This window comes from Salvelinus fontinalis, chromosome 7 (genome assembly GCF_029448725.1).
Source record: "Salvelinus fontinalis isolate EN_2023a chromosome 7, ASM2944872v1, whole genome shotgun sequence".
NCBI classification, from domain to species: Eukaryota; Metazoa; Chordata; class Actinopteri; order Salmoniformes; family Salmonidae; genus Salvelinus; species Salvelinus fontinalis.
In genome coordinates this window covers 53,024,149-53,096,237 of record NC_074671.1, presented here as the reverse complement: position 1 = coordinate 53,096,237, position 72,089 = coordinate 53,024,149, and the positions used below count along the sequence as shown (strand labels likewise).

The following is a 72,089-nucleotide window of genomic DNA, read 5'->3' as shown; positions in this document are numbered from 1 at the left end:
CTCTAACCGCAAGCGCTATTTAAAAAGCCTTGTACAAGTCAGTGCAGAGAGAGGGAGAGACCAGATGTATATTTAATATTTATATTTAAGTCATTTAGCAGACGCTCTTATCCAGAGCGACTTACAAATTGGAAAGTTCATACATATTCATCCTGGTCCCCCTGTGGGAATTGAACCCTGGTCCCCCCGTGGGAAATGAACCCACAACCCTGGCGTTGCAAGCGCCATGCTCTACCAACTGAGCCACACGGGACCCGTGGGCGAATGTCGGTGTGTGCGAATGTCGGTGTAAAAAAGCACACTGGATTTTCAAACTGTGATAGCTCAAGGGAAGTGGAGCGGTTAACATATTCTGAATGGGCAGTAGCAAGGCCAGTGCTCCGATCCGTCTTTGCATCCACCCAGTGGAGGCTGACAAGGTTGGCTTCTATTTGATTTGGGGACGGCAGCACGAAGATGAGGAGGCAACATACTGTAACATTCATCTGGACTCCCTTTTCCTCTAGAAAACCAGCTCTGGAAACCAGACAGATGTAGAGTTAGATGGATCAACATTTTGAAACAGAGAGCTGTGGAGAAAAAGATACAGACGGACAGACAGACACACATACATCTATATTGGGATACCACACACACAAACACATGCGCAAGCACACACGCACACACACACACGACGCTGATTGCCCTGTGTTGTGATAGCAGCCTTCTCTCTCCTCACACACACCTGGGGCTCCTACGAGGTTGCTACGGGGTTGCTACGGCGTAGCTGTCACGGCCAGTCGCCATGGCGAGGGATTGATGACACCCATTGGCTGCTGAAGGTGTATACATCATGTCTGTCCAGGGCTGCAGTAACCAGATGGACCCTGACCATCCATTCTCTGTCAGGGACACAGCTGCCCTGCTCCGCCCAAACCCCCTCGCTCTTGGGGATCTAACAAGTCTTCATTGCTCCATAGGAAGGTGGCAGGGATATAAGGGCGGAGGGGGATGAGGCGGCGAAAGCATGCAAACTCAATCACAAGGTTTTCTGGGGAAGATGAGGCCATGTGTATCGGAGTGGAGATTCTTTAGTACCAGGATTTTTGAAGTACAGCCTTTATTTGTGTTTTTTCCTTTTCAAACAGCAAATGTGGATAAACAGTACCAATTGTGTTATGTACTTTCCAAGGTTTGGGGCTTTTTGAGTGAATACTCAGAACAGAGAAAGTATCTGATGAATAATTTTATACTATTTTGTCAGCTTCATCTTCCGCCAATGGCAGTTTTAAGAGAAGACCTTTCCCTTTGTTTGATAATGACAAACTGTAGTGTTCAGAGAAGGAACGCTTGCAGAAATATTCTCCAATATCCAATATCATAGTTTTTGTGTTATTTATATTTTGAATTAAAATGACACATTTTGTGATATATCGGATGTATTTGATGTATCATGTACATCATGTATCATGCATCATAAGTGCAAACAGAGCATAATGTGGATGTATGAGTGTGTGTACATGTGTGTTGTTTTGTGTGTGTGTGTATATGGGTCTATGCATCTGTGTGTTTGTGCCTGTGTTTACGTCTGCCCCCCTGAGTATATGCGTGTGTACATATGTGAGTGTGTGTGTTTTTGTGTTCATGTCTTGCAGGTGAGGGTTAGCGCATCTCCCGCCCGAATTCATTGGTGCCCCCTGTGAGGAGCGGAACGAGATCTCTAGATCTCTTAACACAGAGGACCGTGTGGAGTTCTTCACTGTCTACCCACTCCACTATAATAGTCTGTCTCAGCGTGACTGACAGAGCCTCTCTGTGCTGTGATTGAGTGTATCGATCTCCACCGCCGGCCGCACTACTCCGGACGCCGGGGAGGAGGAGACCAACAATCAGATCCTTCACGCGCAGAAAAAGCCTTCCTCATCTGCCTTAATCATTCCGTCAATGATTAGCGGCAGGCTACTGAGGGCTCTGACAAAGACATCTCCCACTGAAAGGGTTTCTTTTATTTTTTCTTCTATTCCTCGACTATGCCGCCTGCCCCTTTTTTTTCATTGGCCTTTTTTTCTGTTTGGATGGTGTGTGTGTGTGTGTGTGTGTGTGTGTGTGTGTGTGTGTGTGTGTGTGTGTGTGTGTGTGTGTGTGTGTGTGTGTGTGTGTGTGTGTGTGTGTGTGTGTGTGTGTGTGTGTGTGTGTGTGTGTGTGTGTGTGGTGTGTGTGTGGGAAGGGAGGTTTACAGATGGGTTTAGGGGCTCCTCCTCCTCACTGAACAACCCCACCTAGTTGTCTGCCAATCGCCAATCCCACACTGCCCCTTCCTTCCGCCACACCCCATTGTGCGACACTCAATGAACTGGCAGCGCGCCAAGTCCATTCCCTCCACAGTGCTCAGTCAAAGATGTTAATCAGACAATGATCCTCCCTTTTATCTGTAGTATTAGAGCTTATGTTTGTGGAAGCAAGATATTGTGACTGATTAAGAGATGTGGACGGAGTGGGATTTCGATGATATTGTTATAGGATTATTACAGATCTTGTGGGATCTTGTTTGGGGAATAAACAGGGCATACACACATGGACATGCAGTCAACCCTACAGCGAACTGCATAAATCCTATTGGAAATCTATCTCTTGATCTCAGTCCTTCGCAAGGCCTGCGTTTACACTCCTTATTCAACAGGATGAAAATAGCATCACTTTCTCCTTCTGTTTACCAACTTATTGACCATATGAATATCTCTCACTGGTCTTTTTGGTGACCTTTCATTTTACTCAGGAATATGGTTCTACATTTTGCACCAGTATGTTCATACCTTGATTTTTTATTTTATTTAAATGTCCACAAATATTTTTGGGGACATACTTTCCTTCAAGCTTATATGTTGCGGTCACAAATGACAAGCATCTATTCAATGCCTTATTGACTTGCCGAGATTTACGGTGCGGACATACCATTGTACCACTGTTATAAAAAGCAGCAGAGAGGACTCCTATTGTGTGTCAACGCAACCACTTTCTCCTGAGTAGCTCTCCTACCACGACAATAGGCTCTTCTCTCTCCACATCAGCCCGGCCATTCCTCCACTTATTCACTTATTTTATTCACTCTTCGCTGATAGAATTGGACATTTGTCTCACTTTGGGTGGAAACTCAAGGTTGCAGCTCCTCTTGCCCACCGAACTCAGGTTCGCTGAATACCCATTATCGCCCCACACTCTAACCACACGCTGTCTGAAGGCTGCGGAGGGGAGAAGATAAAAGGAAAGCAGAAAGGTTTAGCTATAGCTGCTACAGCACTTGTGAGATCTCGCTGCATCTTAATTCCTCTCCTCCCCCGAGTCTGTTGAATAGGGAGATTCAGAGGCAGTGACTACAGAGGGAAACGGAGACAGAGGAAGAGCACTGGTCAAGTTAATTAAGTGATTGGTTAAGTCAGTGGCTCAGTGACCACAGTACATTGCACTACTCACTGTTCAATCCTGTATTAATCTTTGTTTATGGGCTGTAAGGTCCAAAGTTTTTTTATAATTATAATGATACCAACCGCTTTGTGAGGCCATAGCAGATTAGTAGTCAAACACAAACACTCTATTGGAGACACACAGAAATATGAAATCCTTTTGGATAATTCTTATTATCGAAGTCATATTCAAGAATAGTCTTTGTTAGGCTACACTGTCATTGTTTTGCCTTTTTTCTTTCCATATAGAAATTTCCAGATATGTGTGATATTATTATTTTCCAATTTGCATTTAGATCTAGACGTGGAATAAGAGCACTTGTTTGATTGACTGAGAAGCGTTCCCTGGTTCGTCACGATACGAGGTCTAGCACATGATTACACCACGGCCCTTCATCCAGGAGGAGAACACTAGTCGACAGCCCAAATGTGCCCATTTTCAATTACCTCCTATTAGGAATTTCAATATCCACCCGCACTACAAGAGGCTTCTCAAACCCACCCTCTAACCTACACACACACTCAATACAGACCCCAAATGGGCCTCTACGAGCCCGCAAAAACATGGCCGTCATTAGAGCGATGCAGTTATGTAATTTTGGAGACGGGTAATTGAGTGGTACTCTTCTCAGTGGAGGACCCGCCTTCGTTCCCTCGCGAGGAGTAGTGGGAGAAGATACAGGAAGGTAATCACTGCTTTTACACGCTCCACTTCTTACGGATGGAGGCTGGTCCTTGTCTTTGGTGGAAGCAGCTCTTCAACTTCCTCCTTCAGAAACAATGTATTACTAGCAAAGCCACAGGTATATAGTCATGTTAGAGTCATCCTCCGTAGTTTCTATTTCGCTTCAACGGTGTGACCCTATAAGTTGGTTTGGTTTGGTTTTGGAGGGCTGAGGTGCAAGTGCATAATCAAATAAGAGGAAGGAACATATGTACAGTGTATGTATTTTTAAGGCCTATATTTGCATGCATAATTTTGAGCAGATGAGTACAGTACTGTCAAGTATTCTTTGTGTTTTGGACAAGTTACCACAAAGAGCAAAAAATACTGCAAAATTGCAAAATGTTTGTAGGACTAGGCTAACGTTATTAGGGGTTTTCCCTGGACATATTGAAAACACGTTGGGCTAACAAACCAACCAGTAACCAGACTGCGTGAGTGAGTAAACTGTGTAAGTAGTGGCATCAGTCTTCTCTAATGTCCTGCCGCCAGTCTGTTCAGAGTGACACCAGACAATGGCACCTTTCTCTGGGAAACCTTGTGCATCACAAATATCACCCTACTCCCTATATAGTGCACTACTTTTGACTAGGGCCCATAGGGCTCTGGTCAAAAGAAGTGCACTATATAGGGAATAGGGTCCCATTTGGGACTCGTGCCAGGTTCTTCAGGAAGAAGAGTGGTCAAAGAGATGCTGATTGTATTTCTATCTATCTTTTCTCATGACAAACAAGAGGCAAGGGATCCAATTAAATTCACATTTTTAAGATTCTCTCCTCAACCCTGGAGACCGTAGCTTTTCCTCTAGGATGACTTGTGTTCAACTACGTTGCCTCTGTTTGTTTGTCAGTGGATTAATTAATGAACGGTTGTTGCAGTGGGTTGTCACTAGGGAGGGGTTTGTGGAAAGAATATTTTTGATTAATTAATTAATTGTATGTACTGTATGCAGTGTGTGTGTGTGTGTGTGTGTGTGTGTGTGTGTGTGTGTGTGTGTGTGTGTGTGTGTGTGTGTGTGTGTGTGTGTGTGTGTGTGTGTGTGTGTGTGTGTGTGTGTGTGTGTGTGTGTGTGTGTGTGTGTGTGTGTGTCCTTTTGAGAAGTGTAACTTGGCAAAGAAAACGGTTGGATTTGACCTCATTTTAACATTCTGTCATAAAGAGCACATGTTCAACCTAATAAAAAACGTGTTTTCACATCTCAAGCGCTTAAATAAAAAATGACTGTAGTAGGTACCTATTAAGTGCCAAATAAAGTAACAGTTTTGACTGTAACAGGGTTGACTATTTCATCTGAAATCAGCCATAAATCCCCCTGTGACAAGGGGAATGGAAACTTGGTGTATACAACAGGGAGGGGCAAATGAATGCAAGCTTCACAAAAAAATGGAATTGTTCAAACATTTCTAGTCTGTCTATCTATGGGTAACAGGGCTGACGTGTTATGCTTGACCTGCTCTGTTCCCCACCACCAAACACAAGAGAATGACCAAAAAGAGTAGAACCAGCTCACCTGCGTTTACACTGTGATTTGACTATTAAATGTGAATGTATCTTTTGAAAATAATATTTAAAAATTAATAATTTCCCCATATTAAAACGAGAGTTCAGTTCCAGTAACAGGGTTGACCTTAAAATGAGGGACAGACGTAAACCCCTAATCATATGAAATAAATAATAATGATCAGAAAAGACTTTGTCAAGGCAACAAAAACTAGGACTTTCTGATGTTGGTGAAAACTTTGAGCCATTTTTGAGCAAAGTGGGTTAAGATCTTCCTAAAAGTCACAGAGGGTGCAAGGAGGGACATGTCAGAATGCTGAATGTTGGTACTTTACCAAGCCTTTATTCATATAAAAATCTCTGAATTATTGAATTCTCCATGCGGTCTATATTAATGGACACTTAATTTATTGTAACAGGCTTTTACAATTCGATATTTGTGCAACACTTCTACTTAAAATATCATAGGTCGCAAAAGGCACTCCTTTCGTGGAACGACACAGATATTTCTATCCTGCATGTATACATTTACAGCATGAAATACCAGGTCTAGTAATAGCTGTTAATTTTTCATAAGAATATAACAGACTTGTTGGCAACATTGTTTAAATGGCACATCACATATGGTAGAGGAGCTAGGAGCTGTGAGACCATTGTTGAATGTGATGGATAGTGAAAAGGCCTTTAGGCTAGCATCACTTTTCAGGCAGTGTCTCTACTTATCCATGATTCATCTCCCATCTCTCTCTCTCTCTTTCTCTCTCGCTCTCGCTCTCTCGCTCTCTCTCTCTCTCTCGCTCTTTCTCTCTCTCTCTGCTTCTCTCTCTCTCGCTCTCTGTCGCTCTCTCCCGCTCTCTCTCGTGCTCTCTCTTTCTCTCTCTCTGCTTCTCTCTCTCTCTCTCTCTCTCTCTCTCTCTCTCTGTCTCTCTCTCTCTCTCTTTATATTAATGCAACAACTACATTGGTGGGGAATGAGATGTGATATGACAGGTAAAATATAGCTTAAAACATTCAGATGCATTACAATATACTCTAACGCATTCTCTGATATTTCTATACAACCTGTGGATCAGATGTGCATCTGCCCTGAAACCTGGGACATATACAGAATGAATATGGCCTGTTGGAAATTAATGGAATCTCACTGTGTTCCAGAATACCTGAGAAGAAGGTAGGTTTCATGTTCCTATCACACAGGTTTTCTTCAGGACGTAGTCACGTCCACTCAGATTCCCCCCACACTGATGACAGACCAGCACGCTGCTTCATATATTCTTCATGGGAATGAAAGGAAAAAGAGGAGGAGGAGGGTGGAGAGAGGAGGAGGGGAGAAGGAAGTAGAGAGTGACGGAGAAGGAGGGGAATGAGGTGGAGGATGAGGTGATGAAGAAAGTATATAAGTGAAGAGGAGGATGAGGATGAGTGAATGAACAGCAGCAAGAGGAGGTAGAAGAGGAGGAATAGGAGGAGGGAGAAAAAGAGACTGGGGTCTGGAGTTTTGATGGCGGTGCCTTCAGGCTCCTCCAGGCGATAAGAATCACTGTCTTCTGAGAAGTCCCCAACGTCCTCGCTTAGCCCGGGCCCCTGGAGCGGAGAGGAAGAGAGGGGGCCCGCAGGCCACTCTGTGATCATTAGGATTCACACTGGCTTTGACAGCAGGTCTCCCTAGCCACGGACACTGCATATTTAGACCCAGGGATGGCTCCCTCTCCCCCTGCTTGTTGTGAGGGAGGGCTAGGGAGACGGTAGCCATGCAACAGGACTGAGGAGCAAAGGGCTCAGGCGGAGAGTTGGATTTCAACTACATTTACATCGACATTCACTATACTATACACTTATCTGTGCTGTTGTTATTGCGTCGGACATTTGTTCTGTTGTTACTGTATGATTCATGTTGTTTTCTCAGAAGATGACGTTGGTGATTCATTCTGTCTGATTCAGCCCTATTCAGATGAGGCTGAAGGCCTTTTTTTGCCATTTTGAATAATAAATATGCAGTGACCAGTAACTGGTTATCATTGTGTGTTGAAACAAATGGCATAAATACAGGATGGGTTTCTTGTCTTCCACATGCTGTAAGTGGCTCAGGTGGTTAGAAAAGGACACCCCAAAACATCCCTCACCTCCCCCACCTTCCCCCCTCCACCTCCAGCTACACAGCTGTTGTGCTGGTATCGATTTCTCCGGCCCCACTCTTTCCCCAGCATCGTTATATAGGCCAGGGGAACGACCATCGGGCCCAGCCAACAGCCTAGCAGATGGACAAACCTTTACCCGGCTCCTTCAGAACAGCAGTAGATGGATGGAACACTCCTTCTAGGCCCGGAGAGAGAGCGACCCAGAGAGAGACTCAGAGAGACAGTGTAGTTGTTTTAATTGTTTGTGGTGTTAGTTGGCCTGGCGCTGTAGACTCCACGCTGCAGGCTGGCTCTCAGGGGACCGGCACCCGGATGCAGGTCGTGACCCCGGTGCTAGCAATGGAGCCTGACACACAGGAGGATCGAACTCAGGTACATATCAATTAACTCCCCAATTAACAGACACAAACAGAGATGCTGGGCCCAGATACTGAAGGGACAGGACAGGAAGTTAGGTAGCAGGAGAATAACACTGAGCTGTTTGTCTATATGGAACCTGTATGTTATTAAGGGCTGTTCAGCTCTAGCCGAGGTGGCATTGATTGTGAATGGAGCATTGGTCTGGAGAGGGCAGGTACATGAAGGTTAAGAGATAGACTCAATCTGGCCATTAGGAAATATATGCTACAGCTAGTGTTACAGAAGCTTTTTTGTCAGCCAGTGTTGCAGAAGCTTTTTAGTCAGCCTATAAAGGACAATGTTGCTATGCTAAAAGCTGAAACATTGTTTACTACGTGAAGATGCTCTTTAAAATGCAATCTATGCACTTTATAGTCACTCTATGTGACAGGAGGTTGAGTACTCAGTTAAGAAGCACTGCCATTTCTGTGGGACATTCAATGCCCACATCTGTTGTTTGGAAAGGCCTGTCTGTCAAGGAAGCACATCTCCTGGTACAGAGGAGAGGGTCATGTGGCTGACAGTGCTCAACTAGTAGTTATGGCAGCCCTGCCACGGCTCACTGACTCCACACAGTCACAAGGAAGGAGATGAGAATCATCAACTGTGTCCTCTTCTGCTCCACACACACAGGCACGGGCGTGAGAGGCACACACACACACACACACACAGAGACAGACATGCATGGACGGATGCACGTCCCAGCCCAAACACACACATACTAACAGACACGCACACACATATGCACAGATGAAACGCACAGGCAAAACTCGTACGCAAACACCTTTACTTTGTCTATCAAAATACAAATAAAAATGGCTTGAAATACCTCATCAATATGCCATAATGAATCAGACGTATTTCACTTTAACTTTTGCCAGTAAATCACTACGCTTTCAAGGCCTTTATATTAATTTCATTGTTTAAGCCAGGCTGTGGCGTAGTCAGCAGACTGCTATCAGACTGAAAATATGTCTCACCCCATGAGTGAATGCCCCAGTTATTAAGAAAAGCCAACAGTCCTTTAATCTCCTTTACTACTTAATGCTCCCAACTAAACGCTACAGTGTGGAAGGCAGCGAAGCCTTCAAGTATGAAACATGAATATCTGCACTCAGGGGTTGGCCAATAAACTCTATTATAATGCATCAGGATCTATCTGGGGACCACTTTGTTCTAAATGTATCATATCATCGCTGTTCGAGACATGACTTCACAATCTTGTGATGTAAGTATTATTACAATTCATGAAATTCAAATACTTACGTTGGGCCGTTAATTTGAACTATAAGCCGCAGGGAGAGAGATTTACAGCTGGATGCTGTGTGGAGTTGAGGGTCGTTTTAATTTTCTTCCATTAAAGGAGTCAGTAGAAAGAGGGAGAGAAAGCGGGAGAGGACTGAGCCGGTGCGAGGTGAGTCTGCCTGTCTTACTCTGAACTTTCCTATCCATGTCACTGAGGCATTTACTTACATCTGTTTGAATTGCAAAGGTCAAGTTCCTACACACTTACATGTAGTTATGATAATGCAGCTATCCTAGTCAAGACAGGCTTCTCCTGGCCTCCTGGCTCAGCTTGCTCTGTAGCAAAGCACTGCATATAGCCCCTGGAATTCTACAGCATTGTTTACTGATACTTCCTGAAGGCATCGCGCTACACCCTCTCATGCCTGGTAAGATGTTCTCCTCGCAGGACGGGAGAACAGGAACACACAGTGTGCTGGGGGTCAGGACAAACAGACAAAGTTCTCTGTTTCAAACTGTCATCAGCCACTAGATTAAGGATCCGACCGTGGAAGCTCATGGGTGTTGCGGACAGCTTTTTACAAAACCGTGTCTCCTCAAATGAACCAATCACAGGTGATTTCACCCTTGTTTGGGGTACAAATGATTGTTTGACGGCTTTAGCCGCTGTTACTGTTGTATTGACAAAGTGCAACGTCGCCTTTCAACTTAATTTGTGCTGCAGATGTTTTTACGGTCTTCTCACAGATCTGTGCTCTTTTGCGCGATGAAAAACGTCACCCTCAGTGATTTCCCCACAGACAAATCAGCTCATTCTATACCTGTACTGCACCTCCACTCAAAGCCGTGCACATCCTCCAAAACATTGTCTGGACGGGGATTTCCCGACGGCCTCACCTTAACCCACAATAATCTCCGATAAGTGGCCTGTGGTCTCGTATTAGCAGTCATTTGTCAGACGACGTGGGCCAATGTTACGGGTTCAAACTGAAATTGGAAATGCCTCAGTGCACCCCAACAGCCCAGCTTTGCTTCTCTCTTTACTCTCTGTAACCCAGGCCAAGATACCATTATCTTCAAGGTATTCTAGAAGAAATAGCTTCTGAATCTTTTGGTCATTTCAACTGTTTTGGTGAGCTCTTTGTTATCTCTCCAAGGTTCTTTTATTAATGGTCAGGCTCTAAAGGGAATGTTTTTAGCGAGCACAGATGCAATTCACAAGTCATTTTGCAGAGAGATTGGAGAATTAAATCCAGTGTGGTTTTTGAATGTAGTCTCTGGTATCCAATAGCACCATGAAGTGCAAAGGCATAGCATAGACTGCATACAGTATGTACCTTGGGTACTTTTCTACAGACAGCTTCATGACAGCATGCTAATCATTATGAGAATCAGAAACAAATGAAAATAGAATCAACTGGAACACCCTCCACTCAGACAAGGAACATATACGTTTCTGGTGGAATGTATTATCACTGATTATCACTATAGCAACATTACTTTTCTTTATTTAATCACATTGTATCTACTCCTATTGTTGGAACACCATTGTTGTTGTGGCTGTGTCTGTATACACATGGTACGGTGTGGACACAGTAGTAGGATACTATCTGAAAACCAGGTACCTTCCCGCTGTGGACCTGCAGCACTGTTGAACAGCGGCCTTCATTGGGCCTCAGCTATCAGTTTGAGTCCATCCAAGTGGAGCGCTATTGAATCAGGAGAGTAAACCTCAGGGACATGGTCTAGCACACCCAGCTACACACACACACACACACACACACACACACACACACACACACACACACACACACACACACACACACACACACACACACACACACACACACACACACACACACACACACACACACACACACACACACACACAGCTACACACACACACACACACACACACACACACACACACACACACACACACACACACACACACACACACACACGCACACACGCACACACACACACACACACACACACACACACACACACACACACACACACACACACACACACACACACACACACACACACACACACACCCAGCTACACACACACACACACACACACACACACACACACACACACACACACACACACACACACACACACACACACACACACACACACACACACACACACACACGCGTGCACGCTGAACATACACAGCCTCCTGCTAATTGTGTAGACACATTGGTGACCATGAGATGTTGTGGAGTGCTGCTGTCTGTGCTGCACCAAGCAGAGTAAATATAATACTGTGCTCTCTGTGACCTGTAACCCCCTCACTGTAACAACAGGAGGTACACATTCCAATACTGTATGAGGTAGAACTGCAGTGCACCTGTAATAACACATCACTGAAATACCATATCTCTGAGGACCAAGATGCACAATCCCATAATGTACTCAAACGTTACCTAAAAAAAAAGGTTGAAATTACATATACATTTGAGGCAAGTCAGGATTTGCCCCTAATTGAAAGATTTGAGTGTGATACTATCAGGACAATCATTCACTCACACATTGTTTTATCCCTTGAGATTTTTACTCATTACCAGACAGAGAATATACAAGATGCCTACTGTTTCAAAGGACTGCACAACGTCTGCTAAATGGCATGTATTACTGTTATTATCATATGAAAAGGCCAGAGCAGGACTGCACCATGTGAAAAGGCCTAGGTAGGAGACAGAGAGCCATAGTGGTCAACGATGCCAGCACTCTCCCACTCTCAATTAAGGGAGAACTCAAGAATAGACCTTTCAAGTAGTTAATTAGATGAAGCCAGGCGTTCATTCAGCGGAAGACTACGCCACAAACAATGAGGTGGTTACCAGTCATGGTAAAAAATACGGCGTATCACCATGGAGATGTGAGTTGGCTTCGATATCCCAACGTAAAAGAGTCGTAAGGTTGCAATGCAGATAGGATGTCATTATAATTTTTGGGGGGCCTAATGATGGTCATTATGTGCCAGCACTGATTGAATTCCATTTGTTAGTTCCACATTTGAGCCGAGTTGGAATAATTACCATTTAAGTGTCTCCATTTAAATTTATGTAAAATTGTTCATGGCCCAGACGTCTCTGGCTTTTTTGAGACTAACACGTTATTCTTTGATTGAGAACTCTTAAGAGGATGTTCTTTAGTTGTGGTTCTGATATAGAATGAAGGAAGAATGTGAAATGGACAGGTGATTTTATCTTGATTTAATTTGAATACATTTCAATTATTGCATAGTGTTAAATCAAAGATCTTATGAATTAATGTAATTTAATCATTAAAGCATACCACATGGAAAACATTCAACTATTTAACGGTCTACAATGGACAGTGCATTCGGAAAGTATTCAGGACCACCTGACTTTTTCCACATTTTGTTACGTTACAACCTTATTCAAAAATATATATTTTTTAAATTCCCTCATCAATCTACACATAATACCCTATAATGACCAAGCAAAAACAGGTTTTTAGAATTTTTTTGCATATGTATATATATTTTTTTACAGAAATATTACATTTACATAAGTATTCAGACATTTTACTCAGTACTTTGTTGAAGCCACTTTGGCAGCAATTACAGCCTCTAGTCTTTTTTGGGAATGACGCTACAAGCTTGGAACACCTCTATTTGGGGAAGTTGAAAAACATCCCAACAGCATGATGCTGCCACCACCATGATTGTCACGATCGTCAAAGGGAGAGTGAGAGGACCAAGGTGCAGCGCGTGGAAAGTACATCTTCTTTATTTCAGAAAGAAGACGAAAACGAAACGAACACTATACAAACTGAAAAAAAAAAAACAGACGAACGTGAAGCTAAGCAAGAACTAAGTGCAACATAGAACATCGACATAGACATACCTACTAGAAACATTCACTCAACACAAACTCATACACTACACCCAACACCCCCTTTACCATATAACCACCCAAAACGACAAAACACAAACATTCCCCATGTCACACCCTGACCTAACTAAAATAATAAAGAAAACAAAGAATACTAAGGCCAGGGCGTGACAATGATGCTGCCACCACCATGGTGCTGCCACCACCATGATGCTCCCATTACCATGATGCTGCCACCACCATGATGTTGCCACCACCATGCTTCACCGTAGGGATGGTGCCAGGTTTCAATCTGGGTTTCATCAGACCAGAGAATCTTCTTTCTCATGGTCTGAGAGTCCTTTAGATGCCATTTGGTAAACAAAAAACAGGCTGTCATGTATTTTACTGAGGAGTGGCTTCCGTCTGGCCACTCCACCATAAAGGCCTGATTGGTGGAGTGCTGCAGAGATGGTTGTTCTTCTGGAAGGTTCTCCCAGCTCCACAGAGGAACTCTGGAGCTTATGTAAATAAGGTATTTCTGTAGATCTTTTTTTTTTTTTCCAGAATTGTGCACAATTTGTTGCTGTGTGTAGATTGATGAGGGAAAACAAGTAATTGAATCCATTTTAGAATAAGGCTGGAAGGTAACAAAATGTGGAAAAAGGGAAACGGTCTGGATACTTTCCTAATGCATAGCATTGACTATCCTATGCATGCTTAACAATTCTGACTTTATCATGTATGGATTAGACAGCAATATAATTGGCAAACACTTCTCAATGTGATCATCTTTCCACTATGCTCTGAGTGATCCACTGTGCTGTATCGATATCATGCGCTGTATTATAAATAATCCAATCAACAGCAGTTGATACAATGACACTTATTAGCTACCACCTGAAATCTGACTGACACGACATGTCTGCTTGTTTATCGAAAGGACATGTTTTGTCTGTCTGGTTTCGCAGGCCTAAAGCATGTTTCTATTGAGCAGCAACAACAAACAGCAGCATGTCTGGTGTCCTTGCCCACTGCAGTGGGAGTCCTCTCATGAGCCTGTCCACCTGAGTGGATGTAAGTGTGTGTTTGTGTAGGCAGCGTTAACGCACACGCACGCACACGCACACGCACACATACACACGCACGCACGCACGCACGCACGCACGCACGCACGCACGCACGCACGCACGCACGCACACACACACACACACACACACACACACACACACACACACACACACACACACACACACACACACACTCCCCTAATACAGCCATTCCCTTGCACATTTACACAGCAGCAGCAGCGGGCGGCCAGCCTACCAATGCACTCGGTGAGGGGATTTGGCCAGCACCTAATCAATCAATGACAGATTACCTCGAAAGCCACTTCCACAGCCATTAAGGCAGGACAAATGCAGAAATGCAACTGAACAACTTGGAGTTTTAAGCCAACAGTGGGACTTCCTGGTTATTTGTCAAAGTCACTGCTGCTGAGCTGCATGACTGGGTGCACATAGCGAGTGTGTGGGGCGACTCACGTAGCAGACAGAGGCAAACCAGCCAGGCGGGAGAGAGAGAGAGTGTGTGTGTGTGTGTGTGCCTGAATGTGTGTGTGTGTGCCAGTGTCCCTATGTGTTTGCGCCTCTAGCCGTGACTCAGTGGGCCCAGTGGCGTTTACAGTAAATCACATTGCCTTTATTGCCAGATTTAGTAGCTTATTGTCAATAGGCTCCGTTCAATCTAAGCTCCGACCCATCAGGGTCTTAGTCTCAGTCCATAAAGGACAGCAGACCACACACCAGCAGAGACACACAGGCCTTTCAGCCTGCCTTCTCAGTCTATTGCCTTCCTGATTCTCTGAACACTAGGCATTATGGAACAGTGACTGGGTTTCATTGTAAATACTCTCATTTTTCTCCCTTAGGCTTTCTTTGCTTTTGAGGGTGTTATATTTATATCAGTGTTCTCTATTCACTGGGGGTTTCTATGCAATGTAGCTCTACTTGATAAGAGACACCAACACAATCTTATTTCACATAGGTACTATTACCAAGGGAACGTATTGTGTTGCACATGTATTGTAGGGAATTTAGAAAGGAGAGATTTGTATGTTAGATTTCAGCTTCATTCAAATTGTACTTGACATCTTTGTCTGTTCATAAATATGGCAGGTTAAATGTTTGCATAATGATTTATAAGCGAGGAGTACAATTATATCTGTGATTTGAGGATTATAGACATCAAGGAAGGAAAATAGATTTGTATTCTTAATGTATGTAAAAACACATTCTCTCAATTTAAATGTTTGATCTGTGTGACAGTTGATAGAACTACTTTACCTTTATACAAAGCTTCTTGTTTTGTTTTTAAGGACGAGATGCGTCTCAAATTAAGCTTTTTAAGATGTTTTTGGATCCGGCACTTCAGTGGTCTACTAAATAATGCATAATCCAATCATAATGTGACACCAGGCAATGTTTTTCTTTTCATTTTCATGATGACTGGAAAAGAAAACACATATATTTCTCCTGTAATTGCTGTAAAGCAAAAGTACAGCTTGTGGTCTTGAAGTGATGAAGGGTGACATCAAAGTCCTCGGGCGGAGGGGCTGTAGTCCAGACAGTCACGTGACTAGGAACCCCTTCTCTAACCCCTGTGAGTGTGTGGAAGGAAAAACGGTGTCAACGTCGAGGGTGTGTATGTGTGCGTGCGTCACCACATGTCACATGCATGTGTGTGTCTACAGTGTGTGTGTGTGTGTGTGGTAGGACGGAAACGAGGAGGGTGGAGTGAATGTCTACTGTGGGTTTAGCATCACTGTACACCCCCTCCTATTCAATTAAGAGCTAAAGCTCATTAGTGGTAGTACCACATCATTACCTCTGAAATGGTTAATGACTTCAAATCCATTTAGATTAATGTAGTAGTTAAATCACGGCTAGGCCTGCTCAAATTCAACAAGGCCATGCTTACACATACAGTATACACACACGCGCGCGCGCGCGCCCGCACACACGCACGCACGCTCGCACACACACACACACACACAGTCTATCTAGCCTATCCATTACTCTTAGCGAATAATATTGGTGGTGGCGGACTGAGCTCTCTTGCAAATTCACTTTCAAATTGGACTTGTGGTTAATTTGAAAACTAAATCCGAATGAGAGATGACTTTGAGGGATTCGTACACGAGGTGGTATTTTACAGATTAGTGTCAAATATTTCATGCTACCGTTGAATATTCAGTATCACCTGAATTGCTGTCTTTACTGCAATTTGCAAATTAGATGCAAATATTTTGCCTACCACAGGAGGGTAATTTATGTGTGGAGCCTACACAGTACTATCTACATCAAGTCTGAAATAATCTAGGTACTCCACCATTTCCTACAAAAAATAATAATGTGGTAGATCCAACAGAAAGGGACAAAGATATTACAGAAATAGAGAGGAACCAACAAAATTCTGAAGAAATTCGGAGTGTATGTGAAGTGTGGATATTATACGGGAAGAAAAGGAGACGTCAAAGAAGTCAAATAATTCCATGTGTCCTGCCTGCTGACACAAGGGCAAAAGGCCGGACACGAGGTGTGTGTATCCTTGCGTGCGTGTTTGCATGTGTGTGTGTGTGTGTGTGTGTGTGTGTGTGTGTGTGTGTGTGTGTATACTGCATGTGCATGCATGTGTTTGTGTATATTTGTGTGTACGCATGTGTGTTTGTATATATGTGCATTTGTGTGGGTGTGAGTGTGTGTTTACACACCCATGGCACCATCAAGAATAACAGCGTGGCTGTATCTCAGAATGACCTCCAAGCCAGTCAGCAGCTGTGTGGACCTCACAGCCGCGTAGGTACACCATCACAGTGGCTGGCACATACAAGGGCGAGCCAAAACCCCCTCCATTCTCAGCCCCCAAACCCTCCTACTGATTCAACCCTCTGTATCTGTTGCGTCACTTTCTATCACCACAGCAGTACCACTCCTAGTAGTGTGACTCACATTCAGCTGTGGCCTCCTATCAGCCGCAGTCCATTTTAGAGTCCAGATTTCAACATAATGGGGAGGGGAAAAGTCTCTTAATCTGTCAAATACTTTTTTTGCAACAAAATAAAGGTGAGATTTACTCAACATGTGAACAAAACATGCAAATACGGTGAGTGCACAAAACATTAGGAACATCCTTCTGCCCTCAGAACAGACTCAATTTGTCGGGGCATGGACTCTACAAGGTGTTGAAAGCATTCCACAGGGATGCTGGTTCATGTTGACTCCAATGCTTCCCACAGTTGTGTCAAGTTGGTTGGATGTCCTTTGGGTGATGGACCATTCTTGAAACACACGTGAAACTGTTGAGCTTGAAAAATCCAGCAGTGTTGCAGTTCTTGTCACACTCAAACCTGTGCGCCTGGCACCTACTACCATACCCCATTCAAAGGCACTTAAATATTTTGACTTGCCCATTCAACCTCTGAATGGCACATACACAGTCCATGTCTCAATTGTCTCAAGGCTTAAAGATAATGTTTTACCTGTTTCCTCCCCTTCAGCTACCCTGATTCAAGTGGATTTAACAGGTGACATCAATAAGGGATCATAGCTTTCATCTGGATTCACCTGGTCAGTCTATGTCATGGAAAGAGCAGGTGTTCCTAATGTTTTGTACACTCAGTGTAAATATCTGCTTGTCTGTCGGTCTGTTGGTCTATCTGTCTGCTTGTCTGTCGGTCTGTTGGTCTATCTGTCTGCTTGTCTGTCTGCTTGTCTGTCGGTCTGTCGGTCTATCTGTCTGCTTGTCTGTCTGTTGGTCTTTCTGTCTATCTGTCTGTCTGTTGGTCTGTCTCACTGTCTGGAGGTATACCTGGGGACCACAAGGTGGTAGACCAACATTGGAACCTGTTTTGGGAGGTGTGATGGGAACTGGAGCACTGGGATTTGGAATAGCTCCATGCTGAATTGATGATGTCCAAACCAGAGGTCCCGTAAAAGGCCAGTGAAACCCTACCGTATAGAGCCAGCCCTAGCCAGTCAGTCAGCCAGTCAGGCCATGTGTGATCAGGGGTTAAATTGAAAGGGAACAGAGTGGAACAGATGGGAGCATACAGTGAGAATTGAAGTGATTCTCTGTTCAAAAATGGTCATCGAAATAGCCATCCCTTTTGGGGACAGTTTTATAGCACTTTAAAAAATAATTCCCAATTGAACCTCTTTGTGTGTCTAGGTGTGTGTGCGCGCGCACACTCACACATGCGCGCCTGTGTACGTTTGCGTGCGTGTGTGCACGTGCGTGTGTGCGTGCGCGCAGGTAAGTGTAGACAATCTCAGATATCTCACTATTTTTTAAATTAACTTATTCCCTTTATTTCAACTGTATATAAATCAAATTCCTGGCTCTCATTACCAGGACTTTGATTGTGTAAATAAATAAAAGATATCATCCATGACGATTGGGATATTTCAATTGAGGCTTTATTTGACACACTGAACTTCATCTGACAGTTGTTCCATCTTTGATGTCTTGTTTAAATGTGATCTCCCTGCTGATGCTCTGATAGTGTGTTAACTGGGACAGTTCAGCTCTAATTAGGACTCAGATAGATAATTCGACATTGGTGCTATAATTATCATTGGGAAATACAGAACTAGGACTAGTGAAATGAGTGCGTGTGTCTGTGTGTGCGTGCGTGTGTCACACAGCAATCACACAATAGGCTACATTCCCAGATTGTTCTCTAAATATGGGACAATGGTTATTGATTTCTTATTTGCAATTGTTTAAAAAAATGATCAGCACGCATTTACAAATAATCCATAGATTAAAAGTATCTGTTTAGACAGATCCAATCTCATAGCCTACAATAGTCTGCTGTAGCTTTTACTTGAACACAATCACGAGCTTCTGCTTATTTCCCAATACAATGTTGCCTCGATGTCTGTTGGTATAACAAGATAAAAACCTTGCATAATTACCCCTTTACGCGGGACTTTGAATTTCTGGTCTTTACAGCGAGACGCATGCGCATTGTGAGGCATATTGGTCAGTCTCCGAAGCAGCTGTTTTAGGGTTTGAAATTCCAACATGGCAGTGGCTGTGGTCATTGTTGCCTGCGCTAACTTGGAATGGTTTTAAATCCCACGCAGCCTCGCTTAACCCACCGCAAGTCATTCATCAGCAAGCTCTACCGTGGATCGATGTTGCTCTAACCCCAGAGGTCGACCTGTCGCACATACAGGTAAGCCTTTCCAGAACTGGATTCGAGATGTCCGCAATTAAAGTAGCCGATATTAGGCGAGTCTTGCCTTAGCAGGGAACCCAAGCGCTTTATCCGTAAAGACACCACCACCCTCCGAGACGCAATGAATCAAACGGGATTTAAGCATTCACTGTTAAAAACAAGTTTTATTGCTTTTGCAATGCATTTATCAACGAGTTTGTTCGTTTTAGGATCGTAAAGTAGCGCATTTACGTTTTGGATTAGTGTCACTTAAAACCGCATGGGTATGTTGTGTTCTTACGTAGGCGATCCAATTGCTATTGCTCGGTTCGAATGACAGTGCTTGTGTGTGGGGGGGGGTGCTGGACCGATATTTGAATAGTTTTAAAGTAGCCAACTTTTATACATGCATACGGTGATTACAACAAGTATCCCTATGCATCATATCTTTCGCATCAGCGCATGCAATGTCACAGTCTTTGTGACACACCATCTATTGTTAAAGCACGAGAGTAGCCTATGCTAGAGCTGGTGTATTTTTATTATGCGAGAGCGGTATCACCACATGTAACTTTCTCGATAACATAATACAGCAATCAATGCGGAAATGATCTGGTGTGAACCAAGTGGCTGCACCATCATATGTTTCGCTCCCGCCTCTACAGCGCTATCCAACTGCGTTTTGCCGACAGGGTCCACTTTCCTTGTACTAGTATGCGTGTAGGTTCGATGGGTATTTAGTAGCCGTGACTAGAACGACTCACGTTAAACTGAAATGTGCGAGTGGAGAGTAGTGGTTCTTATGTAAAACAACCTTTGGAATTCCTCCTCGTCCAAATTCCAATTCCAATGCTCTCCCCTCTTCTTCCCCGTTATTCGCAGCAAGAAATGATCAGTAGCAGCAGCGTCTATGGTAGGTTATTTTTTTCCCAATCTTTCATTTGATTAACTGTTGTTATTTTATTTTTTAAATTGTGGTTGTTTTGACCGTGCTTGTTTCCAAGCATGCGTTTTGTGTCCGTTTCTTTAAAATAATGACAGGAAATATGACTGATGTATGTATGATGAGATATGTTGCATGCGTGCACATTGTTTTGTGAGAGTTTAGCAATGAAGGCCTACATGTTGATTGTCCCATGCTATCATCCTCAGGCTTGTGTCCAAATTAAGACAATTAAAAAAAAATATCATACTCTGTCTAGGCCGAATTGTTGCCACTCTCGGAAAACAAATGATTACTATAGTATACATAATATAATATTTCTCGCATCAGATGGTCGCCGTGAATGCAAACGGACCCTTGGCGTTTGTCTGTGCTGGCTTTGAATGCACATCATTATGATGCCGATATGTTTTCGGGAATTGCTGCACCCAGAACCCCTTTCACGCGCTGAGCTTGGGCAATAGTAGGCTAACGGGAATGTGTCCCAGGTCCACTTGTTATGTAGGCTATATTCAGAATATATTAGTCTGCTTAAATTATGACGAATATACCGGTAAACGTGTTATACTAATCTTCAAACGTTGTTATTACGGATATACTACTAGTAAATGAGTATAATCAAAATATTAGGAGAATAGATTGCAAGGTTAACTTTTGTTAGTTCCAGGTGTGGCAAACAAACTGTATTGTAATCAAAATATATCAGTAATATATCAGTAATTTGTTTTAATATAATGTTTATCTTATACCAGAAGCCTCCCATAACAAATCAGAATTGTAGATAGTAATTGATTATTAACCTCATCAGAAATGGCAAACAGCTGTAATTAAGCAGCTATTAATAGCACATTAAGAGGCCATCTTTGTCACCATTAGCATTTTATCAACATTGAACACTGAAATATATATAGCCTAGTTAGGTTATTAGACACATATTTAAAATTGATAAAAGAATATTGAGATATTTTGCATCAAAACCAAAATATCCTGAATGAGCATGACAATAATTCGACTTCATCCTGAATATGTGAACATAGATTTAGGCCTATCCCATTTCTGGACTGGCTTTGTGGCGCTGATCCGTATGCATCGTGCAAACTATTATGTGAGGTGTGCAATTCAAAAGGGACAAGAATGAACTTTTACGAAGTCACAAAAAAAAGAGTGTTTGTTCTTTATGTAATGTAGTGTAACATTCATCGCAAGGTAGGCCAGATAGAATATTATGCCCCAAGTCTAATTTGTATTTCTCTGTATGTTCAAGTTAAGCTACCTAGAAATAACAAATAGGACTCAGCCTACTTTCTTCAACATCAACATTTTGTTCATTTGTCATGTTAATTTTGCCACTATGTTTTCACTTGTTGTTTTATACGTTAGTATAGAGATGAATGTTAATATTAGCCTCTCTCTCTCTCTCTCTCTCTCTCTCTCTCTCTCTCTCTCTCTCTCTCTCTCTCTCTCTCTCTCTCTCGCTCTCTCTCTCTCTCTCTCGCTCTCTCTTAGAAACGTATCACAGTTCGGGGTGTAGTTAGTCACATATGTTGGTTGACTGTCATTTTCCACCCCCTTACTTTACTAATTCATTCATTTCATGTAAATCCACTGTATATTTGCTGAATGATAGAATAGATTTGTTTTCATTAGATTAGCCCACATAATGCAGCTTGTTATAGTGCAGGCCAACGCAGCCAAGAACTTCTCTGGAATAAAGATGAAGACTGTTTCAGAATAAGATCTTCCGTTGCATTGCAAAAATGTCCCCTTGCTGTAATGCTGTTGCTTGATTCGTTCTCAAATGTATTTTGCTTGATATATACAGCACATCTGTATTCTGTTTTCGATTCTATTACGCACATCATGGAGCCTGTTTGCAAATCCAAATATCTCAGTTTGGGCCCCTACAGATGAGTGGTCTCTTGTCGCATAAGTCAAGGCAAAAGCCCGTGTGAACATTAAACACTATTTATTCATTTTTTAAATATCAGCCCAACTATCTGTACTGATATTTACTGGATTTAATTTGGTTATTTCCTAAATAAAGAAGTTGACATTCTACGCTGTTTAGTGTGGTGATGGATAGTTGGTATGCACTGAGCAGTCCCCTAGCCGTGTGTTTCTACCCGGTGGTTCTCCTGATAAATTGATAGAGTGAGGGAAGTTGTGGAGGCTACAGGCACAGAGAGGGACTTATACCTCGTGTCATTTATACTGGCTGTTGCTGATGTAATGAGAGTCGTGTGTGTGGGACGGGGGGGTGGAGTGTGTGTTGTGTGTGTGTGTGGGACGGGGGGTGGAGTGTGTGTAGGTGTGTTGTGTGTGTGTGTGTGCATTCACTTTCACATAGTATTATAATCTTGTACTAAAGATCTAAACACTAAAGTTCACTATCCACTACACATCCCTACTATATTAGAAACTGAAACTGACAGCACAAATGATTCCCCTCATTGTGTACGTAATGCCTCATTTTATGTCTTTGTCAGAAGCGTCGTAATAGTTGCTCAAAGAGATAATGAAGGGGATAGTAGAGATATTAGAGAGGGTTAAAGAAAACGGTCTTCGCAAACAGAGACACTAATATACAACAGTCTCCTCTCGATTACTTTGTTTATCAAGCTAGTGATTTTCTCTCTGACTCAGAGTGAATACAGAGAGCGGTTTGGCGTTAAGGCTAGCTGGACTATTCCCTGTGGGACTAAAGACAGGAATTAGCCTGACAGTTTCAAAACGTCTGTAATGTTTACCATTAAAGAAGCCCTCTCTCTTATTAACGTTCCAAAATGACTCCCTTGCATATACTGCACCCTGGGGAATTACTGCTGTGGAAGATGTATGTAGATGGATTCCTTGTAATGTTAAAGAAAGAGACACTTGTCAGACGCTCTCTCTCTCTCGCAAATATCAGTGGACTTCTCTCGTCTGCCGCTCCTAACAAAGGCCGGCTTCAAATGAGATCTAGGCAGGGTTGTCATCTTTTAGCAAATATGTTAAGTGTTGTCTTTTGTGCTCTCCCCGTTTCAGCGAGCGAGGAATGACCCCAAGGGAGCCTGGCTCCTGCAAATCCCCCTCTCTCTCTCTCGCGCGCTCTCTCTCGCTCTCTGTCCCCAAAAACTAGTCCCTGGACTTGTGGCAGCTGGCTATGTTGTCTTTGTGCGTGTCTCTCTGTGTGTGTTGACAACTCTCTCAGTGATCTAAGTTAGAGAGGCACACAGCGCTGGAAACGGGAGGCAGCTGTCTGTTGCTACACTGTCTGTGAGACGAAGGAGCGTTCGTTCTGCTGCTGCAAAGATGAACGGCCGCCAATCTGTAAATCCTTGACATCCAGCCTGCCCCTCCTCGCTCTCCTCCTCCACCCCCTCCTCCTCTTCCTCCTCCTTCATTTCTTTTGGATCAGTCTGTCAGCTCTGGCTGTCTGTTTAGATGTTTTTTTTGTGTGTTTGGTGTTCCTCTGACTGACAGTGTATGGGCAAAGGCATTCTTTTGGAAAGTATGATAGTCCCAGAGACAAACGCCTAAATCCTTCCTCTAGCCATTTGAACAGTGATCTGTTTGTTCTTCCCCTCCCTCAGACTGTCATCATGCTGTTATCATTCTGAGTGCTGACAGCCCTGTGTCTTGTGGGGGTTTAGGAGAGAAAGAGGTCTCCTGATGTACAGTATCTGGTTTAGCGCAGTAAAACTTTTACTGTATCTGGGCTAAGAGCAGATATACATTGCCTTCAGAAAGTATTCACACCCCTTTACTTTTTCTACCCCATAATGTCAAAGAGGAATTATGTTTTCTGACATTTTTACAAATTAATAAAAAATGAAAAGCTGAAATGCCTTGTCAATAAGTATTCAACCCCTTTGCTACGGCAAGCCTAAATAAGTACAGGAGTAGAAATGTGCTTAAGAAGTCACATAATAAAACAAGCAGACATTTGATACACACTTTGGAGGGTGTATCAATATTATAGGTTGACCTATTATGGTTTTTCAACGCCGATACCGATTATTGGAGGACCAAAAATATATATTTTTGTAATAATGACAATTACAACACTACGGAATGAATAATGAACACTTATATTTTAACTTAATATAATACATCAATAAAATCAATTTAGTCTCAAATAAATAATGAAACATGTTCAATTTGGTTTAAATAATGCAAAAACACAGTGTTGGAGAAGAAAGTAAAAGTGCAAAATGTGCCATGTAAAAAAGCTAACGTTTAAGTCCCCTGTCTCAGAACATGAGAACATATGAAATCTGGAAACTATCATTTCGAAAACAAAACTTTTATCTTTTCAGTGAAATACAGAACCGTTCCGTATTTTATCGAATGGGTGGCAACCCTAAGTCTAAATATTGCTGTTACATTGCACAACCTTCAATTTTATGTCATAATTATGTAAAATTCGGGCAAATTAATTACGGTCTTTGTTAGGAAGAAATAGTCTTCACACAGTTTGCAACGAGCCAGGTGACCCAAACTGCTGCATATACCCTGACTCTGCTTACACTGAACGCAAGAGAAGTGACACAATTTCAGGCAAGGCATTGATTATATGCAACGCAGGAAAAGCTAGTTAAACTAGTAATATCATCAACCATGTGTAGTTAACTAGTGATTATGTTAAGATTGATTGTTTTTATAAGATAACTTTAATGCTAGCTAGCAACTTACCATGGCTCCTTGCTGCCTGCACTCGTGTAACAGGTGGTCCGCCTGCCACGCAGTCTCCTCGTGGATTGCAATAAAATCGTCTATAATCGGCGTCCAAAAATGCTGATTACGATTGTTATGAAGATTTGAAATCGTCCCTAATTAATCGGCCATTCCGAATAATTGCTTGACTTCTAATCAATATACCCAGTCACTACAAAGATACAGCTGTCCTTCCAAACTCAGTTGCCGGAGAGGAAAGAAACTGCTCAGGAATTTCACCATGAGGCCAATGGTGATTTTAAAATAGTTACAGAGTTGAATGGCTGTTATAGGTGAAAACTAAGGATGGATCAACAACATTGTATTTACTCAACAACCCCAACCTAATTGAAAGACAGAGTGAAAAGAAGGAAGCGTGTGCAGAATAAAAATATTCCAAAACATGCATCCTGTTTGCAATAAGGCTCTAAAAGTAATGCTGCAAAATAATGTGGCAAAGCAATTAATTTTTTGTGTTAATACAACACATTACTGAGTACACTCTCCATATTTTCAAGCATAGTGGTGGCTGCATCATGTTATGGGTATGCTTGTATAATCGTTAAGGACTGTGGAGTTTTTCAGGATAAAAAATAAATGGAATGGAGATAAGTACAGGCATACCTAGAGTCCTAGAGGAAAACCTGGTTCCTGAGTGCCCAAGTTACAGTTCTGACTTAAATCTACTTGACAATCAATGGCAAGACCTAAAAATGGTTGTCTAGCAATGACCAACAACCAATTTGACAGAGCTTGAATCATTTTGAAAAGAATAATGGGCAAATGCTGCACAATCCAGGTGTGCAAAGCTCTTAGACTTAACTATAAAGATTCACAACTGCAATCTTTGCAGGTGCTTATACAAAGTATTGACTCAGGGGTGTGAATACTTATGTAAATCAGACTTTTATTTAATTTAATTTTCAATACATTTGCAAAAAATGTCTAAACATGTTTTCACTTTGTCATTATGGGGTATTGTGTATAAATTAAAATAAATACATGTAATACATTTTGAATTCAAGCTGTTACACAACAGAATGTGGAATAAGTCAAGAGGTATGAATACTTTCTGAAGGCACAGTACTTTAGGTATCACCATATACCCAGTAATAAGGGGAGGGATGTCTTTTTTGTATGTATGGATGTTTTCATTATGGTGACGATAGTCAGCACTTTGTATTCATTTAGTATTTTGAGTATGCTATTTTGAGTGGGCCCCATTATTGTAAAATCTATTGTAATTTTTTTTTTTAACGTAAAATACATTCAACATGTTCGCATGGTGGTGGATCCATTACAAGTGTGTTTCGGGGAGTTTTTTTTCCTGACATTGTAATTGTGTATGGTGCAGAAAGACAAGTGTGAGAGTTCAGCTGTGTGTTGAGCTTTGTGGTCGTAAATTAGTAGACAAGTAAAGGAATCAGTGTGGGGCCTGGAAGGAGAAGCAGTGTCAGACAACAGTCCACTAGTGACCATCTACCGTTTAAAACACTTTACCCATCATGCAACTATACTCGTCTGTGAACACTGAGACAGACAGCACACATCTCGGGAACATCACACTGTTTCTTCATCCAGAGTTCAGCTGAATTCACCTTGGTGTGAATACAGGAATTAAAAGAATATCTTCCCTGTGCATGGCAAGTGCTCAAAGTGTTTGAAGTTCACCTGTTTTTTGATGTAATGCACCATTTTCATAGGTTTAATCAAATCGAAGCTATGGATTTTTCCCCCCTCGCTTTTTTTCACTGCACATTTGGAATTTTAATCAGTAATTTCTCACCCCGCGTGCCTTCTCTCCTGCTCAATCTCTCCATACTACCCATCGCTAAGATTCTCTCTTAGATATTAACACATTCTACCGAGATGATGGGAAAAGTTAAATATGCTAAAGACTTATTAAAGCCAACGTCCCGCTACCGGATATTCGGCTTCGTTAGATCCACAATAGACCACGGCTTATCCTGTACATTGTATTTTCAAATGAGACCTTCTGCAATTCTAATTAAGTTATTGATATGGACATCTGAGTTAAACGGTGCATTGATATGCGAAGCGGCCTCGCGTTCATTTGCCTGATGAGGGAACCAGTTATTAAACGATGACTGCTTTTTTCAGGGCTGCTGGGGGGAGAGAGAAAGACAGCAGCAGAGAGAGAGAGAGAGAGAGAGAGGGGGAATTGAGTCATCTCTCATCTCTCTTCTGCCTGTGATCTGATCTTATATCTTACTCTGTGCGTCTCGGCTGGTGTACAGCTTGATTAGGCAGACCATCATTGGAGAATCGCGCAATTTCTCTCTCTCTCTCTTTCTCTTGTCAGCCACGGTCAAGTAAGTCCCTGTCTGGCATTTTCATTCACCCAGCCCCTCTCTCCGCAGAGCTGTGTGTGTGTGTGTGTGTGTGTGACAGCTTGGCAGGTTGCCAGGGGGTGGCACAAAGGACCTTGAGTGGCTGGGCTGGGTGTGTTGTGTGTGTGTGTGTGCGGCACGGCCAGCACGGCAGCCTGTGGCCTGTCTCCGGGAGGGAATGGTGAGAATCAGACAGCGAGGACGGAGGAGAAAAGTGTTTTGTAAAGTGCCGCGTCCAGCAGAAGCGTGTGCATAATCAGGTTGATCTGCGGGGGACCTGTGGAGAAGGGTGTGTGTCTGTGTGTGGCAATGTGTATGCAAGCATGTTTGTATCTTTGTGGGTGTGCGTGCCTATTTGTGTGTTAGTCTCTATCCGTTTTTGTGTGTTTTGTGTTAGGTGCAGGGTTTGGCTGCAAGGATAATGTAGGATGGTACTGTATGCGCTGGGTAATGAGATGCAGCTCCGAGCTCCTCAACCTAGTTTCATACATTATCCATATAGGCAGATACACGTGTGGTATTGACTTTTGAGTGGGTGTGCATCAGTCGTGGGAGTTGTTTTGCGTCAAAGAGGCAGAATCTTTTTTTTTAGACAACCGATTCAATTGCTTCCATTATTTTAAACCGGTTTTGTTTGACATGTAGTAGATATATCCTCTTCTACTTTTAACTCGTCACTCGCTTGTTTTAGTCTTATTAGATGGGAAACATGCAAAAATCAGTGTGTTCCTCCTGTATGTGTTTCTGTTCTTAGAGTGTGTGTGGCAAAAGAACCTCATCACATTTAGAGTGTTGAATTGACAGACTTGGCCAACTTCCACCCTCCACCCGGTGGACACATTAATCCTGTTCCCCACACTCCTCCGGGCCAATGAGAACCCTGGGGGGGCTCAATGACATGATTACTAATGTGTGCTTTGGAAAAAAGACTGCCATTGTGTTCCTCAAAGCTCATAAACCACTGTATGATTTGTCCATTGTTGTCAAATCACTTTGCTTTCGCCAGGAACTAGGCATTTCACTGAAGGCTTAATGCTTTTGAAACCGTCAGCGACGTATTCGAGTTCCTCTTTTGTTACTTTGGCAACTGCCAAGAGCGCTGCGCTGAATATTGTTGTCAGAAAAGAAAAGGGGGGGGTTTGCCAGAAGAGTCCATTGAGCAGACTGAATGGACCATTCATATTTAAGAAGAATTACCCAGACGCCATATTGTTGGCGCAACAAGGCTAAACGCTCTCCAACAAGGGCGACATTGTGGGTATTTTGGCGAGTTGTGAAAGTGTAAAAAGCATGGGTCCTTAAAAAAGTTTTTAAAAAGAACTGCGGTGGGCCGTATGAACGGAATAAAATCATTTTTGCAATATTATGAAAAGGAGTGTGAGTATTTTTAAAGTGGTAGTAGATAGGACTGGTAATTGGCAGGGACCTCACGGTACAATATTATCACCATACTTAGGTGTCGATGTATTGCTATTCGAAGATGGAAAGAATATGAACAAGCTATAAAGGAAAAAATGTGTTGTAGTTAAGGTACAGCCAACTAGCGCAAAAATAATATTGCAATATTGTCAAAACGACACGACACGAAATATCGTCCAAAATAATATACCGATACCTACAGTAACTATCGTTTCCCCCCCCCCCATCACTAACTCGTAACTGCAAATTTATCTTAGGGTCAAACATATTTGTCAATTTAGAGATGGCTATCGGTGATAATTTTATGGTTTATCTTCCAAGCACCACATTAAATTCACAACGTATTGTTAAGTAAGCAAAGGTTGATTTACTGTTTCCTGTTCCAAAATGGGTTTTATTGAAGCTAGTGATACAGCAACATTTCAACTGACCCATATTTGTCCTGTGCCAATGTCAGTTATCCCTCTCTTTTCATGACTTTTACAATGTAACCCAGTTATTTGCTACAGAACACCTTTCCCAAGCATTCTCCTCTGATAATTCTAATAGCAGAATATTTGTAACAACCTTTAGAAGGTACTACCCAGCTAACACATTTTGGTTCCAAGAACATTGTAGGAAAACCAAAGGAGAACGTTTAGGGAATGTTACGGGAATATTCTGTGCTAGCTGGGTACATTACCACACCTTTGAATTTGTTCTGTAAGCACTAGAATCCCTGCTCCCTTGGAAGGCAATCCAGTCCTGTTTACAGTACGGTATTAGCTCGCTAGGCTATAGGCCTTAGCATAATGTCATCTAGTCGAGGGCCTTTATGTCACCCTGGTCATGCATTCACCCGGGTATTAATCACCACTGTGGATCTGCGTCTTAGAGGATGATCAAATTTATTGTTTGGCTGCCCGGGACTGTAATGGGTGTTTAATTACTCAATAAAAGCGCTTTTATAGATTCCAGTCCTCCCGTGTATCGAGCAAATGGTATTGATCTGGCTCTCCGCTGCAACATGATCGCCTGTGAAGGAGAATTAGAGCTGCCCGCCTGCCTGCCAATGGGCCTGCTCGTTCATTAGTAGCACATTACATACTGAGTTGGTTACAGACATAAGATTGGTAAGATCAGGGTCTAGACGAGACAAACAGTTAGCGTCTGTACCTTAAACGTGTAGATTTCCTGATATTACACATTTATCACAAGGTAGTCTGATTTCAGTAGAATCATTATCAATATGGTTATGTGGTGTTCTGTTAGCACAATTAAGGCTCTGTCCGTTGACTTGCTATAGCCTAGCTGAGATAGAGTTCATCTCTGAGATGTCTACTTGCTAAATGGCTTGTTTCTGTAATCTGTATGCCCATTGTGGTCTCCCAGGCACAATGCTCATAACACCATATTTCTCCAGCCCTCCCCCTAACGATTACAGGGGTGTGAAATCATCCTAACATGAGGGAAAATGTACGTGTATTAGGAGATTATAGTAGTTGAGTGCTATCTTTAGGTAAGTATTTCATTGTGTGTGCGTGCATGCGCACATGCGTGAAATGACAGTACCAAATATCTGTTTTGCGATCTCTTGATTTTTAGGCCACACCTGACTAACTCGATAAATACTACATCTAATCCTCAATACTGTAATTTGGGGTTCACTGGTGAAATCATTGGAGAGTAAGTTTATAGGTCACCTAAGGCCAATCAATCTTAGTCTCTCTCATATCTTCAAGCATTTCAAATGAACGTTTCCCCACTTAAAGGTGAGACAGAGGAGTCCGTGTGGAGACGTTAGTGAAAAAAGGAGAGGGCCGCGTAGCGTGGGGGAGACGGACCTCGACAGACCATAATAGCAGCGCTGTCCAATATGGACTACAGCGCCTTTGTAGATAAAGGGATTTTCATGGCGATTCACTTGAACACAGACATGAGTGAAATGTGCTCGGACTGTGGATAATATGAAGTTATTCTCACCTCTCGCAACTATAGTTGAAGTCCTGTGTGCTGCTGGTCAGACAGGGATCTTTTGCGGTTGTATTTAATAGATATTAGATTTAGAACTTAGTGTCCGTGTGCGGCCACATCAGTCATCAACCACACTCCATCACTTGTAAATATACCTGAGATGATCGTTACTTCAGTCCCGGGGTCGTTGTTTTCCACCCTTTTCACATTGAGGACCACAACATATCTTTCAGACCGTCAAATATCCCTAGCTTCCATCAAATATCATATAGATTGCTATATGGTGAGCAGTCAAATCATTATTTTGATGAAAAGAAAAATGAGGCTCATTCGACGTTGCATGGGTTATCTACACACTTGTGTGTACTTGCATTCGTCTATGTCTGATTAATGTACATGCTCAATCTGTAAACATAAAAATATGCATATTCCCTCCCCTTTTACCCTCATGTACCCCCCCCCCCCCCCAGTACCATCTCTCTGGTCAGAGTGAGTGTTGGAGAAGACTATTCATTCCGTGCTGAACCGGTGAACTAAGTAATCTGAATGTGCAAGAGGGACAGGCCTATTGGTTTACAAATCAATTGGCTGCATGTCCATGCCATTAGGTTGACATGTTACGGACGCAGTAAGAAGTGGTCGTAGAGGCAGGCTGTGGTTTGTCCCCCTGCTCCCCTGGACCTAGTCCAGCTACTAGACTCGCTTATCTCTTTTTCCATTCATTCTCTCTGTCTTTTCTTCGCTCCACCACTGTTTGGCTATTCTCAGTGGATGAGTGCTTCAGGGGATATTGCTTACTGGAAAGTGTGTGTGTGTGTGTGTGTGTGTGTGTGTGTGTGTGTGTGTGTGTGTGTGTGTGTGTGTGTGTGTGTGTGTGTGTGTGTGTGTGTGTGTGTGTGTGTGTGTGTGTGTGTGTGTGTGTGTGTGTGTGTGTGTGTGTGTGTGTGTGTGTGGAGAGAGAGAGGAGATATTTTGGCCAATGAACCCTTGTTTAGCTCCATCCTCCAGCTCTGCTTTCTTGGAGTGAGTAAGTGCTCCCCAGGGAGAGAGGGCCGTAGTTTACCCAGGCTTAATGCACACACACACACACACACACTGGCTCAGTGATGTGTGGTGCTGTGGGATAGAAAACAAAAGTAATCTTAACAGATTCCCATGTTGGACACGGCCTCATAGCCTCATTTTACTTGGCTGAAGTCAATTTAGGACTATGTTTGAATAGCTAATTTAATACACAGTTCAAAATTGCCCCCACCCCCATAATAAGGCCCATAGCCTTATTACATGTTGAATTACATTGAATTACATGAATTACATGTTATATGTAATTCACTACAGGTACCTGTGTGAGCTAGTCTAGCTGGGCTAGGATGTTGTAATTCACTACAGGTTGTCATGTACAAATCTTCCCCGCGTGAAATAGTTCCCAATCGTTCTGATTGTGAAGTCATGTTGGAAACATTTTCACTGCGAGGAAAATTGCAAAAAAATAGTGGAAATTGCACGCGCATTGGTGTGGGTGGCTGAGTTCGTGCATATGTTTCTCTCACTCCTCCTCGCCTTGATTTAGCTAGCTAACTAGCATAATTAGCTGTAAACTGGTCGAGATGACATGTTCTCAGAGATGTGCAGTTTTAATTTGTTTGTATAGCTAACTAACTAACAAACAAATATATGCACTGTCAATCGAAAACGTAGCGCCAAGTCTTTGCAATCGCAAAAAATCTCTCCTTTCATCAACCCTCAGCACTTTGACATGTGAGTCCGGGTGTTTATATGCTGACCTCACGCCTCAACAAGCTTCTGATTGGTCAAAGTCAATACTCCTGGCCACCATTGACTGGCAGATGTGTGAAGCAAACACAGAACAGTTTTTCGAGGTCGAGGCAGGGTGTGAGAGAAACATCCACACGAGCTCAGCCATCCACATACAGAGATGAGCTCAGCCATCCACATACAGAGATGAGCTCAGCCATCCACATACAGAGATGAGCTCAGCCATCCACATAAAGAGATGAGCTCAGCCATCCACATAAAGAGATGAGCTCAGCCATCCACATAAAGAGATGAGCTCAGCCATCCACATAAAGAGATGAGCTCAGCCATCCACATAAAGAGATGAGCTCAGCCATCCACATAAAGAGATGAGCTCAGCCATCCACATAAAGAGATGAGCTCAGCCATCCACATAAAGAGATGAGCTCAGCCATCCACATAAAGAGATGAGCTCAGCCATCTACATTAAGAGATGCGCTCAGCCATCCACATAAAGAGATGAGCTCAGCCATCCACATAAAGAGATGCACATGGAATTATTTAACTGGGAACATTTTCGCGCTGGGAGAAATTTTACAGCACGACGTCACAATCAGGACACAATCAAAACGATTGAGAACTATTTCACACTGGGAAGATTATTACATGACACAGGTACCTGTGTGAGCTAGGCTAGCTGGGCAACATGCTAATCCAGCGAGCGTTGCTCTCTTGGTACTCTACCCTGCACCTTAGAGACCTCTGCCCTATGCACATGGTCATTGAACACTGGTCACTTTAATAATGTTTACGTAATGTTTTACCCACTTGATATCTATATACTGTATTCTAGTCAAGGCTCATCCTATATAACTACTGCCATATACACCTTTGCTATTCATATACTGTCCATACTGTCTATACACAACATTATATACATATACACTGTATATATTTATACTCCCGACTGACATTGCTCATTCTTTTTCTTAATTTCTTTTTATTTTGGGGATATTTGTGTAATGTTTCGTATTGTGACGTATATTGCACTGTTGGAGCATGAGCATTTTGCTGCACCTGCGATAACATCTGCAAAATATGTCTAGCAACCAATAACATTTGATTTGATTTGTAATTGGGTGTGAGCTAGGCTAGCATGGCTATCATGTTGTAATTGGGCTAATGTGTAGAGCTAGGCTAGCTGGGCTAGCATGTTATAATTGGATTAATATGTAGAGCTAGGCTAGCATGTTTTAATTGGGCTAATGTGTAGAGCTAGGCTAGCTGGGCTAGCATGTTATAATTGGATTAATATGTAGAGCTAGGCTATCATGTTGTAATTGGGCAAATGTGTAGAGCTAGGCTAGCTGGGCTAACCTGTTGTAGTTGGGCTAATGATTAGAGCTAGGCTAGCTGGGCTAGCATGTTGTAATTGGGTTAATGTGTACCTGGTCTTCGAGGGTCAGTCAAGTGAGCGTGTCAGTGTGGTGTGTCGCATTTCCTTTCCTTTATTTTACTTTCCTCTCTCATGCTCTCTCTTTCTGTTAGCCTCCCCCTCTCTCTCTCTCACTGATTGTCTGAAAGTGTGATCACAGTAAGGTAGGAGATGACTGACTTATTGCAGTACTGTGTTGTCCAGAGGAAGGGGGTAGACGTTGCCCATAGCAACTGATTTTGGGTCAGTTATTTTCACCAAAGCTAATGATGTCCTCTCCTCAGCACCGTGAAGCTTCATTGCACTCTTTCACTTTGACCCTTGCGAAGCCATTTTAGACATTCTCATTCAAATCAATGTCCTTGTTTTTTGAAGTGAGATACTGGTCAAATGTTTGATGGTGCTCACAAGAAAAGTCTGTTTCTAATATCCGCTTTATACGGGTTTATCTGTAGTACAGCTTAGACCACTCTAACACCTATTGGATACATTAACAGTGAATGTGATTAAACCCAGAGATCGATAGAGACTGACACACTGCTGGTGGGTGTCACTAGAGGTGTGTGTGTGTGTGTGTGTCACGGTGCACCCACCCCAGTAATGGGAGAGCAGACGCTGCCTGTTAACAGGCCTACAGCTGCTGTCAGGCACTCTCTCTAACTCTGTTAGGGCCCTTATTGATTGCTCATTATTACTGTTCCCTGAAAGATGAGCTTCCCTTATGATTACATTAAATCTGCTCTCTCTTATTCCTCTGAGACACCGTCTGGCTTATTGCTACCCCCCATCACGTTCCAACCTCCAAGATGCCATATTAAGGAGGAGGTAGGCATTTTGTAGTCGCCGCGGTTTTGCCTGTTTAGTTCGACGCTTCCAAATACCTTTTGAGGAATTGACTAGCCTGGTCTCTCTGAAATGGAAATAAGCGATGATTGATATTCTTTTTTGTCAATTGTAATTATACTTTTTTGCCAAACTTACAATAATGATTTTTTTTTTTGATTTCCTGCCCACTAATTTGATGTAATACTAAAGCAGTCATTGTTCAACAAAAGGGAAAATAGAGGATAGGAGATTAAATAATGACTAATGACACATTGACAGTAAGAAAATAGTTTTAAAGTGAAGCAAGTATCTGTATCTTTCCTCGTTCTGTGGTGTGATATCATGAGTGAGTTGTCTGAAATATTGATCCGTCAGTCACGGGCTGGTTCTTTTAAAGTTTGGACTTTTTCAAATCTACCCCTCAGTCTCAGAGCTGCATCAGAGGCCATCTTATCACTCAGTCCCGATGAATTATTCAAAGGAATCGACTGCGTCAGTTCAGTCTGAGGACCTGTGATGATGTTACGCTGACTGCCTAGCTGGCCTGATATTCACTCAGAGAACTGAAATGGATGTCCTCATAGAGTCAAACTAACAGCTCATTCCAACTTCCAAAGACACAAATGTCTCAGGAGCAAAGAGACTGAAATATGTGTGCTGTAGTTTGGTTGGTGTTATTTATATTTTGAGTGTGTGTGTGTGTGTGTGTGTGTGTGGGGGGGGGGTGTTGCGGCTCCTCAGCGGTAGACTGGGGAACGCTAGTGAGAATCTCTTGCCCCCTCGACACGTCTGGCTCAGTCTCAATGCCACAGATCGATGGCCATATTGATCCACTGTTTGAGTGTTTAGACAACCTGTGTGAATTACACCAGAATGAAATCCACATTGAATTCAAAGTAGAGGTATTTTAGACTCCAAATGAGTCTGGAATTAACCAATGGTTTTGTCACGTTTTACAAAATTGTTAAATATTATGAGCAATGTTAAAGTAAACGCATTTTTCTTATTCAGATATGAATGAAAGAATTGCAAACTGTCAATAATGTCCTTTTATTTGGTGTGTCTGTATCCCTTCATGTAGATTTTTGTTGGATGAAAATCCGAGCTGGCAGTGCCTGATGTGAAGTGTGAAAGACTTGACACCTTTGACGTCCAAACTGATCCCATGCATTTACAGTTCAATATGGAGGTTGGGGTTATTTCAGAATGGTGCTGTTCAGTAGTAGAGACAGGCTGTGCTCTGCTGACAGCAGTTTTAAACCTGAGCCAACTCCTGTTTGGAGCGGGCCTCTCTGACCCCCATCTCACCAACACACGGTCGCCCGGCTTTTCCTCTTTTGGAGGATTGTCAGGGTGGCTATCATCAGATAATTAGCAGCAGCAGAACTCTTAACTGGTGACTCCTGTCTCTGTTGGAGGGGTTTGCACTATTGGCTATGGCAGTGTAGAATTTATTCTGACACAAACAACTATCAAGAAGTGCATGCATTTGATGCACGCACGCACACACATTCATTCACAAACAGTGTCACTTTGACAGCCACGCCTGGCTCGTCTGTCAAGAGCTTAACGTTACCGTGTCTGCCGCAGCGCACACACACACAGACAGAAAGTCGGTGACAACAGACAAAGTGAAACATCGTTGGGAATCCGCTTTTTCTAACATTCAGGAGGAAATCAGTGTCTGGTGTTAAATAACCATTCAAGAGGTAACTCTGATTCCACTGTTGTCCGAAGGTTAAAAGTTATGTGACAAAACTCTTTCAAATGAAGATAATAGTAATTGTAGATATTTCTTGTACGTTAAATGTACCAAATTGGCTTTAATTGACATTTGATTTCGATGAGCAATATTTTTCAATAGCATTAGTGTTTACGATGTTGATGGATTATCTAATGAGAGATCACAGCTGTTTTTTAATTGGCTGTGCACCCCCCAAGTTGACACCATACTGGCACTCAAGGAATTACACAGGAATTTGAACAAATTGTAAACAGCAAACTGCGTATCTTGAGGCCACATTCGTTGTAGCCGGGGACTTTAACAAAATACATCGAAGGAAAGTTCTCCCGAAAATCCACCAACACATCTCTTGCCTCTTGCAGGAAAAATAAGTTGGACAATTGTTATTCTCCATTCCGAGATGGATACAAAGCCTTCCTTCGACCCCTTTCGGAAAATCAGACCACACCTTCATTCTGCTCCTGCAAGTCTACAAGCGAAAATTCAAGCAGGAGAAAGCCATGGTACGATTTGTTAAACGCTGGTCTGACCAATCAGAATTTATGCTACAAAGACTGTGAAATGTTCTGGGTTGCCTCTGACAATAACATCAATAAGTTTACAGACTCAGTCACAGCGTTCATCAGGAAATGCGTAGAGGATGTTATCCCAACAATGACTATTCACACATATCCCAAACAGAAACTGTAGGTCAATAGCAACATCCGTGCAAAACTGAGAGCGCGGACCAACGCATTCAAATTGGATTTCTGGGAATATGGATGAATACAAAAAGACCCGCTACGACCTCCAGAAATAAATCAAAAGATGAAAAAAAGACAGTACAGGGATTGCATTTCGACGGCTCTGACGCTAGAAGCATGTGGCAAGGACTACAAACCATTACGGACTACAAGGGAATAACTAGTAGCACTGCAAACACAGATGCCTTTCTCCCAGACAAGCTAAACAACCTCTGCTGTATGCTTGTTTCGAGGCAATCAACACTGATCCCTCTACGAGGCACCCCGCTGCTGTAGAGGACTGAGCTCTCAATCTCTGTGACTGACGTGAGTAGGACCTTCAAGCATGTGAATACTCACAGAGCAGCTGGCCCAGACGGCATCCCCGGCCGCGTCCTCGGAGCATGTGCAGACCAGCTGGCTGGAGTGTAAACCTCTCCCTGTCCCAGTCTGTGGTGCCCACATGCTTCAAGATGTCCATCATTATCCCTGTAAACAAGAAAACTAAGGTAACCCGCCTAAATTACTATCGCCCTTGAGGAATATTCAACGATAAATACACAATGCAGAGAACTAGAGATCAATGGAACTAGTTGTTTTTTCGTTCAACATCTGTTTAGAATCTGTGTAGGGGTTCCAGTTCGGGACTCATAGCTACGTGTGGCGAGTTATCATTGGTACAAACTAGCTATACATTGAAGCCTGAAACGGGGTACTTCGTATTTGGCCATTGGCCCAATTTTATCATAGTGAATTTTAGTTGGTCAACCACAGGCTAGGCGTCGGTATGAACTACATCTTGTCTCTTTGTTCAGCGGAGAAACAACAATAACATGAAAGAACAAACCTCGAACATCCACTTTCAAGCATAACAACTATGATTTGTTCTATGTGAATAAATATATTTTTCTCCCCCTGATTTGCTTTGGGGTCTGTGTTGTTGAAGAATAACATCAACTGCTAAAACCCTGTAGCACTCACTTCTGTCATCATGAAGTGCTTCGAGAGGCTGGTCGAGGACCATATCAGCTCCACCTTACCTGACACCCTGGACCCACTCCAGTTTGCATACCGCCCTAACAGATCCACAGATGATGCAATCGCCATTGTGCTACACACTACCCTATCCCACCTGGACAAGAGGAGCACCTATGTGAGAATGCTGTTCATTGCCTCATCGTCGAAGTGACTACCTACAGGGAGGAGGTTAGAGCCCTGGCACTGTGGTGACAGAGCAACAGCCTCTCCCTCAGCGTCAGCCAAACCAAGGAGCTGATCGTGGACTACAGGAAGCAGAGCACGCCCCTATTGTCATCGACATGGCTGCAGTGGAGAGGGTCAAAAGCTTCAAGTTCCTCAGAGAACCTGACATGGTCCAATTACACTACCACCATAGGCGCCTGAAGAAATGTAGCATGGGCCCTCGGATCCTAATGAACTTCTACAGCTGCACAATCAACAGCCTGGCACGGCAACTGCTTCGCCAAAAACCAGAAGGCCCTACAGAGGACCTACTACATCCCTGGGGGCGACCTTCCTGCCTTCCAGGACATCTACACCAGGCGTTGCCCGAGGAAGGCCCAAAAGATGATCAAGGACTCCAGTCACCCGAGCCACAGACTTTTCACTCTGTTACCATCTGGCAAGCGGTATCGGAATATCGGTTCCCAAACCAACAGGCTCCAAGACAGCTTCCACCACCAGGCCATCAGACTGCTGAAAAACTCAACCTAGCTGTCTCCCTACACAGACCTGCACCTTAGAGACTATTTGCACCGGAGAGACTTATATATGGAACATCGAAATTATTTGCACTGACTACCCACATATCCAACCCTTACTCACAAACACATACACAAAAACACCCATAAACACACACACACACACACACACACACACACACACACACACACACACACACACACACACACACACACACACACACACACACACAGAAGTCACACGCACACACACACACACACACACAGTCAACGCTGCTGTTCTTTTAAATGCTATTGATCTCACTACCCACTTTATATTAGTAAATACAGTGTAAATCTATTCTATTATTACTATGCAACTACCTCTTCTATTACTTCTGCTATTTTGGACTCAATGTCACTGGTTAATGTACTGCATTGTTATTATTAATCACTGGTTAATGTACTGCATTGTTATTATTAATCACTGGTTAATGTACTGCATTGTTATTATTAATCACTGGTTAATGTACTGCATTGTTATTATTAATCACTGGTTAATGTACTGCATTGTTATTATTAATCACTGGTTAATGTACTGCATTGTTATTATTAATCACTGGTTAATGTACTGCATTGTTATTATTAATCACTGGTTAATGTACTGCATTGTTATTATTAATCACTGGTTAATGTACTGCATTGTTATTATTAATCACTGGTTAATGTACTACATTGTTATTATTAATCACTGGTTAATGTACTGTATTGTTATTATTAATCACTGGTTAATGTACTACATTGTTATTATTAATCACTGGTTAATGTACTGCATTGTTATTATTAATCACTGGTTAATGTACTGCATTGTTATTATTAATCACTGGTTAATGTACTACATTGTTATTATTAATCACTGGTTAATGTACTGCATTGTTATTATTAATCACTGGTTAATGTACTGCATTGTTATTATTAATCACTGGTTAATGTGCTGCATTGTTATTATTAATCACTGGTTAATGTACTGTATTGTTATTATTAATCACTGGTTAATGTACTGCATTGTTATTATTAATCACTGGTTAATGTACTACATTGTTATTATTAATCACTAGTTAATGTACTGCATTGTTATTATTAATCACTGGTTAATGTACTGCATTGTTATTATTAATCACTGGTTAATGTACTGCATTGTTATTATTAATCACTGGTTAATGTACTGCATTGTTATTATTAATCACTGGTTAATGTACTACATTGTTATTATTAATCACTGGTTAATGTACTGCATTGTTATTATTAATCACTGGTTAATGTACTGCATTGTTATTATTAATCACTGGTTAATGTACTGCGTTATTATTAATCACTGGTTAATGTACTGCGTTATTATTAATCACTGGTTAATGTACTGCGTTATTATTAATCACTGGTTAATGTACTGCATTGTTATTATTAATCACTGGTTAATGTACTGCGTTATTATTAATCACTGGTTAATGTACTGCATTGTTATTATTAATCACTGGTTAATGTACTGCATTGTTATTATTAATCACTGGTTAATGTACTGCATTGTTATTATTAATCACTAGTTAATGTACTGCATTGTTATTATTAATCACTGGTTAATGTACTGTATTGTTATTATTAATCACTAGTTAATGTACTGCATTGTTATTATTAATCACTGGTTAATGTACTGCGTTATTATTAATCACTGGTTAATGTACTGCATTGTTATTATTAATCACTGGTTAATGTACTGCATTGTTATTATTAATCACTGGTTAATGTACTGCATTGTTATTATTAATCACTGGTTAATGTACTGCATTGTTATTATTAATCACTGGTTAATGTACTGCATTGTTATTATTAATCACTGGTTAATATACTGCATTGTTATTATTAATCACTGGTTAATGTACTGCATTGTTATTATTAATCACTGGTTAATGTACTGCATTGTTATTATTAATCACTGGTTAATGTACTGCGTTATTATTAATCACTGGTTAATGTACTGCATTGTTATTATTAATCACTGGTTAATGTACTGCGTTATTATTAATCACTGGTTAATGTACTGCATTGTTATTATTAATCACTGGTTAATGTACTGCATTGTTATTATTAATCACTGGTTAATGTACTGCGTTATTATTAATCACTGGTTAATGTACTGCATTGTTATTATTAATCACTGGTTAATGTACTACATTGTTATTATTAATCACTGGTTAATGTACTGCATTGTTATTATTAATCACTAGTTAATGTACTGCATTGTTATTATTAATCACTGGTTAATGTACTGCATTGTTATTATTAATCACTGGTTAATGTACTGCATTGTTATTATTAATCACTGGTTAATGTACTGCATTGTTATTATTAATCACTGGTTAATGTACTGCATTGTTATTATTAATCACTGGTTAATGTACTGCGTTATTATTAATCACTGGTTAATGTACTGCATTGTTATTATTAATCACTGGTTAATGTACTGCATTGTTATTATTAATCACTGGTTAATGTACTGCATTGTTATTATTAATCACTGGTTAATGTACTGCATTGTTATTATTAATCACTGGTTAATGTACTGCGTTATTATTAATCACTGGTTAATGTACTGCATTGTTATTATTAATCACTGGTTAATGTACTACATTGTTATTATTAATCACTGGTTAATGTACTACATTGTTATTATTAATCACTGGTTAATGTACTGCATTGTTATTATTAATCACTGGTTAATGTACTGCATTGTTATTATTAATCACTGGTTAATGTACTGTATTGTTGAGGGAGCTAGGACATAAGCATTTCGGCGCACCTTTTATACCTGCTGTAAATTGCGTTTTGGACAAATACATTTGATTTGATTTGACCATGGGATGTATGCATATGTTGATATTCTATCTCATTTAGTACCTACGGGCCATGAATCTAATGCCCTGTTCTGTGATTTCGTTGTGTTTGTACGCGTCGTCGTGTGGATTATTCTCTGACTACAACATTAGAATAATGAGCGGGGAAAGAGCCTTTCTCTTCTAGTGTCTCTTTGTGCTGCCGCGGTAACGACCCCATGAATAGTTCTTCTGGATGACCTATCAAAGTCTTCTCTCCCCAAGCACCCAATAGATGGTACTTCCAGAAATGAGTCACTTGAAAATGATCATCGTCCAACACCGTGTAAGGTAATGGATAACCATCACACTCCATTTCCCTGCCTCCTCACCCACACAAATGCAGCGCTCTTGAAATATGATGCATCTACTGTGCTTAGCAGGCACTTAATGTCTGAAAGCAACCTGTTTGCGTTGATTTACCGACCGCAACGGTTAAAAAAAAGAGTGCGCCTCGCAACGTTCAGTGTCTCGCCGCTTGTTCACTCAATAATTATCTCATTTTATTTACGCAGACAGACAGCTTTAGACGAGGTGAGAGGCTTCCCTCCATTATCTGTGGGTGGGCCTCTCTGTCTTTCTACTACACCCCCTCTTAGTCCACAGTCCCTTAATGACGTCCTCCACGTCGAGGACTTTTCCAAGTTTCGATTTCACGAGGCACACACAGTGCACATAGACATGTAGGCACGGATGTGTGCACACACATACTCCACCTGTGTTAAAAAAAAATAAACGTTGAACTAAATGACACAATGACTCTCCTCTGCCGGTCGTCCAATCAATGTGGTTTTAAAAGGATTATGGCCTTCAGTCTGAAATCTATTTTAATTACTTAACAAACAGGTAAACAAAGTCGTGGTGGCACCGCCGGTATAGATCCAGGCGTCTGGGGTGTATCAATACCACCTAGCCCTGTGTTAACCCCGCAGGCCCCCCAAAGAAAGGAGATCTTGGGCCCCTCCCAAATGGTACCTTATTACCTATAAAGTGCACTACGTTTGACCAGGGCCCATATGGCACTGGTGGAAAGTAGTGCACTGTATAGGGAATAGGGTGCCATTTGGAACAAAGTCCTGGACTACGCCACCAGAAGGATCCCATCACCTCTAACAGGTTTAGAATATATGTAGATGAGGTCCCTCAGCAGTGGCTTACTGTTTTCTACCGTCCTGAGAATGTCAGCACATACTGGGGACGTATTAGGACATGTCCATGCTTGTTAAGATGAATCTGCAGGATTGCAGTTTGTGTGTGTTCGTGTGTGTGGTGTGTGTTGGAGATGAGGGAGGCGTAAGATTATGTTGGCTAACAGCGGTGGAAGGCGTTGTCGCTGTTAACGCTGTATTAAAATGATCCGGTGTCTTGTCTCAGGGTGCTACAGGCCCGGTGTGTGTTTATGTATGTGTGTGCTGTGTCTTTGAGAATGCCATCGTGGGTATAACCGGGTGATTAGGCACGGTGCGCCAGTCACAGGAAATGGACTGTCTGAATGACGGGCCCGACTGCATTAAAGATGAATGGCGAGGCGCTAGGGCGTTAGCGTCGCCGCCGCGGCTTAGAGCTCACTCTGAATATCTCTCAATTTCCCCCCTGACTGACACGTGAAGCCATGCACAATTTCCTTCATCCGGAGCATTTGTTTAACTGCGCTCTCCGTTTAACCCAGAGCTCTGATAGTGGGTCTAGTGAAAGGCAATTTATCCAGTGTCAATTTATTATGCAGCTCAGGGGAAAGTGTCACTATATTTGCCTAGGTAGATTTGTTAGTGCTCAATGGAGTAATCAAAAGTGTCTGTATTGTCATGGGACATGGACTCTTCGTAACATTAGATCACTTTTAAGGTCTGAAACATCTGGCAAACTTTTACTGGAGAGTGAACTATCACTTTAACTATCCCTGAAAGCTGGCGGGTTATAGTTTGTAGAGCAAATCCATATATGAGGGAGAAAACTTGGTCCAAGTACTGTATTATTAGTAGGGATGAGGGATCACCAAATTACTAGAGAATATTTCAAGGATATCTGCCGGATTTCCTAATATTACCTGTCACTCTGAATTTCCTGAATTCCAGTTGGTTTATATGTTTTTTTAATATAAAATCTCATTTTCATTGATGACAGCTTATCTTTTGTGTCTGTATTGAAAGTGGAAAGTCACTGCTTGCTGTCTGCTCTTTTATTAACTTGCTCCGTTTTGGTTGTTGTTTTCCCTCAGTCGAGTTGTTGTCATGGTAAGCCACTGAACAGCGGTTGGGCTTCAAAGACTGCAACTCTTGGTTTTTGTTTATCTTTACAGTTTCAGAAGAAATGGGGGGGGGGGGGGGTGTTTGGTCTTTGCTTGGTCTGTGGGGGTTCGTAACTAATTTGACAGGCTTTGGGTTCAAGTTATTTTATTTTCATTTTGTTTTATATATATTTCTGTTTTGGAAGGGATCTGTGGAGTGACAGATAATATTTTTGGGATGAAATAATCTAATCCTCAGACATTGGAATTGAAACTTTCACGCAGGGCATTTCAGCTCCATCTTCTCAGACACAAAGTACCTTTTTAAATCTGCATTTACATACCAACAGAGAGACAAATACTTCAAATATAACTTCATTTGTTCTGTTGTCTTTGAGGTTGAACCCAAGACTCGCAAGTCCTCGCTTTCTCTTCTGTTTCAAGCTTTATAACAGGCAGCTTGATTCTAAGTGGAGTTTTTTGCCTGACAATCTATTGTATACAGCTACCCACATTTCTGAACAGGACTATAAGTATTAGTGGGCCACCACAAAATAGTTACCTTCATTAGAAGTACACAAGCGTTTATGAATCCAGATGACAACATTGATGCAATGTTATAGCTGGGTCATACACTAAGAGTCAAACTGTAACTTCTTAGCTTAGGGACCTGACATCAGTATTTGTAAGTGCAGAGGTTCAATCAATTAACCAAAACACTGAAGCAATTTTGATTGCAGTGTCTGACACTCATTCACGACTAATTACTTAATTAATTGCATTTTAGAGGGCTTAATCACATTATTTTACACGGCAGGTAGTGTGTGCCAATACGCCATTGCCACTGGCTTAGTAACAGTGTCAATGTGGCAGCCTCATTAACAAGGTGACACACATACCCCGGCATGCACGCACACACACACACACACACACACACGCACGCACATTACACACACAATATCTCACTGAATTCGAGGTTAAATGATGCCCTCTGCTCTATCTGACGAGGATATCAGTAATTGCTTTGACCATTTCCTCGTGAAATTGAATTGGTCTCTTATTCTCGTTTGATGAAGTTAGATCACTTGTCAATCAGTTGCTGCCACAAATGCAGTCTTTCACACATTTCATTTCAAAATCCGCTGCTGAACATGTTCTGAATATATTGCGGCATAACTTGTTTTGCGTGCATAATGCGAGATGACTCGTCGAAAGAGAAGGATCTTTGATGTGGGTTTGTTCACAGGTCTGTCTCTGTAAACGCACGGATCTTAATTATGACAGGGCTGAAATAGGTAGTCCGCTCAAACACTCTCTGTGCAGAATCACACAGCAGACGGACTTCAAAGAGCTCATTAGTGCTTTCTGAAGAGCTGTTTACCCCACACATACACACACACACACACACACACACACACACACACACACACACACACACACACCTTTCTAATATGCAGCCGTGTTGATGCCAATGTCCAGAAGCAGAAACGAGTTTGATTAGACCTTCTATATGACGGACAGAAAAGACACGGACATGCCTTGATGCTCTTAGGACGCATCCAAATGTTTTTGGATGTTGTTGCAGCTGAGTGCGTTAATGCTCGGCCAGACTCACACAATCTCACTCTCTCTGAGAGCACGCGCGCGCACACACACACACACACACATACAAACACATAGTTTGTGATCAACGTCTAGTTGCTCTTGACAATTTTGCTACATGGTCATTCATGGTGATCCAAATTCAATCTTGCGTTAGATGTTGATATTTAGAATGTTTTCAATTCGAGAGGAATAATAGTTTTTATAAGATTAGAGATGTGTGTATTCCATGTTTTAACCATCGCATAGACTACAATGTACAATTCAAGTGCCAGTCTCAGGGCCTTATTCCATGTGTTTGTGGAAGTGCATGAGGTTCAAAGCCTTGAGTTCAAACTCATATGCCCTCATCTGAATAACGGGAGAGTAATCAGTGTTACCTGATTTAAATAGTGCAAGTTATCATTTGGCCCTCATTTGCGTAGTGGAGGTAATCACTGTGCATGCGTCTTAAATGGCACCCTATTCCCTATATTCTGGACCAGGGCCTATAGGGCTATGGTCAAAAGTAGTGCACTATGTAGGGAATAGGATACCATTGAGATGCATACTGTGGCTTTACATTAACCCCCTGATTGGAGAGATGAAGGCACTGATGGAGCCTGACACGTCTCTTAGAAGTGTTGGCTTTATTGAGGATGGAATTATAAAGATTCCATGTTTTCTAAATGGATTTAAATAAGATAGGAGTGATTGAGGTTTTCTATGTTAATATTACAGTGATAAAAGGGAGGTTAGGGGGTTGTTTAAGTGGGCTGGAATTTGGAAGATTTGGAAGATGCATTTTTTTTTTGCCGCGTAGAAGGTTGTGTGTGTGTGTGTGTTTATCTGTGTGTGTGTGTGTGCTTGTATCTGTTGTTTTCTTGCCAGGTTGCCAGACTGGCACTGCATACCCTCTCTCTCACCCTCTATTTCCCCTATAGCTTCTCTCTCTCCCTTTGTCCCTCTCCCCCTCTCTCATCCTCCCTCTCTTTCCCTCCCTCCCTCCTGTGTGTTTCTCTCCATTGACATGCTGGCAGCTGAACCGTGGTCCCCAGAGCAAGGCCCGGTACACAGTACTAGGAGTCAGACTGTGAATTCTGCAACACAGGCAGGGAGGAGGGAGGGAGGCATCTCTAGTTAATAATAACACTGTGAGGAGAGAGACTACCTAGCATGCTGCTGTGAAGAGAGAGAGAGAGACTACCTAGCATGCTGCTGTGAAGAGAGAGATAGAGATGTTGTTGGGGAAGACCAGGGTATTGTGAGAGAGATACAAGAAGATATACTGTTGTGTTGAAATATTGAAGAGAGATACAATATTTTTAAGAGAGTATAGAGACCGTGGTGTTAGAAGGGTATTTTTCTCTCCCAAACTGTTGCTACCATAACCTCTGAACTACTTAATACTCTGCTATCTCCAATTGAAATGGTCATTCTTCCAATAAATGACATTTAGCCCCAAAATTGAAATGCCATCGAAGTATTTTAGAACTTTGGACAAATATTGCAGCTATCGTATAATGGGGTAATAGGGAGGTTTTTGAACCTCACAATTAGTGTAGAGGACGTGAGAATTACTGTAATAACCCCCCACATAGCTATCGGGTGTAATGTCTTGCTGGGTACTAGACATAACGTTCTCCATTAGCTAACCGTGACAAATATTCTTCTGAACCAGAAAATCACAGAGTTTAGAACATTTGCTGCTGATGCTTTTTTTTATATTTTTTAAATGTCAATTTATTTAAATGCGTATGTATTATGTTTTAGAGTTCTCAAAAGAGCTGCATTGGCAAATGAATACCCTTTTGGTGTTAACTCCCATCCTTACCTAAACTTCAACTTTTTTAGAATTTTAGGCAGTTAGTTCACTTCTGTGTCTAACCTCTAAGCCCAAAATATACGTTGAGTAAACTTTCTAGTTGTATATTCAAACGCGTTTTACTGTGCCGAAATAGAATTGTTTTACCAAAACAAGAAAAGAATACGGATGGTATGTGAGTAATTCTCAATAGCAACAATTATTCCCATCATGCAGCAGTTATTTTTCAGAAACAATTGTCAATGAAACGTCACGTCATGAAACACACCCCGCTGTTCCATTCTTTTAGCTGATTGCTGTTTATTGAACAATTTGATCCAGGTTGAAGTATTTCCAAGCCCTTTCTCTCCGTCGAGTTTCATATAGTCATTACATAAAGGAGCGTGACATGCGTGCCAGCCCCGGCAAGACTCCCCTCGGCTTAAACCTTGTAAATGAACACAATTAGCACATCGTCATCCTGCTAATTAGCTGCTGGTGTCTGGTGAGACGTCTGGGAGAGAGAATCAGAGAGGAGTCTGGGGAATTCCCCCGCTCTATTACCAAACAAACACCATGCTACGCTGACACGCCGAACCTACTGGAGAAGTGTGTTTGTGAATATGTGTGTTAGTGAATGTGTATGTGTGTGTTCACGCCAGTTCCACTTATAAAAAACCCCCCAAGAGGTACGTCGGTGGTACGGTAATTGTAAGACATGCAGTGCTTAAAGGGCCTCCAACAGTGGATTCGTAAAGACATGCTACTGAGACTGAAGAAAGGACAGAGGATGGTCATAAATGATCCTCATAATCCGCTGTGTGTTAAATCAAATCAAACAGAGTCCGATCTGAGAGGAGGCTCCTACGACGATGTGGGTCTGGCCTTTGATAGCACCATGCTTTGATAGTGAGATGACTGTGTGTGTGTGCGTGTGCATGTATGTGTGAGTGTGTGTATGTGCGTGTGTGCGTGCGTGTGTTAGTATTTGCAGATAGTCTTTGGGGATTATATAAAATAGTGGCTCTTGAGCCTCAGAGGCAACAAAGGGAGCTAGGTGACTGAAGTGTGTGTGAGACGGAGCGAACGAGCCAGAGGCGGGGGGGGGGGGGGAAGGGATGAGGACAAAGATGGGAGGGGGTAATGAGAGAGGGTGGACAGGGAAAAGGAGCAAGAGAGAAAGGGAAAGAGAAAGGTAGGAGACGAATGGAGATGGAAAGGCAGAGAGAGAGGTGACAGGGTGGAGGTGCAGTCCGGCACTGTGCGGTGTATGGCGGAGGCCTCATACACAGGGTGTTGTAATTCATAGCCAGCTGTGGCTCTGGTGTGTGTGTGTGTGTGTATTGATGAAAGCAGCAGAACACTGCCGGCGGGGGGAGATTGCTTTGCTGCACTAGGCGAGGCGCGTTCTGAAACCATCTCCGGCCGCCTGAGATGAGAGAGGGATTATGGAGTGACCTGCCATGTCTGTGTCATATTGTTCTGTGCAGGGTGCATTATTTTGTCCTAACCTGGTAGCGGCCAGCCCGGTCCCAAGGCAGAGAGGCAGTGTCCTTCATGTGATCTGTCATTACTCGTGTCAAATTTACCATCCGTGTTCCAAGAAACAAGAAATGCGAGAGGCGAAAATAATCAGGCGACTTAAATGTCAAGAATTTTCGTAAGTTAGTCATTTTCATGAATATATTATTTTACATTTATTTTAAAGATGCACTTTGCAGAAATCGCTCTGCCGTTTCCTGGCTGCAAAAATTCGAACAGTTAGGGTTAGGGTTAATTTCAGTTTATTTGACCAAACAAGCAAGTATAGTATAGAGAATCATTGTACCATCTAAACCGCTGTGTAATATATTTTCTATAACCAAAATATTGTATTTTTAGCTGTTTGAAGCTGGTGTACAAAACCGAAAGTAAAAGACACAAAAACTAAGCTTAAGAACAGAAAGCATGAAAATAGCGCACATAAAACAGATCTACCGCTTCTTAGACTTGCGTTCAATGAGAATGGCAGATCTATAAAACACATTTCTATGTGAATTTGGTTGGGTCGCCCCAAAAAGTGACTTATTGCATCTTTAAGCCATTCACTAAATGAAACTGATGGACGTCAAATATAAAATTATTATTCACAGTAATTATTATTCAATAATGTAAAATTTCATTAAACTAGAACACATTTTGCTCAGTAGTACATTAGTCATTGTGGATGTTAATTATTGATCATGATGTGTGAATCGTGTCATAAATGACCCACTGTATAACCTCATAAATGACCCACTGTATAACCTCCGAGCTCAGATTCATATACATATTCATGAGTTGTTTTCTCGATTTTATATTGAAGAAATGGCAGCAGTGAATCTCCATGATTAAGCAAAATACAGTGCGTACTATCATAAGCATGACAGTGTTTGATCACACCCAATAAACTGTCATCACATCACAGCCATTAAAATCAATCTGTTGACAGCATAACGAAGACCAATTGACAGAGAGCCTAAGTGAAGAGATGCTGAATTTTGAGTGGCTGTACCTTGTCTTATAAATAAGACCAACCTAACTGTCCTGTCTGTCTCTATGCTCTTGCCGTTGCAGGCCTAAAGATGCAGTGGACCCCAGAGCACGCACAGTGGGCGGAGCAGCACTTTGACATCACCTCCACCACGCGCTCGCCGGCCCACAAGGCCGAGGCTTACCGGGGCCACCTGCAGCGCGGCGGCAGCACCTACCAGTACGCCTGGGCCAACGACGACATCTCTGCGCTCACCGCCTCCAACCTGCTCAAGAAGTACGCTGAGAAGTACTCTGGCATCCTGGAGATGCCCAGTGAGAGGGCCCTGCTGAACTCCTACGCCGAAGCCGGGATGAATGGCAGGAAGGGGGAGGGCGAGGCCTGGCAGGAGGGGGTATACTGCGTCCCCGAGGGGATGTCCATGAGGAAAGGAGGGGTGGCGGCGGAGGTGGCTGGTATGTGCAGCTCGCCATCCCCGGGCTTGGCCTCCAGCGGCCTGACAGAGCCTGGTTACTCCAGCAGCAGCTGTGGTAGTCACATCGTCACGGCCCTCCACTCTTCTGCAGGCTCCTCTCAGGAATACGGCCCCAGCTACAGTGGCTCCTACCTGGGCTACAGCTCCCAGGTCACCACCTCCCCGCTGCACAGCTCCGGCCTCTTGCAGCCCCCTCCTCCACCCCCCCACACCTCCCTGGTCCCGCCCTACAATGGAGGATCCTCCAACCTCTCGGGCTACAATTACCCCCATGCCGGGTACCCCTCCCAGAACGCTGTGGGGCCAGGCTACAGCCCCGGGGGAGCCCCCCCCCCATCCTCCTACCTACCGTCAGGGATCGCCGCTCCCACCCCCCTGCCCCCCTCCTCTACGCTCCCCGGGTACCCCTACCAGTCGCACAACCTTGGCCCCATCGCGCCCACGCCTCTGAACGGCAGCTCGTCCAACTCTCTGAAGAGAAAAGCCTTCTACATGACAGGGCAAGGAGAGATGGACTCCACTTATGGAAATTTTGTCTACGGCCAGGCGCGCAGCTCCGCAGAGAGCCCCATGTACAGGGTACCGGACAGCAGCATCTCAAATGCGGGCGGAGGGAACAGTTTTGACAGGAACGCTGACAAGTCATCTTTGCCGTTTCATACCCAAAAGCAGCCCATGGCCTCTGAGCAGTCTGCGGGTGGAGCACTCACCCCTCCGTCCTATGCCTCCACTCGGGGTGGCTCGCGCTCAGCTGACTCCCTGGGCAGCTTCACCTCTCCCTCCCTGAGCGACCAAGGGGACGAGCACCGCCTGCACCTCTCCCACCTCTCCCTGACGGGGGCGACCTCATCCTCCCGGCCTGCTGAGGAGCAGCTGAAGAGCAGCGACCCCCACCTCCTGGACATGGTGACCTCTGAGATCCTGCAGCAGGGACCCCCAGTGGACTGGAATGACATTGCAGGCCTGGAGCTGGCCAAGGCCACTCTGAAGGAGGAGGTTCTCTGGCCCATGCTACGTCCGGACATGTTCAGCGGCCTAGGTTCAGCCCCGAGGTGCGTTCTACTGTTCGGCCCCAGAGGGACGGGCCGGACGTTGCTGGGCCGCTGTATGGCAAGCCAGCTGGGGGCACCCTTCCTGCAGCTCAAAGGCTCCACCTTGGCCACCAAGTGGCTGGCAGAGGGTGACAAGATCCTGCGGGCCTCCTTCTTGGTGGCGCGCTGCCGCCAGCCCTCAGTGCTGTTCATCAGCGACGTGGACATGCTGCTGTCAGCCCAGCTGAGCAACGAGAGCCCCGTTCACCGGCTTAAGGCCGAGCTCCTGGCCCAGCTTGATGCGCTGCTCCTGGGGCCGGCCGATGACTCCAACAACCACGTCCTGGTGGTCTGCTCCACCAGCAAGCCCCAGGACATGGACGAGGGGCTGCGACGGTACTTTGGCCGGCGGGTCCTGGTGCCGCTGCCAGACGGTTCGTCCCGCCACCACATGCTGAGCCAGCTGCTGTCCCAGTCCCAGCGCAAGTACTGCCTCAGTGAGGAGGAGCTGGTGCTGCTGGTCCAGCGCACCGAGGGCTTCTCCGGCCTGGACGTGGCAAGGCTGTGCCAGGAGGCCCTGGTGGGCATGCTGCACACCTCTTCCCAAGGCCTGGACCTCTCGGTGAGCATCATGCCCACGGGCCAGATGCGACCCCTCACCTACCAGGACTTTGACAGTGTTTTTTGCAAATTCCAGCCCAGTATATCGCAGAAGGAGATCGACACGTACACCGAGTGGAACAAAATGTTTGGGTGCGGTCAGTGAACCTCGGGGGGGAAAGTCCTCAAGAAAGAGGCGTTGGGAATTCTTTGACCTGGCTGTGGTGCTAACCAGAGAGGAAGGCACACAAGAGGGGCGACGTAACCCCCCACGTGTGAGACCTGACCCCAGAGGTGGAGAAACATCAAGAGACTTGGTTGGAGAGATACCTGATGGTTTTGCAGGTAACGAGCAGAGATTTCATTAGGATGCTTGACGCTGCTAAAGTCAGGCATAGTTATACACATTAAGAAGGGGTCAACTGGAGAAGAGACAGAGGAGGACCCTGTGTGTATATATACATTTGTTGTTGTCCCCTAAAATGTAATTGGATAACCAAGTGCCTGTAGTGGTGCTTTCTTAATTCTAATTTCTTTTTTTATGTATTATGATTTTGTTTGCCTCACAATCTACATTAATGGCATGTGCTGATATTATGAGCTTTAAACTTCAACAGCAAAATTAAAATTAGAGTGGCAGTTGCCATTTTCTCCTGCCATTTCACCAAGTATCAACAGTATTCCTCAGGGGGTGACAGTAATCTGGACCCCCGATCCATGCACTTCATCTCTTTTGGTCCTCTGTCTGCAAAAAAAACTCAGGAAAGTGTTTGTGAATTGTACAGTACCTCAACGACATCACCACACAAAAGCACTACGATCCTCTGAGAGTATTAAGACCAAGAGTTGAGTCATTTATATAATATCTAGAGAACCAGTGTTAGGTTTACCTCGAACCTTCTAGGGGAGACGGTCGAGGAGATGAAAATGAATGTAACCAGATTTAGTTCTGGGACGACGGGACAAATAAGTCAATGTGGAGATTCCTCTTTTTCTTATCCGAAGGTGCTTAAATGAAGATTTCGGTGATGAGTTCAGTTTCCATTTGAAGGTTTTTAGAAAATGCGATGCACCAAGTGTGTTTTTTCGGATCCTGAGTTGTGTATTGATTGACTCAAGAGAGTTGTTCCCCTGATGTTTTAAGCGGGCACTGATGACCACGTATAGTGGCTCATACGAATGTTAGGGGGATGTTGTCAACAACGAACAACTCTTTAGATGGAACGACGGACTTCAGTTGCTGTTGTGTTATCACAGGAAGCCATAGAATGACTGTAATTGACGATGAAGCAGAAACGCCACCAAATGAAAAAAAGCGAACGGTGCCGTGACACAGTGTGTGATTCCGTATTCCCCAGAATAAATGCAACATCAGGATCACACATACTTTCTGTTCTACCTCAGTTGGTTTCAACTCATCTAGGAGGCAGCAGAGCAGTCGGGGACATCCTCAGATCCAAAATGGCCAATTGCTAATTACTGCTATATGTCAGCCAGTTGAGTCAGTTTGAATGAGAAAAGGCAGCCAGCTTTATTCATCACCAGGGTCAAAAGTTCAGCACCAGGGCTCAATTCCAAACCTGTTTTCAGTTCCTTATACCAGAGGTCCTCATTGGCTTATCCAGGTACAGATCTGACATGATTAGATTGTTCACAACACTATGGCTATAACGATTGATCTCTGGAATGCTCTGGAGATTTTCGGTCATATTGCTAACACCTATCCAGTTGTGTCATATCTGCAAGGAGACTCAACAAGGGCTTGCGGGTAGGAGCTAGGTATTGTTTAAGGTATTTGGCCAATTGCATCCTCATTGTATAGTATGTACACACATTACCCCAAGCACATGGTCAGGGTGGATATACCACTAATTGGACACTCATCCTGGCTCTTAAAGGCCCAGTACAGTCCAAAAAATGATTGTCCTGTGTTTTATATATATTTTCACACTATGAGGTTGGAATAATACTGGGAAATTGTGAAAATGATGATAACGTCATTTTAGTGTACGAGCTATTTGAAAAGACTGCCTGAAATTTCTGCCTGTTTTGGTGGGATGGAGTTTTGGCCATTCATGGTGATATCACCATGCGGTAAAATAGTTAATAGACCAATAAGAAAGAGAGTTCCAAACCTCTCTGCCAATAACAGCACAACACTCAGACCACTCCCAGAACGTCCTAGCAAAATTCTTGCTTTAGAATTTGCCCATTGCTGAGAAGCTATATATATATATATTTTTTTTAACCATTTTATTTGAAATCAATCACAGTGAGGTACTTCAATGTTTCCCAGAAACGATTTGATGTTGAGATGCACAGCTGCATTGGACCTTTAAGAAACGTTCAGTCAACCTACTGTGGTCAGTTCCAAAAGACCCACAGAACAGTGATTCGTAAGCTCATTGTGTTGCATTTGAATGTATTTTGTTGCTCTTCTTTTGTTCTCTGTACGTGACTGTTGCTATGCACAACCATGGTGGTGTTGATGTACCGTAGGTGGATTATTATTGTACAACAGCTGCACTATAGCATTCCTTTGTGTGTATTTTTGTTTTGGTGTTCATAATCACTGGTTTGCAATCCCCGAGCACTGAGATTGCCAGCACCATGTTGCTTGCCTTTACGTTTTTGTTTGTTTTGTCAGCTTGTGACTAGTGTAACGTTTATCTCTTCCTGTGATTGGTATTATTTCCAATTCTAGTTTGCATACCTCTTCCATTTTAGCACTCAATGGAATTTAGATGGAACTTGCTGTGACTGCACATTGCACTAGTCTACCACAATGTCTCGGCTATTTAGGATTTAACACTTCTCCAATTTCTCTCACTTGGGTAGATAAGAGGGTAGATCCACAGAAGTAACATGACCGTAATATAACCGCTTACATGGCCTTTGAAAGTTTGACTCAAATTATACTTCACTCATATAAAATATTGGTAGGCGGGTGAAATGTACAATGTTTTATTGATATACTACACACAAACAAACCTTAAAACACAAAACATCCACGTCAACCTCTCATATTTAGTTTACCTCTGGAGTTACTTAAGAATTACCTGAATGCACTTTCATGGAACTTTAATTCATTGGAATGTTCAAATGTTTCACAAACATGATACAGTGTCAACAGACTGATTCTCACAGCCTGATTGTACTTTATGTGTAAAAGCTCATTACTAGAAGGCTTGTTCTGGAAATAGAAAATGGAGTCTCGCTCCCTACTCCTTGACCCACAGCCCAGGCCTGTGAATCTCACTTCTCCACTCACTCTCACTGAGGAGAGGAAAGGACACGCTGAGGTGTGTTTGTGTGTGTGTGTGTGTGTGTGTGTGTGTGACAGCGCGTCAACAGCACATGGAAACTGCAGTGCAGTCTGTCAACAGACTGACCACAACGCGGTCTATCCCATAATTCAGTCTGCCCTCTCTAAACTGAAACCTACTGATGTACTTGAGAGCACAAAAAGCCCATTCCTTCACATATACAGTACTTTCGAAACAACCAAATCACTTGAATTGTACTATCCAACCAATCATCTTGTCTTTGTTTTGTTGCTATGTACTTTTCTCTTGGCTTCCTTTTTTACTTTGTTTACCAGAACTGGCAAACAATGTTATTGGTGGTTTCTGTGTTTGTTTATTTTCCCCGCTATCTATTCAATCATTTTTATTATAGTGTTCTTTGAGACATTTCTACCTCTTGGCTACATATTATACATGTAGTATTTCATTTGTGTCTTTTGAATGTCCTACATTTGTTGACAAATCGAACAAAAGAAAAACAAAAAAAGGAAGTGGGTGGGAGCAGGAAATCACAGGTCCTTGAGCTGGAGTCTACCTCAGAGGCACTGAGCAGAGGAGATGGTGGTAGAGTCTACCTCAGAGGCACTGAGCAGAGGAGATGGTGGTAGAGTCTAGCGTGTGTCTGACAGCTGGATGCACACTCACTCAAGACACCGAGCGACAGACAGACACACAACACCCCGCAAGGGAACATTTCTGGTGGACGAGAGGAAACTGTTGGACTTTGCAGGTCCTCTCCGAGGTTTCTCTTGATGCATAATCCAATGCGTTGCTTTAATCTTTGGTGAGCTGTAGTTGTGTGATTGTGTATATTACGTGGGCACACATGAATATGATTTGGTTTGTGTGGGATTTTATATATAATTAGTATATATAAAACACACTTGCACAAAACTTTAACTGAGTGTAACGTGTTTCTGTTGTACATATTTATATACATAAATACATACAAAATGCACCACATACATGTTTATATGTGTGAATATGTTGCCATACTTGCAGTCGACTTAAATGTATTTTCATGTAATCTGTCTGAGGTACAAAAGACAACAACTGATTCATTAAAGATGTTTTCTTGAAATTATATTTTCTTTTTGTATTTTTTAAGATCTAAGGTCTTCAATTGAGTTTGTGTTCCTTGAGAATGAAGCTTGTTTTCATGACATCTCACTGTGTTGAATGCCAACATAACAGTACAGAGTTTACACTCTTAGAAAAAGAGGTGCTATGTTGAACCATATAGGGTTCTTCAGTTTGTCCCCATAGGGGAACCCTTTTTGGTGCTAGGTATAACCCTTTACCTAAAACCCAATATGTATGGTTCTTTAAAGAACCCCCTGTATATGGTTCTACCTAGAACCCTCTGAAGGATCCTACCAATAACTATTTTATAATCTAAAGGTTCTTCCCTCTATGATTGGTTCTGCCAGCCTTTAAATGAATTATAACAATACATTATGCACTGAGTGTACAAAACATTAGGAACACCTTCTTACTAATGAGTTGGACCCGCTCCCCCCTTTTGCCCTCAGAACCGCCTTAATTCATCAGGGCATGGACTCCACAAGGTTACGAAAGAGTTCCAAAGGGATGCTGGCCCATGTTGATTCCAGTGCTTCCCACAGTTGTTAGCTGGATGCCCTTTGGGTGATGGACCATTCTTGATACACACAGGTGGCTGTTGAGCGGGATAAACCCAGCAGCGTTGCAGTTCTTGACACACTCAAACCGGTGCACCTGGCACCTACTACCATATCCCTTTCAAACGCACTGAATGGCACACATACACATTCCATGTCTCAATTGTCTCAAGGCTTAAAAATCCCCTCCCCTTGAAGTGGTTTTAACTGTTGACATCAGTAAGGGATCATAGCTTTCACCTGGTCAGTCTAAGTCACGGAAAGAGCAGGTGTTCTTAATGTTTTGTACACTCAGAGTTAGGATATCCATCAAGTGGAATTTGTATCACCCATAACCTGCATTCAGAATGACTGCCAGCGTAGGGAAGATTGAATACTGAGACTACCTCAATGATCTACACTGGAATAACCATCTCTTTAACAGGTGTAATAAGTCCAACTACTAACAGATTGGTTTAGTTAAAAAAATATGTTATTAATCTTTGTGTAGCATAAAATGTATCAACCAATCAATGTACATGCTAAATTTTAAAACAATTCAAAAAATCACCCTGCAATAGAGCATGCTGGGAAATATGATATATGGTTCCTTTCTTGCCTTCCGAAGAATCATCAGAGAACCTTTCTTCTTTGCCTTACAGAGAAATGTTGTGTTCCAGAAGGGGTTCTTCAGATCAAAACAGTTCTTGGTAGAACCCTATCCCTCCGCAAAGAACCCTTTTGGAACCCTTTTTTGTAAGGGTGTAGTTTAGATTTAAATCAAGGCTGTACTTTCGAAAAAAAACTAAGATCTTTGTCATCTTTTTTGGGGGAGGGGTTAATTTAATTGTATAAATGTACTTTAATGTTAAATGCGTTGTTTTTACACAATGTACATTTCCTGTAGTGCAAATTATTTGATATCAAACACAGATAATATGGAATATCTTCACAGCAAGATGCACTGTGTATGCAGTATATAGTAGATAATGCACATTTTTTAACAAACCTCAACCTACAACGTGGGCAATTAAAATATATCTCTGTTATGTTGCAGAGCACCAAAAGTGTAGTCATACATTTCTCTCATTAAAATGTAACAATTAATTTACTTTTTGGGGAAAAGTGTCAAGTAAAAACACTAAAACCTTACCTCACACAAAGAATTCACATAAAGTGACTACTATGAATGTAAATTAGGTGCTTTTATCCCTACCATTTTTGAAAGCATCATTATATGGTTGATGGTAAGCGTAGGAAGCTAGCTACAGTGTAATTAGTTGTGCAAAGCAGACTGAGATTTCAGGTTGCTGAGCAATGGAGTTTCTGCTTGGCCTTTGTCCATTGTACTTTGCTTTATGAGGTCTGTGAGATTTGCGGTTCAGCCACTGTTCTTTTTTCTTACCTTGTTTTTAAAACAAAACATGAAGATTTAAGTTGATTTGAGAAGCTACAACCAGTAGCTTACTGCGTGTATGTACATTCTATTACAGTTTGGCCCTGAGAGTCTACCTAGCAACAATATGTTGCAGGTCCAAGGTCTTCGCATTACAATACAAACCTTGGATGGGTTTATAGATACAGTACATAATGTTAGTTAATTCAGGTTTCATTGAAACAGTTATATATGTATGTATTGTTATGGTAATCGTATGAGTACCGGTAGATCATTAGTGGAGTGCTGTTAAATCAATGTGTTGTCATTTTGTTGATATCAAAGAGGCACTTACTCCTGTGCTCTTCATTTGCATTGCAAATATTGGTGTGTGTGCATGCGTGCATGTGTGTGTGTTTGTGTATGTGTATGTGTGAACTTGGAGGGTTACTCTGGTCACCACTGCACACCTAGAATCACCTGGCCAGAGCCAGACTCAACAGGATACACCTAACATACCTCTCCCCGCACAACAATTAAAATATGCAAAGTGATAATTCCCTTTAAGTAGCCTTCAATGTGCAATCGATTCAAATTGTGAGAGGAAATTGCCCAAAGCTCCAGAAGAGGTGGATGGAAAGAATACATTATGCAAATAACACAAAGGACTGGAGCACTTGAAAGCCTAATTCCTCTATAATCAGCATACTGTGTCGTTTAATATGTTTTCACCTCTTATTAAAAGTGACTGTTCTTCTGCACTGTCAGCCGGCTGGATCTGACATTGGACTGAGACCACGGACAGACCTTGATGCTAACGCATTCTGCCGCCATAGCTTTTAGATGATGGTTCCATATCCCCCCCCCCCCCCCCCCCCCCCCCATACAAGTAATTATGCGCCGGAGAGTCCAGAAATAAGGTTTAATTACACAGTAATCGCCTCTGATGGACACGAGGAAGTGGTGAGCACTGCCAGACTGCAATCCATCAATGACAAACCTCTATCCACTTTTAATTCCTCCTCATTTGCATCATAACCTCCGCACCAAGTTGCACAAACGCTGTTAAATGTCAATGGGACCTGTCTCTCCACTCAAAATGAATGCTTAAGCCCCATTTCACTCCCTCGCTCTTTTTTTCCCACTCTCACCCATTCTCTCTCAATGTCCATCGCTTCTCCCTTTCTCTCCTCTTTCTCTCCCCTATCTCTCCCTCCCTGCTCATCCCCCTCCCTCCGTCTCTCAGCCAGCGTTAACGGGTGAAGAGAACCCACAGCTTGGTCAGTGATGCGCTAATTGGGAGCAACACTTACAGTTTTATCTCTCCAGCACTAATAGTGGCCCTGCACCGACAACCCTCAGCATGGGTGGTGGAGGGTGTGAGAGGGGGAGAGTATTGGGCATGTCCTGCATAGAAAATGTAGACCACAGCACGGATCTAAGTATGATTGGCCCCTCCAGTCATAGTTAATGCGAGTCTGGAGGGACCCAGCACACAATTTCCAGCTTCATTAATTGAAAATTGTGGCTTTTTCCTTTTTGGGGGGGATGTGAATAAAATAAAACACTGTGGCCATTTATTAAGCATTTTGTCTGTTTTATTCCCGCCACTCCTTGACGATGAAGTGGGGGACGATCTCATTATCGGTGCCGTCTTGAAGAGTCGCTATAATCCAAGCCTTGATTGTTTCACCGCGCTAAGAGAGAGATAAATACCCACAATGTTTTGTTGTGTTGATGCAGACACTGTGTTGAAGGGAATCATTTGAAGTCTCATCACAACACACATCATGGAAATAAATCTGATATTAAATATTCCACACTGGCTCTTGATAGCGCACACAAACACCTTCTTTTTTCATCATTAGCACATCTTGTTCATTGCTTTTTACCATAATTGGAATCAACATGCATTGTTCTAATTCATGACCTCCTACTTGTTTTCCCTCAGACGCACAAAAACAATATATTAATGTTAAGAGGGACCGATAGCAAATTATCATTTGTTTTATTAGCAAAGTGTTTCATTTACCAAAGTGTTGTTGAAAGTGGTCCTTACTGAGTGATTCAAAGTTCCTATTTGAATCAATTTCAGTATTTTAGAATAAGAATTTTGCAAAGAAAATACATTCTACTACTTAATCTATCATCTGTGTGTCTCCATTCAAACAGGTCATATTTTTAAGCAACTTCTTTGGGATGTAGGTTTTTAGAACAAAACTTGAGACAAATTCTTAAGTATAATCTTGAACAGTGCACAGACTTTGTTTTCTCAACAATGTCTGTTTTCCTAGTGCTGGTCTCTTCCGAACACTGTCACTCCTCAGGCAGCTAGTCAGCCTTCATGCCTCCCTGCCTGCCTCTCAGAAGACATGACATTCATTTGTGCCCTTTCAAAACAACGTGCTTGGAGGTTTCAGAGAGACACCGCAAATATATATATATATATATATCTTACAATGTTTTTAAAGGGATAGTTCACCCAAATTACAAAATAACAATTCGTTTTTTTCGTCATTTGAGTGAACAATCCCTTTAAGGTTGTAAGGACTGGATTTTTTTTGCTGATGCTTAATATGTAACTCTGGTTTATTAGTTGTTTCCCTATGCAAATGATAAATTATTAATAAAGTATTTTTTTTATGATAATACATGATTATGATGATGAGAGACATCTTTAATGCATGACATTGACATTGAGATATTGATAACACGTTGTATTTTGTCATGCAAATTGTATTTCTGGAACTTATGGAGTAAGCCTAATTGACACTTCAGGTTGTCAATAAATACATGGACTGTTCAGTCCAAGAGATAACCGCCATTTGTTATACTGAAGATACCCTTATAATTCAAGCCAATGCACCATTCACTTATTCAGTTTCATTCATGATGCCTTATCATATCCGATAGAGACAAGATCAAATGTTCTCTCTCTTCACTATAGCATTGCTATTCATAGATGTACAGTATCTTCATTGACTATCGTCACAAGTCATCGGAGATGTAGCCTATCCGTATCCCTGCCCATACATTTTAGATTAGAGTTGATAGAGCTAATAGAAAATATGGCGGGTTTGACGTCCCTTATCAGTGCGGCGCTCCGTCTATTACTGAGCCCCAAATGTCCGCTAATGACTCAAACAAGCGGAGATCCTTTTCGTCCAGTCCCCCTCAAAAACGGGGAGTCAGATGCTGAAGTCTTAATTTCATCTCCCTTCTCCCACCTTTAGAGCTTAAAAGGAACGCTCAGTTGAGTCGGTCATCACAGGAGAGTAGAGATTTATTAAAACAATGGTTATAGATTAGAGCTTTATTAAAACAATGGCTATAGAGTAGAGCTTTATTAAAACAAGGGTTATAGAGTAGAGCTTTATTAAAACAATGGCTATAGAGTAGAGCTTTATTAAAACAATGGTTATAGATTAGAGCTTTATTAAAAACAATGCCTATAGAGTAGAGCTTTATTAAAACAATGGTTATAGAGTAGAGCTTTATTAAAACAATGGCTATAGAGTAGAGCTTTATTAAAACAATGGTTATAGAGTAGAGCTTTATTAAAACAATGGTTATAGAGTAGAGCGTTCATTGTTTTTTTAGAGGTCTTACTGCTTTGTGTTGTCAGATTCCACTGTGCTTTAGTGCTCTCAGACACACAGGCAGAGGCTGACAGATGGACAGGCAGACAGATATGCAGCAGAGGCCTACTGAGGGGCTTCAGCGTGCGTTCACATAGTGTGATAGCACTGCTAGATAGCCTGACAAAAGACAGACTGTGAAGTTCTAAAGGGATTTTTTTTGTCGTTTTCTCCTCAAAGATATATTCTAGTGTGTGTGTGTGTGTGTGTGTTTGTCAGATTGACTGCTTGACTGCTTTTTGTTCAGCTCATTTAACAATAGTCTTTCCATCGTTTGTTCCTTTTTGTAGACAGTGGAGTAAAACATTGTTGGGAGAAAGACAAAAAAACCTATCACATGGAATTGAAGCCGAAGCAAAGGACATTCCTTATCCTTCAACATCAACCTGGTCTCAGAGCAGTTCGTATTATTTTGTATGTAAAACCCGGATTTACATTTACATTGTTACGTGAGATCCGGCTGTCAACATAGACGGTTTGGTGTCACTTTCTATGAGGACCTCTGTTCATAGCAGTGGAGGCTGGTGACTTGAATGATTGAGGAGGATGGGAGACCCATGGTATAGGCACGGAATGCACAGACACGACAAAATGTTTTTAAAAATTAGTCAAAGACTAATTCTAGTACAATATTATGGGGAATGGGAATGAGAGGGCAACTTACACAGTGTTGGAAAAGGATCACAGCAGTGATTGAATGAGGGTATGAGGCATGAGTTGAGGTGTTCAGAGGCTTGACCAGTGCAGAACAGGATTTGACTGGGAAGACAAAAAACAATAACACAACACACTACACAGTTAGACAAAAGAGCTAAGAATGAGTTAGTCCAAGCAAGGAGTAAAATCATTGATGTGTAATAATGTGATTGTGTTTGTGTATGTGTGTCACGGCTGTTGAAGGATGAGGACCAAGGTGCAGGGTGGTGAGCGTACATTTTACTTTATTTAAGAATGACGCCGACAATAAACCATACAAAACAAACCGTGAAGCTAAAGGCAATAGTGCCAACAAACAAAGACAACTTCCCACAAAGAATGGTGGAAAAAAGCTACCTAAGTATGGTTCCCAATCAGAGACAACAATAGACAGCTGTCCCTGATTGAGAACCATACCCAGCCAAAACATAGAAATAGAAAATCATAGAAACACAAAACATAGAATGCCCACCCCAACTCACGCCCTGACCAAACCAAAATAGAGACCTTAAAAGGATCTCTAAGGTCAGGGCGTGACAATGTGATTGAGTCTACATACAGTAGTGGGAGACAATTGATATGGGTACTCACAGTGCTTGGAGGGGAAGTATTCAATGTGCCAGTGTATGAGCGGGCACATGAGAAGGGGCTTCAGTTAATGTCAGGAGAAAGTTGACAATGGTAGCCAAACCCACTGGCTCCAGGTCATCTACAAGACCCTGCTAGGTAAAGTCCCCCCTTATCTGAGCTCGCTGGTCACCATAGCAGCACCCACCTGTAGCACGCGCTCCAGCAGGTATATCTCTCTGGTCACCCCCAAAGCCAATTCTTCCTTTGGCCGCCTTTCCTTCCAGTTCTCTGCTGCCAATGACTGGAACGAACTACAAAAATCTCTGAAACTGGAAACACTTATCTCCCTCACTAGCTTTAAGCACCAGCTGTCAGAGCAGCTCACAGATTACTGCACCTGTACATAGCCCATCTATAATTTAGCCCAAACAACTACCCCTTCCCCTACTGTATTTATGTATTTATTTTTCTCCTTTGCACCCCATTATTTCTATTTCTACTTTGCACATTCTTCCACTGCAAATCTACCATTCCAGTGTTTTACTTGCTATATTGTATTTACTTCGCCACCATGGCCTTTTTTTACCTTTACCTCCCTTATCTCACCTCATTTGCTCACATTGTATATAGACTTATTTTTCTACTGTATTATTGACTGTATGTTTGTTTTACTCCATGTGTAACTCTGTGTTGTATGTGTCGAACTGCTTTGCTTTATCTTGGCCAGGTCGCAATTGTAAATGAGAACTTGTTCTCAACTTGCCTACCTGGTTAAATAAAGGTGAAATAAATAAATAAATAAAAATCAGGGAACAGGAGGGGAATTAGCTGTAAATAGAAATAGCAGATACATTCCATTACAGCTGTGCCATCGTAGGTTTGGACAACGAGTTGCTCTATGAAGTCTCAAAATTCATAAAGTCATACACGGACTACGCATCTCGCCCACTTGACACATCAAAGTAGCCCAAGAAATGTTCCTGAACAAAGCCCTGATTATCCACATACCAAATGATAACTGACAACTGCAAGCAGACTGGTGGCACCATAGGTCCCAGAGCGGTGGGGCAATTTTTACCCACTGGGGCCTGGAGTTTTTCTTTATATAACTAGGACAACTCTATGACAGTGTATGACAGCGATTAGTCAGTTGTAAAAAGGTTTTATATGGGCTATGATGTGACCAGTAACATGGTTTTAAGAAACTCCTGAAAAAAACTGCTGACACCGTGGGGGATGAAAACCCTGTCAAACTCCCTTATTGTCCTCTCCTTGTTCGGGCGGCGCTTAACTCTTGCGGCGCTCTTCTAGCCATCATCGATCCACATTTAATTTTCCATTTGTTTTGTCTTGTTTTCCTCACATCTGGTTTCAATCCCCTCAATCACTTGTTGTGTATTTAACCCTCTGTTCCCCCCCATGTCTTTGTGTGGGATTGTTTATTGTTTGATGTATGCGCTGGGTTAGACTGGTTGCGCTGGGTTATGTCAACCCGTATTGTATTTATATGTGCCGTGTGTTTTTGGTTTGCCTAAATAAAAGGCTACGTTTGCTACCCAATATCTGCTCTCCTGCGCCTGACTCCCGTACAGCCATTTACGCATACCTGACACTTATATTTGTTCATATTCATTATATGTAGACTAGATTAAGAGGGGGATTTCCTCTACCCAGACACATAGACAACAACTGATAGACAATATAACTCACAGGGCTGAGCTTGCTTTATGCATGTTTGCATAAACTGTAGGCCTTGTAAAAAAAAAATCTCACATCTGCCATAACGTTTATGTTGATTAATTCCAGTTAATCGTTTTGATTAAAAAAGTGTAGGCAGCCTAGCCAGACCAATTTTGAATATAAACAAAATTTGATCACATTCACATTTTCCCTTGACACACAAATGGACTATAAATACATAACGTTACTAATTAGCTTACCCTGACCAGATGGACAGGGTGCATATGCTGTATGCAGCTGCTCTTATTAGTACCCTACAGTTGATCAGACTGAAACATAGACTCGTTTTCATCCCATATAGCAGGTATTCCCAAACTGGGGTACGCCAAATAAAAATATGATTCACATTATGCATTTTTCTTCTTCTTTTAATTAACAGTACATTTATATTTTCCATCGGGGCTGTACATTTGGGTGAGTTTTATTCTCGCCTGAGTATAGTTAAACCATCTATTGTTCAGCGAAATAACAATACAATGTCAAATAGAGGTAACCTAGTACAATAATTAACATCCAATCACATTAACCGTTACTCTCTCGTGGGAAACCTTAACTCTTGAGCAGACATTTAGAAACGGATCATGACAATTTGAAAAATAAGCCACAGGAGTTTTTTGAGCGAGAACAGAGACGACTTTCGAGTAGTAAGACACATATAAAAGCAACAGATACCATTAATAAGAAGGGGCTAGGTGCGTCTTAGATGGTGAGTTACCGAGTGGCTAGGACAGGCAAGCCCCATACTATTGTGGAGGACTTATTATGGCTGAGACAATGCTGGGGGAAAAGGCCAAAAAAACTATACAGACAATGCCTTCATCAAACAACACTGCTTCACGACGCATTGGTGACATGGCAGGAGATGTTTTGAAACAATTACTGCTTCGTGTACAAGCCAGTGAATTATACGTGTTACAGCTGGATGAGTCAACAGAAGTGGCGGGCCTGGCACAGCTCCTGGTATATGTCTGTTACGTTTATGGGGGGGGTCAATTAAGGAAGACATCCTTTTCTGCAAACCACTGGAAACCAGGACAACATGAGAGGTAATTTTTTAAGTACTGGACAGCTTTGTGACATCAAATGGACTTTGATGGTCAAGATGTGTTGGTATCCGTACTGATGGTGCAAAAGTCATGACAGGCAGACATAGTGGAGTGGTAACGCGCGTGCAAGCAGTTGCTCCCGACTGCACTTGTGTACACTGCAGTATCCACCAAGAGGCACTTGCTGCCAAGGGAATGCCTGACAGCTTGAAAGACGTTTTGGACACTACAGTGAAAATGGTTAACTTAAAGCAAGGCCCCTGAACTCTCGTGTACTTTCTGCATTATGCAATGATATGGGCAGTGACTATGTAACCCTTTTACAATCTACAGAAGTGCGCTGGTTATCAAGGGGTGAAGTATTGACACGTTTTTTTTTAAATTGAGAGACCAGCTTAAAGTTTTTTTTACTGACCATAAGTTTCACTTGTCTGACATGATGATGAGTTTCTCACACGACTGGCCTATCTGGGTGATGTTTTTTCTTGCCTGAATGATCTGAATCTAGGATTACAGGGACTCTCCACAACTATATTCAATGTGCGGGACAAAATTGAGGCTATGATTAAGAAGTTGGAGCTCTTTTCTGTCTGCATTAACAAGGACAACACACAGGTCTTTCCATCATTGTATGATTTCCTGTGTGCAAATGAACTCAAGCTTACGGACAATGTCAAACGTGATATAGCGAAGCACCTGAGTGTGCTAAGTGCGCAAATACGCAGGTACTTTCCCAAAACGGACGACACAAACAACTGGATTCATTATCCCTTTCATGCCCTGCCTCCAGTCCACTTACCGACATCCGAACAAGAGAGCCTCATCGAAGTTGCAACAAGCGGTTCTGTGAAAATGTAATTTAATCAGAAGCCACTGCCAGATTTCTGGATTGGGCTGCGCTCAGAGTTTCTTGCCTTTGCAAATCGCGCTGCTAAGACACTGATGCCCTTTGCAACCACGTACCTATGAGAGAGTGGATTCTCTGCCCTCACTGGCATGAAAACTAAATACAGGCACAGACTGAGTATGGAAAATGATTTATTAAGACAGAGACTCTCTCCAATACAACCAAACATTGCAGAGGTATGTGCATCCTTTCAAGCACACCCTTCTCATTAACCTGTGGTGAGTTATTCACAATTTCTGATGAACACATTTTATATTTAAGATGGTTAAATAAAGAGCAAGAGTATTATTATATTATTATTTGTGCCCTGGTCCTTCAAGAGCTCTTTGTCACTTCCCACAAGCCAGGTTGTGACAAAAAATCACACTCATTCTTACAGTATGTTCAATAAATGTATCGTATAGTGTGTGTGTGGCAGGCTTACAATGACCGCAAAAAACGACATTTAAGAGTGTGCTGTCCCTGGTGCTATAGGGGGTACACAGCTGGAGGTTGAATGTTTGAACACTTTGAAAATGCAAAATATTTTTTCTTGTGAAACAAACAATAAATAAGACAAAAATACTGAAAACCTGAGCGTGCATAACTATTCACCCCCCCAAAGTCAATACTTTGTAGAGACACCTTTTGCAGCAATTACAGCTGCAAGTCTCTTGGGGTATGTCTCTATAAGCCTGGCAAATCTAGCCACTGGGATTTTTGCCCATTCTTCAAGGCAAAACTGCTCCAGCTCCTTCAAGTTGGATGGGTTGTGCTGGTGTACAACAATCTTTAAGTCATACCACAGATTCTCAATTGGATTGAGGTCTGGGCTTTGACTAGGCCATTCCAAGACATTTAAATGTTTCCCCTTAAACTACTTGAGTGTTGCTTTAGCAGTATGCTTAGGGTCATTGTCCTGCTGGAAGGTGAACCTCCGTCCCAGTCTCAAATCTCTGGAAGACCGAAACAGGTTTCCCTCAAGAATATCCCTGTATTTAGCACCATCCATCATTCCTTCAATTCTGACCACTTTCCCAGTCCCTGCCGATGAAAAAAACATTCCCACAGCATGATGCTGCCACCACCATGCTTCACTGTGGGGATGTTGTTCTCGGGGGAATGAGAGATGTTGGGGTTGCGCCAGAAATAGCGTTTTCCTTGATGGACAAAAAGCTACATTTTAATGTCATCTGACTCTCCACATTTTAGGGGAGTCTCCCACATGCCTTTTGGCAAACACCAAACGAGTTTGCTTATTTTCTTCTTTGAGCAATGGCTTTTTTCTGGTCACTCTTCCATAAAGCCCAGCTCTGTGGAGTGTACGGCTTAAAGTGGTCCTATCGACAGATACTCCAATCTTCGCTGTGGAACTTTGCAGCTCCTTCAGGGTTATCTTTGGTCTCTTTGTTGCCTCTCTGTATAATGGCCTCCTTGCCTGGTCCGTGAGTTTTGGTGGGCAGGTTTGTTGGGGTGTCATATTCTTTCCATTTTTTAATAATGGATTTAATGGTGCTGCTTGGGATGTTCAAACTTTCTGATATTTTTTTAGAACCCAACCCTGATCTGTACTTCTCTACAACTTTGTCCCTGACCTGTTTGGAGAGTTTCTTGGTCTTCATGGTGCCACTTGCTTGGTGGGGCCCCTTGCTTAGTGGTGTTGCATACTCTGGGGCCTTTCAGGTATATGTATACTGAGATTATGTGACAGATCATGTGACACTTAGATTGCACACAGGTGGATTTATTTAACTAATTATGTGACTTCTGAAAGTAATTGGTAGCACCAGATTGTATTTAGGGTCTTCATAGCAAAGGGGTGAACACATATGCACACATCACTTTTCCGTTATTTTTTTTTTAAATAATTTTTTGAAATAAGTTATTTTTTACATTTCACTTCACTAATTTGGACTATTTTGTTGTATGTCCATTACATGAAATCCAGCAATGGCTTTTTTCTGGTCACTCTTCCATAAAGCCCAGCTCTGTGGAGTGTACGGCTTAAAGTGGTCCTATCGACAGATACTCCAATCTTCGCTGTGGAACTTTGCAGCTCCTTCAGGGTTATCTTTGGTCTCTTTGTTGCCTCTCTGTATAATGGCCTCCTTGCCTGGTCCGTGAGTTTTGGTGGGCAGGTTTGTTGGGGTGTCATATTCTTTCCATTTTTTAATAATGGATTTAATGGTGCTGCTTGGGATGTTCAAACTTTCTGATATTTTTTTAGAACCCAACCCTGATCTGTACTTCTCTACAACTTTGTCCCTGACCTGTTTGGAGAGTTTCTTGGTCTTCATGGTGCCACTTGCTTGGTGGGGCCCCTTGCTTAGTGGTGTTGCATACTCTGGGGCCTTTCAGGTATATGTATACTGAGATTATGTGACAGATCATGTGACACTTAGATTGCACACAGGTGGATTTATTTAACTAATTATGTGACTTCTGAAAGTAATTGGTAGCACCAGATTGTATTTAGGGTCTTCATAGCAAAGGGGTGAACACATATGCACACATCACTTTTCCGTTATTTTTTTTTTAAATAATTTTTTTAAATAAGTTATTTTTTACATTTCACTTCACTAATTTGGACTATTTTGTTGTATGTCCATTACATGAAATCCAAAATAAAAATCTATTTAAATTAAAGGTTGTAATGCAACAAAGAAGAAAAAACGCCAAGGGGGATGAAATTTTAATGAAATTTCACTGAGGAGGATGGTCCTCCCCTTCCTCCTCTGAGGAGCCTCTACGGGTTCATAGAGGTTAGACAGTGTGACTACTCTCTCGGCTACAAAATCACACCATGTATGACGACCAGTGGTTACATCCAATTAGTAGCTGGTCTGGTTGTTTTATGTGAGTTAAGAAAACTTAGAGTCCACACCACCACCACCCACTTATCTTACATTTTCCACATGAGTTCACCCGTGTTAGTCCAGTGGGTAGTGGAGATAGGTGGATGGAGGACCGCAATGGACGAAGAAGGGGGAGAGGGAATGGCAATGTCACCCAATCAGGTGTGGACAGAATGATTTCATTTCGACCAGTAGGATTCCAGAGCAGACCCTGGAATTGCATGTGTCTGGGAATGGGGGGTCAGTAGGGAGTGAGGGAGGGATGGAGGGATAGGCAGAAGAGGAATGAGATGTGAATCCCTGTTTTATCCTCTGTGTGATGGAGAGTTCCAAATCGACGTCTGCCTGCCTGACTCTGTAGTTTGATAGCCTTCCATTTCCATTTACCAAGACCCAGCCCAAAATGTACAAACCCAGTATAGAAGATGGAAACAGACTGAGTTCAATAGGACAAAAGTAGAAATACAATAGTGGTCTGTGTTCAAAGACAACCACACACAGCCGTCTTTCTCAGCGCCCTCCGAGGACAGTGACGAACAGCAGAGAAGAGGAATACAGAGGCCGGCGAGCGTCAACAGACCAAGGTCATTTCAGATTGAGAAGTTTGTCAAAATGTGATGACATCAGCGGCAGTCCGTAAAGCGTTATTGCCCCTCGCTGCAGGTGCCACTGTGAAACAGTCTGAAATTACAAAAATGCACAAGCTGCCAGAGCACTGCCAAGAATGATTGCCCCTGGTGTTTTCCATTCCTCTCTCTCATCCCCGCTCTCTCTCTCTTCCTCCTACCTACCTTCCTCCTACCAGCCCCCCATCTCCTCTCTCTCTCTCTTACACACGTGGATGACTGCCAGATGTGAAATGGAGGGAAGGAGGGATAAATAAGAGGGGGATACAGATCTAGATTTAATGATATTAAACATGTTTCTTGATGCTCAGTAAGAAGCCTATTATGATTGATACAAGGCCGCTGACACTTTATCTACGCAGTAACAGAATCGTCTGTCACCCAACTGTATTGAATCATCAATATCCGCTCTCTCGCTGTGTTTTTTCCCCCCTACCGTTTACAGTGACTAATCATCTGTCTAGTTGCCGATGTCTCCGGGTGCTTGATCGGATAGTGTTTGTGAAAACCGACGCAGCCAATCCAACTCCTGGGAAGATTGAGAGGGGCCCCATTATGTTCGCTAGCTGCCTGTAGCGATATCTCCGGCTCTTCTTCTCTCTACATAATACAATGCCAGTAAATAAGTCGCAGTGTGTCCAGCTCTGTTTATCGATCGACGCCGCGCCGCTTCCACTCTTTTATTTTGAGGGCTTCTGGTGAGTTGTTCTCCACAGGATGAAATGCTGTTTTATATTTTAGGTGCCTGTCAAGACAGTCCAGTGGCAGATCAAGAGATGCAGACTAAGAGAGGCTGGTGTACAGTAGACTCTTCTAGGCTGAGTTGCATGCTCTATAAGGATACAGTGTAGGCTACAGTAGCATAGTACTTTACATGATTTGTTTGAACATTGAATTGGCAAAAATATGTGTAGCGGCCTGAGGGAAAAACCTTCACATTGTCAGATTTGGACTTTTTGATTTTTGTTAACTGAGATATCTTTATCAGAACCCGAGTTCTGAGATTTTAAAGTTGACTGCTGCCAAAAAGTTTAAACTGACAAAACAGCATTCAAATATTTTTTCTAATTCCACTGAGGCATGAGAGAAAAATACCAACACTCAACTTGTTTCAAAAGAGACTGTCACTATATTTATTATTTTGAAAGTAGTAACTGCTGGTATTGTTTGCATTAAATATTTATTACTAGAACACATTATTATACTGTACAATAATAGATACATATATTTGAATTGGAGCCAAAATAATGTACATTTTAGTCTGATTATGAATCGTCAACAACAAATCCTTAAAAATAAAAACACGACATAAAGATCTGTTTGATTTGACTATATACAACACTGGATGGTAATGAAAGATGGCAACAATTATGATAATCATTTAAATTCAGCTGGCAGGAACGGGTACTACAACGAGTTGCCAACGTCTCCATGGCCAGGAGGGACAATCTCATTTGCTGAGAGATGAGATTAAATTAGTTTGTCACACAGGCAAAGTAAAAACAATACAA

The 72,089-nt window shown here is 42.4% G+C and overlaps 1 pseudogene; it reads left to right on the top strand.

Annotated features, from left to right (window-relative positions):
* Positions 1-19,370: 19,370 nt before the first annotated feature.
* On the top strand, positions 19,371-56,611 carry LOC129859671 (fidgetin-like; annotated as a pseudogene).
* Positions 56,612-72,089: the final 15,478 nt, after the last annotated feature.